The sequence below is a fragment of the Azolla caroliniana genome, unplaced genomic scaffold, assembly GCF_043228905.1.
Source record: "Azolla caroliniana isolate FFs.n. ecotype wild unplaced genomic scaffold, voAzoCaro1.0.p SCAF_13, whole genome shotgun sequence".
Classification (NCBI taxonomy): Eukaryota; Viridiplantae; Streptophyta; class Polypodiopsida; order Salviniales; family Salviniaceae; genus Azolla; species Azolla caroliniana.
In genome coordinates this window covers 16,289,278-16,360,730 of record NW_028230448.1, presented here as the reverse complement: position 1 = coordinate 16,360,730, position 71,453 = coordinate 16,289,278, and the positions used below count along the sequence as shown (strand labels likewise).

The window sequence follows — 71,453 nt, the reverse complement described above, 5'->3', positions numbered from 1 at the left end:
ACGCGGTAGCGGATATGTTATCAAGGGCTCGGTTCGGAGACGACATAACCGAATCGGATAATGAAGAAGTTTCCGAAGACTACTTCGCGTCGGAGCACATATGCCGAGTAAACGTAATCCGAGAATTCCGGGAAGAAGAATACGAGGGAGAAAGCTTGATGATCGGAAAGATGTTACAAGAGGCCGAGGATTCAACAAACGATAAAGGAAGAAGAGCCGAGATCCGAAGGAAGAAGAGGCAAGTCCAAAAGTTCTTCTTGGAAAACGGATTAATATGGAGGGCGCCGAAAAGACCGGATGGTATACCACTTCGAGTAGCCGGGACAAAAGAGCAACAAGACCGGATAATGTCCGAGTTTCACGAATCCGATTGGGCTGGACACCGAGGAACATGGGCAACATTTGTGAAGATCAAGCAAAAATATTGGTGGAAGAAAATGTACAAAGATGTCGCGGAGTTCACGGAAAGCTGCGAGAAATGTCAAGTCTACTCCGGGGTTCGACATCGAGATGAGTTACATCCGACATTCTCACCAACAATCAACTTCAAGTGGATGGTTGACATAGTGGCCATGCCGACCGGGATCGGACAAAAGAAATACTTGGTATTAGCTCGGGAAGATCTCACGAATCAAGTAGAAGGTCGAGCGCTTCAGAGGAAAACGTGTTCCGCGGTATGCCAATTTCTTTTGGAGGAAGTATTTTGTAGGTACGGGTGCGTAAGACAAGTGATTGCGGACCGGGGAGAAGTCGACTCGGACAAAGCTAGGGGATTCTTTGCCAAACACGGAGTTCGGTTATCGCTAACAACGGCATACAATCCGGAGGCCAACGGGAAAATCGAACGAGGACATAGTCCGATCGTGAAAGCACTTGCAAAGGCATGCGATGGAAAGGTGAAGGACTGGCCGCAGATGCTTCCGTATGCACTATGGGCGGATCGGACGACGCATAGCTCCATAACCGGTTACATGCCGGCAGAACTCATGACCGGACAAGCACCGGTAATGCCGACGGAAACCGCAATCGCAACATGGACAGTGCTACCGTGGAAGGAATAGATGAGCCGGGAAGAACTACTAGCGGTCCGGATACGACAACTAGAGGGGAGACCGGCAGACATAGCGGAAGTAATACGCCGACAACAAGAAGCACGTTTAAGGAACAAAAGCCGGTTCGACACAAAGCACCGACTACGACCGAGGAGGATTGAAGAAGGAGACTGGGTGATCGTCTATGACAGTAGTTTGGACCATCAACATACAACGATGCGGAAATTCGCGAAAAGGTGGTTCGGGCCATACGAGGTTCGGAAAGTCTTCGACAACGGAACGTACCGACTGTCCGAGTTGGATGGAACAATACTACGAGTGCCTATAGCCGGGAAGCGGGTGAAGATTTTCAAGAAGCAGACCGACGACAAACCCTATGTGATCCAAGCCAAGGCCGACAACGAGGAGCAATCGGACGAAGACCACGGTGATGCGAGAAGCGAAGAAAGTGAATTACAACTCATAGTCGACATAAGGGGAGAATCGGAGGAAGCTTTGGGTGAAGACGGATATGGGGAATCGAGAACTTTGGCACATACCGGAGGATGTGCGGGTTCGGAGGGGGCGAGTGTCGTAGTGTATTCCACACACTACGTGGAAAACCATAAAATAATATATCCGATTTTAGATACATATAAATAGATAAATAAAATATCAAAAGAATTTATCACGTGCATAGGGCAAGATTTGAACCATGCACCTCCACATAGATAAACCCCAACTTTACCATTGTAATAACTTATCTTTAGTGTTATAAATATAGATTTAATATGTATAAGACCTTTATTTACACATACCTTTATTAAAAGGTAAAAATCATGTATTCTTTAGAGTGTGAATATTTTATTTACACGTGACATTAAAAGTGACTCATGCACATCTAGCGTGCATGAGCCCTATATTTAGGAAATGACAAAGCATCACATGCACATTTAGTGTGCATGGACACTTTAGGTGAAAAAGCATGAAGCCATGCTTAGCCTCTTCCATCTTTATATAAGGAGGAGAGAAATATGTATATGGTTGTTGATTAATATACAAGGATTGATCAATCTAATATATTCGTGGGATTCACGAATTTTGCCATCTAATTGCTCTTATAATCTAAATATGGTTTTAATTACACTAAACTCGTGGGAGTCACGAGATTGCTATCTTACTTCTCTTTCCACTATTCATAACTAGCCTTAAGTTGTATTCCTCTTCCTCCTAGTCAAAAACCTCGGCGGTTCCCACCCGACTCACGCAACGATCTGGAGCCGAAGGGCACGACAGCGCGAAGACATGCGAACAATTGGGAGTTTCAGAATGAGAAGCTTGCCCATTTTGGCTTCGCATGGCGGATACCCGCTCCGTACGGCGTTTAGGCTTAATACGCAAGTTAGGCATTATCGTTGGAGGACATCGCTTCGACGTCTCAGCGGTGGTCCTCGCCCTCGACACCCCAGGAGCGTATCCTATGTTGCTGGGCAGACCGTGGCTTCGTTCAGTGAATATCAAACAGAGCTAGCAACATAAGTGCATCAACTTTCGACGCGAACGCACCAAGGTTCGTGTACCAACAGAGGAAATGGCGGCACAACCCAAGGGCATCACACCGTTATACGCGGAAGATATAAATATGTTGGCTGGGGTGGATGATATGGAATTAGAAGTATACTTAGACGAGCACCCCCGGATCATTCCACTATTCGAAATCGACATCATAGAAGCCGCAACAGAATACGCCACGCCCGCTACGCTCCACAACGAGGCTTACGAACCAGACTCGGAGTCAATATTAGAACTAAGTAGAGCAAGGGCAGCGTTCGAGAGGGAAATGGAAATTTCATGACGAGTCACATCCTCAGCCTAGAAGAAGTAAACGTGGGTACGGCGTCAGAACCCCGATTCCTCTCCATCGCAAAAGAATTACTGCCGGATCAGAGAGACGCGATGATAGCACTACTCAAGAAGTATAAATATGTGTTCGCCTGGTCCCACGAGGACATGAAGGGGTTGGATCCGAAGTTCTATCAACATAAGATCAATTTAGCGACCGATGCAAAACCAATCCAACAGCGTCGATACCGCATGAACCCAAACTACGCGGCTCGCGTAAAAGAAGAAACTGACAAACTGCTTAAGGCCAGATTCATTCGACCAATCAAACAAGGTACATGGTTAAGCCCGATAGTAGTCGTCCCAAAGAAAAATGGAAAAATACGTGAACTACCGGAAATTGAACGTCGTAACCATTACTGACGCATTCCCTTTACCGTTCACTTATAGCGTCTTGGACGCCGTCACAGGGCATGACATGTACAGCTTTTTAGATGGCTTCAGTGGGTACAATCAAGTACGCATGCACCCCGACAACCAAGAGAAGACGGCGTTTGTCACGGACTAGGGCGTCTATGTCGCAATCGTCATGATGTTCGGGCTAAAGACGGCGCCGGCTACATTTCAACAGACAGTCACGGAGATTTTTGGGGAATATATACCAGCCTTCATGCATGTCTTTTTAGATGATTTTGCGGTATATGGGACAACAGCCGACCATTTTTCGCATCTACAGCTTTGCCTGGAGCGTTGTCGAACCGCGTGCTTAAGCCTAAATCCCGCCAAATGCGCGTTCGGCGTTACCAGCAGGGCTCTACTCGGCCACATAGTCAACAAGGAAGGGATAGTGGTCGATCCGAACAAAATCTCCACGATTGCTCACGCGACCACACCGACAAATGTGAAAGCACTCAGCCGGTTTCTGGGACAAATACGATGGCACAGTCGGATGGTACACTATTTAGCGGACTTCGCCACACCATTACATGTCGTCGTTCATCGTACTCCTTTCAAATGGACAGCAACGGAAGAGAAGGCGTATGATGCGCTAAAGATAATGCTAACGCAGGCACCCGTCGTACAGCCACCAGTCTGGGCAAAACCATTCCACGTGTTCATGGATGCCTCGGACATAGATATAGGTAGTGCGCTAATGCAGCTCACAGAGCCGAATTGGTACCGACCAGTGTACTACGCTAGTCGGAAACTATCAACGGTTGAGCGTAACTATTCCACAACTGAACATGAAGCGTTGGGTATGATATACATCATCAATAAGTTTCGGCATTATCTGCAAGGGTGGAAATTCACGTTTCACGTGGATCATTCAACATTGCTATATTTGGTAGAGAAACAAGCGCTAACGAGGAAATTGGCTAGATGGATGTTGTTGCTCCAAGAATTCGACATTGTAATTCAGCACCGACCGGGTACGCAACACGTGGTGGCAGATTTCTTGAGCAGACTAGATAATGGAGAAACGGCGCAAAAGGATGACAACGACTTTCCGAATGCGGACATTCTGCATGTAGAAACTCTAGCAGAACGAATGGAAAAGACCTTTCCGGATCGGTGGCTGATGGAAATGACCTACTTCCTGACCACGGGGTTACCGCCACCCCAATTACGGGTGAACGAGAAAAAACGGTTGGTCGTACGGAGTCGAAATTTCTGCTTAGTAGAAGACATCCTATACCACAAAGGCAGTGACAGCATCTAGAGGCGCGGAATACGGCAAGATGAGAAGGCCACGGTTTTACGGGAAGCCCACTATGGTACGGCGAGAGGACATTACGCGGGCGATGTTACGGCCCAAAAAATCTAGCAAGCGGGATTTTGGTGGCCGACTACGCAAAAGGATGTGTATGAATATTGTAGATAGTGCGATTTATGTCAACGACTGGGCCAACCCACGGAAGTTGCGAGAATGCCACACCAACCAGTGTTGCCACTAGATCCTTTCCAAAAGTGGGGGCTAGATTTTGTGGGACCCTTTACCCCAGCGGCCGCTCGAACAGGCAATAAGTATATCCTGGTGGCCACGGATTACTGTACCAAGTGGGTAGAAGCGAAACCACTACGTAAGAATACCACGGCAATCACGACGAAATTCCTTTACGAACACATCTGGTGTCGCTTCGGTTGCCCTATCGAGCTCAGTAGTGACCAAGGGAGTCACTTTCTGAATATGGTCATCAGTGAACTGACCCAACATTACGCTATGGTTCACAAAAAAAGTATGTCGTATTACCCACAGGCAAATGGCTTGGCAGAATCCACAAACAAAACCCTACAAACTATCCTCAAAAAGATAGTCAATGAGAACAGAACGGATTGGGATACCAAATTGCACAGCGCGTTATGGGCATATCGTACCAGCTATAAGAACAACATACAATCAATGCCTTTCATGCTAGCATTTGGGCTAGAGGTCGTGATGCCAGTCGAATTCCAAGTACCCAGTCTGTGAATTCAAGTACGAGCCCGGCTACCAGAGGGCAAATCTGAGCAAATACGGCTACAACAACTGTTGGAGCTAGGCGAAACACGGTTACGCAGTATGGCCATATTGGAGCAAGAATAGAGGCGGCGTAAAGCATTCGTGGACCGACACCGGCATGCACGGGAAAAAGATTTTACGGTTGGGAAAGCGGTATTAGTTTTCCAAACACGCATGGGGCATATGCCAGGAAAATTAAGATTCCCCTGCAAAGGCCCGTACTAGATAGTGGGAGCGGAACAGGGTACGTTTCAACTTGGCACGTTGGCCGGAGAAGTGTTACAGCAAAAAGTGAATGGGTTTCGCCTTAAACCTTATCTAGGACCTACGCCACCTAACCCGTTCCTCGCCGGACAGGACAAAGCTGGGAAATCCACGGAGTAAGTATGGGGCTCCATTTGTACTATAGTGTAAAAAGAATAGTGTATGTAACTGTTACGAAAAAAAAGAAAAAGAGACGATAGTGACGCTATTAAAAGGACTTAAGGCATGCACAGACTTCTAGACCAAGAACACACGGCACCACGATGGCTCACCGACCAAGGAACCCTGGGTCACAAAAAGAAGGAAATAGAAGGTTTTTTGCACAGTACAGAAACCAACCTTCTAACTCTCATCGCTCTCATGGCTCCCCTCCCTCACCCTCTTCTCCAGCCTATCACAAAGCTCAAGTTCGCCATAGCCAGCCGTCCTCACCCATCAGCCACGAGCCTAACCATCCAACTATGCCAATACCTATTTCTGCCGCCTTGCGTCAATGGCTCATGGAGAAACGCTTTGATGGATACATCAAAGTCGCCGAGGCATCTCCCCACCCTGACACACTGGACATCGCTAGGAAGCTCAATATCGACACGGTCACCAACACATCCATCTGGAAAAAGCTTGACCTGTCATCAATAGGAGAAAGGCATTTCAAAATTCCTCCTGCGGAAACTTTGCAGAGATATTTCGGGCCATACTCGGCGTCCGCCAAGGCATACAGAACGAAGGAAATCCCAACCCCTTTTTTCGCGAAATAGCCAAGTTCTTGTTGGAGATCGGATGCGTACATGTAAATGCATATGGGATGCCCAAGCAGAAGGCAAGTATCATCATTGATACCTTTGAAGTGCGCACGGTCGATTGGGGGGTCATTACGGGACCAGCATTACGGGAAGGCCTGCACGTGTATCAAGGAGGCAAAAAGCTAAGGCCTATCATACAACAGTATCTGATGATACTATTCCCACCCTGAGGATTGTTGGCACCGCAGCCCAGCAGACCCACGCCACCGCCACGATCCGCGAAGCAAAGGTTAGCGGAGTTGGCCACCACAGAGTGGGAAGATGAACCCCAATCAATCCAAACAAACACGCGAACAACACAGAAAGAACGGGCGGAGCGCAGCGAGGAAGCTACGCAGGAGCCAGAAGCCGAGCCAAGTCAAGGAAGCCCGAGGCCGAAACGGTGGAGGCTGGACACGAAAGATGGGCGCAGGTTAGTTAAAGACACACTCGCAGCCACAGAGATGACGACCGTGGTCGACAGCTCCGTAGCTACGGAGCCCAACACCACCTTCGAAATAATCCAGGAACCACGGCTGATCATTATGGCCCAGTCACAGCGAGGGAAAGGCATATTTGCGGCGGAAAGTGAGGTCCTGGTGTATCCGAACATTCCGGACACAGCCCATGAGTCTGATGCACTATTACAGTTCGGAACCACTTTTGAACTCATGGAATTTTTGGCAACACAACAAATAAAAGTCTCACAACGAATGGCTGAGGAGCACGCAGAGCGCCAAATGATTGAGCGTGCGCTAACACAAACGGCGGAAAGCGATGATGAGGAGCAGTTAGCCAGAGTCGGCAGATAGCAGAATGTCGGTATACGCTGAATGGGGATGGAACTACCCCCATTAAATGTGGCCCTTGTTGAAGTTCATAGGGAATTGGTGAAGGTCAGTATGGACGCCAAGGATATGGCAATTAAAAATAAAAATGTCTGGAAGATTGTTAAACTGACCCAAGCCGAGCTACAAAAGGCCAACACATGCACCGCGGAGTTGGAACATAACGCGACTATGGTGCCACAGGCAGCTCAACCAACAGCCAACGCCACCGAGGCCCTGAGAGAAGAAATTGACCCCCAGACCGCCATTGCCTCGAAAGCAAAACGGGCCATGCAACTGGCGGAATCGGAGATTGACCGTCTCCGCTCCGAACTTCGCCAGTCCTCAGCTCACCTACATGTGATCCCCTTTTTTATTTCTTGCCATGCTTTCATAATTCCAGTAGCGGAGGCAGCACATCACACCCGCACGAAAGAAGAAAACGCCAAACTACGGGAGGAAGCGAAAAAATCGGAAGCGGCGATTATGGGACTCCGGGCGTTATTAGACAAGAAGAAAGCATGGTTCGACGAGCAGCTGGTAGGGGAACAAGAGAGGAGGCATCAGTTTGAAATCTTTCTGAACAATGAAATGGGAAAGCTGGAAGAATTACATTTGAAGGAATCTCAACTATGGGCAAGAATGAGGAGCACTTATGAGGAAGCGGCAGCGGTAAGTAAACAAGAAATCGAAAACCTCAAGAAAACCGTAGAAGAAGCATGCAACCGTTGCCAAGCAATAACCGACAACGTGCGCATACTTCTTCAAATAAATCGGGAGAGGTTTACAACGAAATTAAAAGCGGCGCTAGACAAAGGCTGGATGGCATGGGCCGCACAAGCGGCGGAATTGCATACATACCGGACAGACTGGGAGAACCGAAGGAAAGACGGCCGAGGGTTCTACAAACTCAATGAGGAAAGCATTGCGGCAATACGCGAGGACCTAGCGCAAGACTATCGCACACTAGCGGACCAACACTCTAAGTAACTCGCGCAGCTACTAGACGATTTTGGCGAAAGTCAGGAGGACCTGTTTCACCAGATCATGCAAGTCGGCAGCACGCGAACAAACGAGGAATCCATCGCGATACCAATTCCGGATACTGCCGAACAAGAGGAACCTCAGCCCATGTCACCAGAAATAACCGCTACGGTGGACAACACGAAACGGCAAGCGAAGCCCCCTGCGATACTAGAAAGCGAAACCGCCGACCAAGAGGAACCCCAGCCCCATTCACCGGAGCGTACAACTACGGCCGACACCACGGAGGAAGTTACGAACGAGACAGAACCTCGACCTACCATGAGCCCGCTGACGGCTGAACCAACCACAATAGCACAAGATGAGCCAGTAGAGCCCGAACCGCCCACACAAGAAGCCAGCGACACCATGGGAAGCCCTACCGAGCAAGTAGTGGAACCACACAACGACGCGCCTACGAACACTACGTCGTCCCCGGACCCAGACACCGGAGCAGAACCAAACATCAGGGCCATTTTGGAGGAAGATTAAAGGGGTGGGTCCGACGTGCCATGGCATTGTCCCACAGGTGGGCCAGGTGTTGTCCGTCAGAATAGTAACCAACGGACAGGAGCGCGGAAATATAGAATATAGTAAAAACGTAACGCATGTAAACGATTCACGCAGGAAGCATGAACAGCTAAAAGACCTTGTGTATATAAAGGGCAGAAATCCTTTGATAGAGGTAGCGTGTAATTTTGAATGCAGAAAGCGTATCTTAATAGAGTTCTATCTTCTTTGATCCCTGTGTGTATCTGTAGTTAATCTACTGTGTGTCTGTGATTCTTGGTAGCGTAGCGTAATCGTAAGAGCGTAGATGTGAGTGACGGTGCGGTTACTAATGCCCGGTCTAAGGAGTTCGGTTGTAGTCGTCTCCCTTATATGCTTCTAGGATACGGGAGGTATCCCATTAAATATTACGGTACGACGGTACCATTCGTTGCAACGCAGTCACTTTGAGGTCTAGGTCGAAGGTCTGACTGTAGACCGTGTTCCCAATCGGTAACATTAGGGATCAGCCGCACAATGCCATTCTCCCCTCTGTACTTAGTATCGCATGTGCCATCGTATTTCTCCACATCATCCTCAAGACAAATCCAACAAGCATGTCCCCAGTTGAGGGTGAATGAACTAGAGGCATGGCAAAGCAAACGTAGTGCCCTTCCCCATACAGCCACTACCTCACGACATTCCCATAGACAATGGGAAATGCTTTCTATCTGTCCACAAGCAATGCATCTAGGGTCTACATTGGGGCCTTTACCCCACTTCCCTACCGGCAAGGTTCTATGTGCAATAAGCCATAAACACGTCATTATCTTGCGGTCATATCTGTCATGCCATATCATTTTCCAGAATTTATATAGTCTCATTTCACTAATGCCCTCCTGTATCCAAAATTTCCTTGCTGCAATCTTGTCGTGTTCTTGTTCTAGAATAATTTGCCTCCCAATCTTCGTGTTATACCTGAAAAATTGAACCAGCTTTTCCCCATCAGTTCATCCTTGAGTTCTCCAACAATACATCATTGGGTCCCATGATACTAATTCAAATGCCCTTGTATAGGCCAGCACACTGTCGCCGGTGTGATCTCCGTTGGTTTAGGGTCAATAATCATATTCTTGCCATTTTTTGCAATTAGCCTAATCAGCCTTTCTATTTGAAAGGCCGGTTGCTCAACTCTTACCATTTCATGCTCTAGTTTGTAGTAGAATACCTCATTTGATTCTACTTTCATTCCCTTAATGCCAATTAAACAGTTCTCGGCATCTATAAGTTCTGTCCACGCAATTTCAGAGGTTGGTACTTCTTCCTCGTCCACGGTATTCCTGTAGCATGCAATGGCATCTGTAATTCTCTTAAGCATGCCTTTACCCCTGCATATTCTCCATAGTCTAGCCTTTTGAGTGCCCACCTCATTGGACAAAAACCTCTCCCACTCCACTAATGCATTCCCTTGGGCATTGATTAACTCAGCCCATTTGAAACCTGCTTTTTGGCCTATCATCAGCCCATCCATATCTCTAATCAATGGGTTCCATACAATTGGCATGTACATCCACGCATATGCATCATTTCTCCACCTACATGTGATCCCCTTTCTGATTTCTTGCCATGCTTTCATAATTCCAATAGCACAACGACTTTGCATACTTCCCCAATATTTGGGTCTCATTTCTGGCATAAAGCCCCAAAATGGGTTGCTTGCCAGCGTCCACCTAGTCTCGGCAACCACATCTTCCATCTATGTCGCCATAGAACTTTCCAAGGTGCCTCAGGAGGTTGTAGGCTCATGACCACTAGTTTGCTTAGCAAGGCCTTCGTTTGCACCACGAGATCTATCAATCCCACCCACCCTTCACTTTTCCTTTTTATAAGCGTGGTCCAAACAACCTTTGCACATGTCTGTTTTTCCTCCGTGCCCCGCCACCCCCCCCCCCCCCATAAGAAATTTCTGATAATCCTTTTTATCAATTTCATCGACTTGGGCACAATTATCCAGCATGCAGCAGTATGCCAAATAGTGGCCATTAGAATGTTATTTGCAATCACAATCTTGCCTGCAAAGGATAGTTTTCTTGCATTCCACCATATTAATTTCGCTTTTATTTTGTCCACTAGTAGATTGTAATGTTCTGCTCGATCGATGTCCATACCAATTTTGAAGCCCAAGTATCTAGTAGCTTCTCCTTTCCTCAACCATCTAAAATTGGGATCGGGGACCCAATTTAACATGGGCTTATTACTGATCCAAATGCCCACAGATTTATACCAATTTATTTTAGCATCCGATCCCCTACAAAACTCATCAATTGCATTTTGCAATCTGCCCAAGTTGTGTGCATCACCTTTGACATAGGTCATTGTGTCATCAGCATATGTCGTATCAAGCACCATACCTTCATCATTGGGCAAGGTAAGGCCTTGTATTTGCCAAGATCTATCAGCAATTTGATAATACAAAGCTTCTGTTGCAATGATGTATAAGTAAGGGGCCAATGGGCATCCTTGGCATACTGAACATAGCATCTTAAAGCTCTTCCCCATACTTCCAGCCATTAACACCTGGCTGGATGCACCTCTATAAAAGGCACTCATTCCAAGGATCCATTGTTGTTCAAAGCCTAGGGCTGCCATCACTACTTCTAGGAAATCCCATGAAATCCTGTCATAAGCTTTTTCGAAGTCGAGTAGCATTACTGCTAGGTCCACTTCTTGCTCCTCCGCCCATGCTAAGTAAATTTCCCAGAATGTTATCACATTGTCAACAATGCTCCGGTTTTCCAAGAAGCCAGTTTGCGTTGTATGAATAATGTCCCCAAGAACCATTTTCAATCTCTTACTTATGACTTTGGCCATTATCTTATATGCATTGGTGAGAATCGTCAATGGTCACCAATTATCAAGGGTTGTTAGGTCTTTACCAACCTTGGGTATTAAATAAATCATGCCTCTACACACTGTTGTGGGCATTAATCCTTCTACCATAATGTATTGCATCCTTGCCAGCATGTCATCCTTAATTAGATCCCAATATTGGATGTAAAAGTATATAGGAAGTCCATCAATTCCTGCACAACTTTGTTTGTTCATATCCCCAATAACATCCCACAATTCATGCATAGCTATAGGAGTATTTAGTTGGTCCATCATCTGAGTTGTAACTTTCCTTGGTATCCTATTTATTATATTTCTGAAGGCAACCTGATCAATCAGTTCCTCATTGCATACACTTAGTAGTTGAGTATAATAGCTTGTGGCTATTTCAAGCATTTCCTCTTTGCATGTGTGGTCATTGTGCCATCTATCTTTTTCAAGCATGAAGGTTGAATCCCGGATCCTTTGCATTTAACAGCTTCAAAAAATCCTTTAGTAACCCGATCTCCTACCCTCATCCAGCTTGCTGCCTTACTTCAATAGGCATAAGTACTCCTAAGTTTTTGGTACATCTCTAGTTTGCTTTTGGCCTCCTCTAGTCGAGCCTCAATCCATACATTATGTGGGTATAATTCTCTTAGTCGTTACATAGAAGCGAGTGACCATTGCAATCTCTGCATTTTCTCCCTTATCTCTTTTCTAATTTCAATCGCTTTATGTTGAAAATAACCTGCACATGCCTCAAGTTTACCAGCCAGCCTATGAGCAGGGTCAAGGTACCTCCATTTGATATTAGACCATATTTTCCGTATATCATCAGTCCATTTAGTATCCATGGTGCATGTTATGGGTATTTACTATGAAGTTTGTGTTAACAAATTGTACTTGTGTGAAGTTTGAACATAGATGCATTATCTAAAACAAACCAATTTAGACATGAGGACTTGGTGATTGACAAAAGCAAACCCATGTTGCAGCTCCAATTGCCAATTGTCTGTCTCCAAATAAATGAGTAAACATAAAATCAATGCTACTGTAATTTGGAGCCATAAGGTTATTGTGCATGTAAGGAATTACTGAAATATCCAAGACTCAAGTAATTGTTTTTCATCAATAGTGGTGTTGTAAGATATAAGTATTTATATGGTCAAATGATTGTAGAAAAGGTCTCAATCGACCACTAAACCAATGTCAAAAAAGCAAATGCGACATTAATCATGTGATATATGATGAATCGCAAAATTACATTGTCGCCTTCCTTGGTGTGGAAAATATTTGAAAGTTTTCAATGACACAAAATGCCAAAGATTAAGCCCTTTCATCTAGCACTTATTAGTAGTTTTTTTTTTTCAAAACAAAATATCCTTCCATTATTTACAAAAGCATATCAACTAGAACATACAAAATAGATGGAAAGGAAACGACTATCCTTCCCGAGCCCGTCTTGTGTATGACATGGCTAGCCATGGATCCTTCATTTAATTGAGTTGAGGAAACGAACCTATATACATCCAAAGTAGAGGAAAACAACTAACTAAACAGGGAGAAAACTTCCAGATTATCGTGCAATCTGTCAATCGAAAGATAGAAATGTAGCTCCAAAGCTTCCGGAAAGTTTTTTATATTAGCAATCCAAAATCAGTATGTGTACTTTTAGCACTTGTTTGTAGTTGAGGCCCTCTTTGAAAGAATAAGATAAGGTTTCTTGCTTAAGGCAACTTTTGTCGCTTTAGTTTGGTTTTAGAAAGGATGATGCAACCAATGGAATTCATCAAGGTTGCAAAACTTGTGTCAAAGTATTTTAGGAAAACAAATTAAAATATTTGAGATAGTATTGCATGCAAAAAGAAAACATATGACACCTTGTATGAATTTATGAGTAAATGAGAATAGAATCATTTGATTCGTTGAAGTATTTTTCTCATGAGCATAAGAGGATTTATTTTCCGAATAGTACATTCCTCTTTCAATATCTTATGGAGTCTCACAAAAACAACTTGATTATTAGGCTCGAATGTGGTGAATAATGAATAGTGGAATTACAACAATGTAATTCCTTTGTGTATAGAAGAAACTTATATCAAATTTTGTATTTTACATTTTTAATTAGTGGGTATTGGATGACTAGCGGTAATGGGTAAATTCAAAAGTTCTCCTTGTGAAATTCAAAGTGGGTCCCATAGGTGGTAGAATATTTCTCATTGTACTCACGAGCAAGGGATCGTAAGTCATTCGCAAGCATGGGTGCTCCACAGTAGAATACACCTATTAAAAATAACATTGTGAATTAGTCAAGGCCTAAACCCCAAAGACCGGAAAGCTTAAACATTCAACCCCTACATCCCACACATCGGACAACTAGCAAAAACGAGTGATATTGCGCTCCATTAAAACTTTAAACCAAGGGATGCCAATGAAATGCTAGATGTCATTGACATGGATAGTCTTTATGTGTGAAGGGTAGCTCGTGATATGGCGGAAATGATTACTTGGGTTTTCTTCTTTTTTTTCTTTTTGTTCACACTTGTTTTTGTTTTTTTTTACCATAATGATGACAAAGGTGGAAAAGCAGAATGTGCTCAATGAATTCAAGAGTATATATATATATATATATTCATACATACCAATCCGATGTCCTTTATAGTTGGATGCCATCTTTGAAAATACTTTTCTCCAATTTGGTCTCCCCAAGTGGGTTCTCACCTACAACATTATTTTGGTTTTTCATTCCATTATCATAAATTATTCTCGCTTTGTTCTTATAAAAAATGTGTCCACAAAGCTCGATGAGTTTCTTAGTGTGGGTAATCATATCATCACCACATGGTGCTAATACTTATTAGCTTTAAAGTTTTTAGTAAGTCATTTACAAAGTCATGTGGATGTAATAATATTAGCACGTGTTACTTTGCCATCATTGTGATTAGGCATTAACGCACTCACCCTAGTGCCTGATAGAATATCTACTCCATTCTTGGCTTGATTGAGTGTCTGCAACATTGTAATGAGTGCTGATCGAGCATCGCCTTCCTCATACACACTTGTTAGATAATTGTGTAGCTCAATCACACCCTATATTCCATTAGATGACCCATGTGTTTGATCATTATTATTTCATGTTCATTATACCATGTTAATATGAGAGAATATTATAATTAATTCCACAAACCATATTTGTGACTCTAATTTATAGTTTTAATTGTGATTTGAATAACTCTATATATAATATTTGGATTCAATGATCTTATGAGTACCTGTTGATCGCACTCGGCAACCTCATTCATAATGCCTTTGAACCACTCAAATGAACCTTGTTCTCTTGTCACCCAATAAAAGTACGCACGAGGGCCCGCGCTAGCGTCACCACCATTGCACCACGAGTTCGAGTCTTTTTTGTTTGTTGATGATGTTGATCCACTACTCGACTCCTACCGTCCCACAAAAATAGGATGTTATATATTGATCGCATCTCATGTGGAAAACTAGATGTTCCAACAAAAAAAGAAACATAAAGACCCAATTCTTAGGTGGTTTCTTGAGGTGCTCTGAGCGTGATATTAGGATCTTGACGTAAATATCATGTAAACGCTACCAACATTTGAGAAAACCCAACTCCTAAGAATTCCTATTTAAATGGAAAGAAATAGCCATAGACTCCAACTAGGATACTTGCCAATCTAATTGTATAACTACTTTGTGGAATGTTCACATAGAGATAATGATTTGATCATGACAACAATTGAGACTATACTATAGATATGGACCATTGAATTTCTTACTATTGAATTTATTTTTTACTTTCTTCTTACTTGATTACTTGTTATTACCTTCAACATTACTATTGAATCTCACAATGGGGATATTGTGGGTGGTAAGAGTATTTCATGATAAAAAAAACATGAGCATTTTAATACCTTTCATTAAAAGAATGTATACCTCTAAGTATTAACCTATGCAAATATGATATTAGCATCAAGCTTGTGGATGATCATTTATGCATTCCACTTTATTATTGCTCTCAGTGACAATGTGGCTACTAAGATTCATGAATGGTAAAAAGAACATGAGGATGATATAGTGTTAGTTAAAAGAATGCATATCTCTAATAGACCTTGAAGAATATGTAGATATCAACAATCATGATTGCATGATCCCTATTCCTTCAACTTTACTATTCATCACGATGCAAGTGTGGTCACTAAGAGTGACTCTACTTATATAAAGAACATTAGACCGTCAAAAGAATGTATGTGTCAGATTAATCCTACATGATACAATAATAAAACAAAAGGGGTCACATATTTTTGGAAAAAAAGGGGGTCACACAGTCACGAAAGTCTTTTCCCTTCTTTTATATTAGCTTTCGCCATAATATTTTTGCAAACACAAATTATTTCAATGTACTTTAGTCACTGCCCTCGAGTTCATAGTACACTTACTGATTGTTCATGTATCTTGAAGTTATTTAGCATGTCTTTGAGAATGCTAATGAATGGAGTGGCACCTATGCCAAGACCAACCAACAATAAGATATCAAACTTCTTGTAGTCTTGTGCAGGAGCACCATAAGGACCATCGAGTAAGATGCGAGGCATTGAATTTTGTTCCCCAAGGGGTCCATTGAAACAATCCCTCCTTAAGAGACCACTCTTTCCTCCCATTGGTGGTTCACAAACCTGCATATGACACGTCATGTGTATGAGTTTACCACAATGTTTGACATACATTAAAATCACTATCAATGTCTTCTAGAAAATAAATATGACCCATATTAAGTTGACATCATATATTAATATATTCACCTCTGAGAAAATCCTCTTTAGTTCTTGTGTCCAATCTCCCAATGTGCGAATGTGCACACTTACATAGGCATCAACAGGGGCAGATGTAATTGAGAATGGATGCCTACATGAAAGAATTATGGAAATGGAGATACTTATACTAGTCACAACATTGGGCATCTTAAGTAATAGGAACAATGAAGTGTAGTGGCCATACAATATCCAAAGAAACCAAGCCTTACCATTCAAATGGAGAGATGTCTGGACATTTGAGGAAAATGTATTGGCCACTCTTATATTTGAAGCCTTGGGGTTTAGTCATATGTAGAGTCAGGACATTGCCAGGATAGACTGCCACCTACATTAACACATTAATGCAATGTTTGGTAACCATCAGATTGTGACATATCCATGTACCTCATATGCGTAGCATTTGAATTGCCTAAGATTGTAAAACACTTTATGACATGAATATGTCTCATAAATTTATAGTAGGAAATTAGACAACATTTTTACCTTCAATATTTTCACCCCTTGGAAACCGGCCCTAAACAAACGCAATAGTCGTTCCCCAATGTAGACCAATAGAGGAATGCAAAGGTACATCCAAGTCTGAACGTTCAAGAAGTGCAAACATTTATCAGAAAACGTTCCTTGGGAGGTGATTGAGGGTACAACATATTTCCATGCATGAATTTTATTCAGCCATGTCCTCCCTATTAGTAGAGCCCAAAAACGATGTAATAAAATTTCTTAGTGAAAAATAAGAATTTCTAGCTTCCTTTTTGCTAAGGTTTCTTGAAAATCCCTGTACACTAGGGCCCACACTTGAATGTCTAACAACAACACGATGCAATAAATAAGAATTCTAGCTTACATGTACAAAATCTATATGTGTGGTCTAATGGGATATGGTTTTACCGTTTTCTGGTGCCAATCATGTGCGAAGAAGAGGAGACATCCATGTATAATGAGGCAAATGTAGACTATAATGAACAAGTGATGGGAGAACCAAAAGGCATTGAACCCCGAGAGACGTTGGAATGGCTTCGGTAGCTTGACTAAGCTACGTCGGAACCATCGTGTGGCCAATGTGAAAGCGACGCACATCAACACAACCATGATGATCCCCGTGACACCTTCCGCACTACACATGAAGTAGGTATAGGTCGGCCTCCTGTAATGGAAATCATCTTGAATTCTTTGGAACTTCTCGTCGGGGGCGATTAGGATTCTTGGGAAATCGCACCCGAGGTGGACGCCTGCATGCACGAGGACACCGACCGCAATGCCGACCGCGATCGTCTGTATGTGTAAATGTCGAGACATTTCTAGTTCAGTTTACTTTAGTTTCGATTAGACAAGGGGGTTATGGATGATATGTTAAATTGAACATTTTCTAGAGGGCCATTTATGAATCAAGGTATTGGATTTTATTGTCCAAAACTAGAGAGAGAGAGAGAGAGGCTAGATGGATGTAGCTAAGTTGTAAGGTCAAGGTCATAGGATTACCAATAGGGTAAAGCTAATTACCATAAAAAAAGAAAGAGGGAGATTTGTGTCCCCTTTCCCTAACATAATTCATGAGTCTCAATTCAATGTACTGATGTGTCTCAAATTGATGTAGCTTAGTTGGTAAGGTTGCCCAATGGAGATAGGGAGGTCATGGGTTTAACCCCTACATTATATGTCCCCTTTCCCTAACATAATTCATGAGTCTCAATTCAATGTACTAATGTGTCTCAAATTGATGTAGCTTAGTTGGTAAGGTTGCCCAATGGAGATAGGGAGGTCATGGGTTTAACCCCTACATTATCATTAGGGTAAGCTAATTACGATAAAAAGATTAATGGAAAATTGTGTCCCCTCTCCCCAACAAGAATTATGTTCTACATGCTTCATGGAGAGCTTGCTTGCCTTGTGGAAGTTGAGGTTGTCGTCGAACGGTACCACAGTGCCGAGCTTCGTGTTGCGGAGCCACGTGATGGTGTTACGGCACACGGGGAGCAAGATGAGGGCCATGTTGAGCTTCAACGTCTCGGCCGCCCCTTTGGCGGTGCTTACGCAATAGCCCATCACCTCGAAAACCGCTCGCCGCTTGTATTGGACGAACTTCCATGAGAAAAGGGCGGCCATCACGGAAACCCAAAGGGCCAGCACCCACACGCGCTTCCAGTTCTCGAGCATGTACATGCGGGCCCGGCAGCTGTACCGCCTGGCCGTGAATAAGCAGCCGCGTGGCCGTGGGGACACGAGACCCTGGCTCAATGCTTGGCTGTAGTTCAAGTTCTGGCTGTAGTAGTAATGGTTCATGTTGTAGCCAGTTGGGCCTTGTAGGAACAATGACTCTAGTTGCCATAGCTGTAGTGTGTATGTGTATAGAAAGAGATAGAAAGAGATAAGAGCTTATTATCATGAATTGATGATATCCATTAAACTAATCACAAATGGCATCATAATATTTAACTTTGATTAACAATGTGCAATAATATAATTGATGGATTTTGTTTTCTTAAATAAAAAACTTGTGTATAATAATGTCATGATGATTGTCGATTATAACCTCGATATATCCGAGATTGTCGGGATCGAGCTCTTCCATGATTAGTGTTGCATACTCTTCTGCTTGCTCTTTCAGCTTAGACAGCCTATTGGCAGAAGCACTCAACTTGATGAGCTGCAATTAACAAGCAAGCAAACAAAAAACTATACATTAATGAATAGCTGATATATATTGTAATTTGTGACCATAGTATATATGAAAAATCTGTCATTACCTCCACAACTTCGGCCTTGGTGATGCGGCCGTCAGCATTTCGATCCACCCTAAATCGTTATGTAATTCATCCGATGAATTGATCAATATAAATTGTTCAAAATTTCCCGCCCAGATCATGAATCTTATTGTAATTACTTAATTTTGAGATCAATTTCATGATATATAGACATAGACAGATTATTATGTACTATTATTATGTACTCACATTCCGAAGAAGAGCTGGAGCCGATTGTCGAAGCTTTGGTCGGTGAGCTCGATCCAGTAGTCGCGAAGCTCTTGCACCGTAATGCCCAGCACCTTCTCGTGGCGGCCTCTCTTGCGGGCCAGCGCATCAAACAGCTCGCCTGCGAATTCCTTGGACTCCTTCATACCTAAAGAATTTAGCACAGCCTTAAATCATAAACTCATAAAAAACACCATAACTTAATACCACAATGTGAAGTGGCTCATCAAGAGCATAAATCAAGCTTTGGCTTTTGGGTTTGGGTTCGCACTATGCATACATATATATATATATATATAATCCTGGGTACCTATGCAAGCGCCAAAATCCGAGCGCGAAAGGATCTTCACACTATGGCCGCCTGCTTCGACTTCAGGTGACGCGAGCTCTGAGAATCGGGCCTCAACGGTTGCCCACAATGACTCGGAATCGGGGCTCGTGCCCGTTCCGGTGGCTTCGGTTATGAAACGCAAGCGGCGGAGAGCTTGTTGGGCCGCCGATTTCGTCCGGTCGAGCTTGGCCGGCCGCGTGCGCGTGCGCACACGGTCCACATTGCCACCTCCTCCTATTCTCGACTCCGAGTCCTCGTTCTCCTCGTCACGACAACTGGCCTCACCCAAGCGGACGTTATCATCATCGGGCGCAAGGTCATGCGGGTTTCCGCTATGAAGGTGATGATGGCGGGAAGTTATGCTAGAATTGCTGAAGGTGGAGCTCAGCCTTCTTAGCTCATTCCTGAGATCCTGGGAGTAGGCCTTGATGCGAGCGGACGCGTTACGCCGCAACGAAGCCGAGCCCTGGCCGGGCGACACCAATTTTCCGCCACGGCACGACACGGGTGTCGCGGACGATTTCTCCGAGTCGATGGCCAAGAGCGTGGATTCGGGGCGCTCGTCCACCACCACGAGGGGCGGTGGCCGGCGGTGTCCGGCCGTATTGCCACCACCACTCGCGTAAAGGTTAAAGGGATCCGAAACGCCTCGCACGCGGATTGAGTCATCGTGCACGTCCAATGTCACCTCCACATACTGCTCTAATTCCTCCTCCTCCTCTTGATTCTCATCTCTACCTCGAATTAAGCCGACCGAGGAAGAGGAGGAGGATTGCGGGGCACCACCTCCATCTCCTTCATTGACTCGCCGAAACCGACCCTTCGGGTGGCCATCAATGCCGACAGTTTGGTCGAAATGAACGCGCGCGCCCACATTATGGCCGGCCGGCCGTGTGCCGTAATCGAATCGTCCGCTCGCGCTCAGCGGCGAAATCGCGTAGCTATGGTTGAGGCAATGGTTCGGGTGGATGGAGTCCTGCTCCGAGAAGCAGCTCCGCCACGAGTCGGCGGTGGCCGACAAGTCATGGGGGCCGGCTCCGAATCTAGCGGAGCTACTACTAAGTCCGGCGGAGGCAGGAGGTGGAGGTGGAGGTGGAGGTGGATTTGGTGGAGGCATGGGATGGGTAAACAAAAACAAGGATCAAATGGTGTGTAAAAAAAAACAAAGGATCAAAATGATGGTATTAAATTGATTAGATTGCTACTAGGTTTGGGTATAACTAATTATTGGTATGTGTAGGGGTAATCTATGGCTTGTCTCTTCAATATATGTGTGTGTGTGTGTATAGATATATCATATATATATATGTGTGTGTGCATGTGTATGTATCTATACCTCTCTCCTTCTCTAGCTGTCTCTCTCTATATACACACACAATATATTATGTATCAAGGAGGAGGAGAGATTGATAGGTATATATAATGTTTATAGAGAACCTCTCTTCTATGAATAGCTAGAAGCCTAGATCCTTTTGTATGCCTCGCTTTGTTTTTGTATGTAAAAATGTCTCAAAACCTTTTGCTTGCTCCAATGTTGGGGATTGAGGGGGGGGTGGTATATGCACATGCCTATGGTAGTTTTGTTAGTTGGTTAGTTGACCCAATATAACACATTCACACACACTTCTTGTCACACACACATGTGTGTATTATATGTATATGTATATTGAATGTGACCCTTCATACTTTGCTATTACTTTGCGCCACCCACCTCCTATCATGCACCATGCCATTATTTTGTGTTGCCTCCGTCGTCAATGTCTATGTGTGTACATTTGACCTTTCCACTCCCCCAACCTTTTTTACTACCTTTCATAATGCCGCTTTTCTTGCTTCGCGATGCACTAGACCCCATCGATCGCGTGTTTCGGGGACCTGAGCTTCTTTGGTCTCTTGTATAGTCTACTCTTGAAATGTGCCCCTGTTTAATCATGTTCAACGAGCCTCTTTTTAGATGGAACGTTTCAGTCACGCTGTAGAGCTTTAGGTATTGTTACATGGTTCCAACATTACTTGTTTCAATGACATTTTGGATTACAAGGTTTTGCATGGGTTGGGTAAATTCTACTATAGCATCACATGTTCAAGTGCACATATACTACTTGCAATGTAAATGTGCTAAGCATTTGTTTGTGTATAAGTTATTCTGTCTCATATTTCCATATTGTGGATGAACAAAGCATAATTTTACACATAAAAGCATCCTTATATTATTGATATCCAAATAGGCATAGCTATATGTCTACATTTTAGCTACAATAGTCTTTCTATGTGATAATGCCATATTGTAGAATCACAACCTATCATTTTCACATAAAGTATAATTATAATGATATCCAAATATGGCAAATTATTATATGTCAATGCTTTCGTTATTATACAGTCAATACATTTATAACCACATGGTCAATGCGTTTATAGCCACGATACGTTAGGACGTTCAGACTTAATGTTGTTTGAATGCGGCTTAGTGTAAGTTTACTCATCTCATTTCTTGCACTCATAAAAAATCAAACATCAAAGAAAGTTCAACTCAAAACTATTTGTATAGTGGAGGAAACAAAGTCGTTGTTGCATGTGCCAACGACCAATGGTACTTCTCGTAATATTAACAAGAAGGCAACCATTGTTACTAAATCAATTATTTACACCTTAACTACCTATGTCGTTGGCACATGCAACAAGGACTTTGTTTTAGCCTTTTCTCTCAAATAACAATAATCATATGAAGAAACACAATACGATGTAAAATTAATATCCTCATACCTCTACTCTCAAAATTTCTTAACCTTTTCCTCAAATACGGTTAACAAGTTACAACGGATCAATCCTATGCAACATTTAATGCACCTAAGCTGTTCTTTTGCGCATATAATAAGATTTATGTGTGTTTGACACTAGCAAACAGGCATTCAATGCAATTTAGTTCTATCATTTCTTCCAATTTTACACCTTTATTACTCTCACTAATTGTCAATGTGTCGTCACCTCGATTAGATATGACACAAGGCTTGCAAAAAACTTTGGGGAAAAACTTGAATCGGGATGTCACAAGGCTATACTTCTTCTACGAAAGTTCTAATTGTAACCCTTAAAGAAATCTTTAAAATATCTTCAAAGAAGTCTCAAGGCTCGAATTCCACCAAATTCTAACACAATATGATCTAGAGGATGAGCTCACATCAAGTTACTACGAGTTTCAATTTGTTTGTGTCCTCATGGACAAGGTCACACTAGTACTTGGCCGCCACGCTTTATAGTACTATCATTCATATATGATTTCTTTTCAAGTTTGTACTCGCATTGCCTATCTTGGCATGTTTCCTTACACACCGACCAATTCAATTTTAGGTGTACATTATGGTACTACCATTCGTATATAATTTCTTCTAAAGTCAATATTCTCCATGCTTGCCATGGTACCACCTTTCTTTGATGTCACGGATGCTTTGAGTGAAGGAAAGAAACCAAAGAATCCATGAGAGGTCACTAGAGAGAAAAAAGCCGTGGTCAACTAACGGGCACAAGTGCAATATTTTCATTTTGGTGTGACTCTTGGTTGGAGAAGATTGTTGATGTTGGCCAATCTCCTTACCCTTGGGCGGCATCAATTTCCCTTAGAAAAAGGTCTTTTAGATATATTTCTTGTGAGTATGTTGAATTTTTAGAATAATCTCGATTTATGTGTAAATGCTGAGAATCCTAAAGGTTTGAAATTTTATCTTTCGTGTGAATCATGACATTCAAACAATGGATTGGTCATCGATCCATAAGTATGCACAACCATATGGTATACAACAATCATTAGTTGAAGAAAACCACTTTCGTATAAATTAAAGACAATTTTACGAATCGTCAACATTGCATCAATAATGAAAAGTCATAGCTAGTTTGCTACCAATTAGCCATCAACGAAGTGCAACCAATATCAAATGTAGTAGTACAAATGTAGTACAATTGGGGTACAAATATCATAATTATGATGAACTAACAAATATGGATCGCTTGAAAGTACATACATGGCAACCCAATGAGTTCTATGTACGAATTGAAGTGTTTTCTACATCTGAATTTTCTATGGGTTGGTCGTTCAAGGGATGAATATAAACTCTTCTTATTTTAGGATTTAACATGAATAAGATAGATCCTTTTCCAATCTTATTTATGTTAACGTTTCCTTCAATGAACCTTCCTATATTTGAATACGAGCTTACAAAACCCCATATTTAAGTCGGGGTTGTCCTTAATAATTTGTTCTCTTAAAACGTTGAGCGAAGCTTCTTATTTTTCCTCCTCCCCCCATTATTTTGTTGACATTTTTATGTATGAACCTATTTTGTATAAACAAATTAGGAATAATATGTCTTAATGGGTAAATGAGTGATTGTGTCATTACCAAAGGGCAAGAGTTGCCCTAATTTAGGGCTTGTCCAATTGATTTGACTAAATTCAAGATGCTTCTTGCTTGGGCCAATCCAACAGCAACATGAATCCCTAATTTTCATGTTTATATTTTGAAATGAACCAAAATGCCTATGTTAAAGTGCTTATCTAAATTCATCTTACAGGCTTGATGCTTGCCATTGTTAACAAGATTCAATATAACAAATAACATCCAAACATCAAATTGTACACAATAACAAAAAGAAAGGATACATGTAATATTGTTGCTTAGTGAGGTCCGAAAGGAAGACATTTTTATCCTCCAATTAATGGGCTTATCCCCATTGATATTGTCGAATGCAAGACACAAGTCCATATTGGCAAATGTTGACGTCGAATCCGAACATCACAAATACTTTCCAAACATTGACATGTTTGTAAATAAAGCATGTGAGGATACATCCTTCCTCGAGTGCAACCTCGTAGGGTAGACATGTGATAAATAAGAATAAATAAGTATTCCCCAACGATTGACTAATTTATAATTCAAAAGAGGAATGCATGCAAATTTAGATACTTGAGGGCAATAATACAGGGCTATAGTCACGTATAACGATTAGTTTTGCAAAATGTAGATTCGTTTCACATCGAGATGAAGGTAGAATGTGCACATCGTTCAACATATTTAGGGTGTTATCCGATACATGAGCAACCTTGGGATCTTCAAGGGTTTGTTTAATGACGATAGGAATGTGGACAACGCAGTGTATATGGGGGGTGGAAGTATGGCGGTGCGAAGACATGCAAATTGGGACATGATACGGTACAATATGATACGATACGATACGACACAACACATTGTCGTGATGTGGCGTGGCCAAAGGTAGGAAGCAGAAAAGAGAGGGTCCATTCACATCCATTGAAATATATGTAAATATGAAAATTTTATGTGGGTGAAAGTATGGTGATGCAAAGATATACAAGTTGGGACACGATACGATACGACATGACACATTGTTGTGATGTGGATGGCCAAAGATAGAAGTGGAAAAAGGGAGAGCCATAGATTTTGTACTATGGGTATAGATTTTGATTCTATATTAGCACAATTCTGATTAAGGACTATTTATTCCTTTTTCTTTTCCGAACAAAGATAGGGAATAAGCACATTTAATGTTGAAATTAAGCGCCTCTTTTTCTCTATAAAAAGAGGACAACATGGCTTACTTCGGGTTGCTCATTTTGGTTCAGGAGTGTACCATTAGGAGCTCGCTCATTTTGTCTTTAGAGAGTACACCGTTAGGGGGCCGCCTATTTTGTGTCTTGGCACGTACCATTAGGGGTTTTTTTCTCTTCTTCTTAGAACTTTAGGTCTTATGAGTTTTTTCTTTTAATCTTCTTCTTCTTCAAACTTTAGGATTTCATTTGAGAGGTCAAGGTTTTCTTCTTTGCGAGCTTTTAGGATTATTGTTCGTCTTTTTCTCAAGCGTACATTGAGACCAATTCTCAACACCCTTACACATCGGTGGATTGAACGGGGGGGTTGGGCGAACTCACTCGTCGGTCGTTCGATCCACTGATGTGTAAGGGCGCTGAGAATCAAGTGTACATTGAGACCAATTCTCAGCGCCGTTACACATCGGTGGATTGAACGGTGGGGTTGGGCAAACTTACTCGTCGGTCGTTCGTAGGGATCGGCAACGGCTCGGCTCAAGCCTAAACCGTTTGGCTTAGCCGGCTCGAAAACAGCTTGGCGGCTCGGCTCGGCTCGGTTTAGGCTTGAACTTGCCTTAACGGTTTGAGCTCGGCTCGGCTCGGCTTGAGCCTCGCCAAACCGGCTCAAGCCGGCTAAACTGTTTAAGCCATTTATAAACTTTAGAGAGAGGGGAAGAGACAACAGACAAGGGGAAAGAGAGAGAGAGAGAGAGAGAGTGAGGGAGACTAAACAGACGATGGGAGGGAGAGAGGGAGGGAGGGAGAACTACACAGACATGGAGAGAGAGGGAGAGGGAGGGAGACAACATATAAGGAGAGAGAGAGAGAAAGAAAGAAAGAAAGAAAGATATATTAACGTCTTCTAAGGCCAAATTTGGCCCATGAGACGATTGGGTTACAACAAAAATGAGTGTTTATCCAATCATCAAAACTAAAATAAAAGAAAATAGCTTAAGCTAAGAAAGTTCTAGTATTGTACAAAACTTTGCACTAAGCCTAATCTCATTTCCACCCAAGTCTCTCAAAAAGAAGTGGGAGGTCAAAAGTTTTTGGTGTGGGTGTGACCCATGGTCCTGATGCATAGAGTGCCCTAGCCATGGCTTCTAGGCGGTGTAGTTCACGTTCCCTTATTTTCTTTATTGCTTCTACATCTTGTCAAGTTGCTTTGAAACCCGACATCCGAGGGCGTTTGGTTCTTCTTTGATTTTCTGCTTCATCAAGGAAAAGTCCGAGTGGTGCAGGTGTGTCAACATTCATTGTCTCCCCCTGTTCCTGAAAAACTTCATTTATTATATGTTGGTAAACATTAGCAACATTATTATCCACGTTTTGTAATTTATTCTCTCTGTGTTGTTTCAATTCTAAGATGTATCTACCTAATTTCTTTATATCTAGTGTATCTAATAGTTTAGGGAGGGTGGGAGAGGAACCAAGTATGTCTTGGTATTTTGCCCTTATCTCGGCATAGGTGGGGCATTTGCATGTAAAATGGTACTCATCCTCTATCTCTATGTGGCATAACCTACATATCCTTTCCTCCCTAGGGACTCCATTAGTATGTCCATTCTCAATCTCAAGTTGGTGAGATGATATTCTAAGTTGACCAATGGCAACCCTTAGTGCATGTGGTAAGAATACATCTAGATATTTTGGGCGCGTGATAAAACCTAACTCAGAGAAGTGCATAAAGTGTTCCTTATTGTACGCCATTTTAGATGGGAGTGGCTCTAGTGGGGTGATCCATTTATACCGAGTATAAATTTGCCATATTTCTTGGCGTATTACTTTATTACGGTCCTCATGAGAGATTAAAGTGTTATCAGTCGTGTGGTCGTACTTAAGGGGGGGGAGGTTATTAATGTCTCTCGAGGAGTGAGAGGGATGCATGTCCTCTTGTAAGTCTATCCTTCGCTGCTTGTGTCATCGAAAATTTACCTGAGCGGGCATTGAAAGTGACTCCGAGATAGACATATGATCTAGCCACCTCAACTGGGCTATGGGAGATAGTTAGGTGACACTTAGCTCTAACTTGGGCCAACGTGTGGAAGATAAGGACTTTAGTTTTCCCTAGATTCACTACCAATCCTCGTTGTGTGCAAAAGTCATCTAAGGCATTAAGGTGCCTTTGTAGGTCGTGTTCGGATTCAGAGAGCAAAACTTTGTCATCTGCATAGAGCAAGATACGCACCTGCGTATCCCCAAGGACTACTCCATTGCCTCCCTTACGAGCAATAAAATCTGTGATCTCATCAATGTAGATCCCAAAAAGAGTCGGAGATAAGGGGCAACCTTGTTTTACACCAATAGTGCTAGTGAAACTATCGAATATGCCGCCTGGGCATCGAACACACCCGGACACTTGTTCATATAGTGCGTAGATGGCCCAAACCATGTCATCTGGTATCCTCAAGCTCTTAAGCCTATCCAACAACCACTCTCTAGGGACCGTGTCAAAGGCTTTGCAGAAGTCCACAAAACAACAATATAGTTTCTTCTTGCGAGCCTTAGTCTGGTCAATTAAGCATCTAAGTGTGAAGATATGGTCAATAGTGGAAAAGGCTCGTCTAAAGCCAGCCTGTTCAGGTGCACGAAGATTTAAGGTCTCCATATACTCGCTAAGCTCTGCCTCCATTACTGCGAGAGAGAGAGAGACTACAGAGATGAGGAGAGAGAGAGAGAGAGAGAGAGAGAGACTACACAGAGGGGAGAGAGAGAGAGAGGAACTACATAGAGGGGAGAGAGGGAGAGAGTCGAGACCACAGACGTGAGAGAGAGTGGGAGGGAGAGCTTGTACAATGTATAGTATATAGTATATAGTGGATCATTTGAGAGAGAGAGGGAGGGAGGTTTCTAAACCAGTTTCCAAGCCGGTTTGGAAACCGGTTTACAAGCCGTTTACCAAACCGGTTCAGGCTAAACCGGTTTGTGAACCGGCTCGGCTCGGTTCGGCTCAAGTTTGAGATCCCGTAAACGGTTTAGGCTTAGCTGGTTTGGCTTGGATCAGGCCAAACCGGCTAAGCCTAAACCGAACCGTTGCCGATCCCTAGTCGTTCAATCCACCGAGGTGTAAGGGCGCTGAGAATTGGTTGTTCGAAGGGACTCAGACGAAGTGGCACGAGAACACTACTCGGATTTGAGGCATCGTAGGCGTCGGAGGTAGTTGCGGTCTCGTCGGCCCACTCGTCTTGCAGCTTCACTGGAAAACTCAATCGACTCCCCAACTTTTGCGCCATTTGAAGCTCAATGGTTATCTTCTTATCATTCAATGTATCACTACTACATACGTTACCGTTACTGTATGTGTAATTGCTATGTACATTTGTAACCCTATTTTATAAAGGGGTTCTTTTTCTTAAAGCTAGCATTTCATGCAATGGCAATGGCACATTCATGGTTTCATATGGCCAAGAAGCCCAAAGGACTGAAAGCCCAATGGACAACTCCATGAGACCCACCCATACCCATTACACAGAGAGAGAGAAGAGAGAGAAGAGAGAGAGACCCCTGTCCTGTTGTAGTGAAATCTGGACCTCTCTCTGTGTCTGTCTCTGTCTCACGTCCGACTTCTCTGTGACATTAGGGTTCGCAGATCGCCCTTCGATTCTCTGCATCGCCAATCGCGCTCTCCCTCCCTCTGCGCCCCTCTTTTTCCTCTCAGGATTGGATCCTCCCAAAACCATGTCTGCCCCCAAATTCAACCTCAACAACCCTGCTGTCAAGAGGATCCTGCAGGAAGTGAAAGAGATGCAGAGCAACCCTAGCGATGACTACATGAGCCTCCCTCTGGAGGTACTTAACTTATTTCATTCGTCCCTGTGATTTTTCTCTGTACTGTTCTTTTTGGCTCTAGATTCGGTTTAGGGTTATAGATTTTGGCTAGTCTGGTTGGGTTTTTTATGACGTCGATTAGGCTTTGCTTTTGGCTAAGACTTGCATACATTTTATGCTTGTATTATAAATTGTTGCGTTGTTACAAATGTAATTCTGATGTGACGCGATTCGATTATTCCCGTTTTCTTTGGAAAGTGACATGATTTTGATGATACGTATGGATATTAATTGATTGGCTGTCTCATGCTGAGATGAGTCAGAGAAAGATCTCCAAATCGTGCTTGCCATTGATTGTTAGATTTCCAATACTGAACGTTTCAGTGTGAAGCGTAGTATCACAGTGAGATGGGTTGGAAGAAGGAAATGTAAATTCGCATTCCACTGGCTTTTGGACTTCAAAGATAAAACCTTTTGGGGGTGAAACACAGTTTCCTAATGAGATTATTTAAGGAAGGAAATCTATATTTCACATTCCACTGGTTTTTGGGCTTCAAAGATCAAGCTTTTTGCAAGTGATACATAGTCTCGTAGTGAGATGAGTTGAAGTAAACTGCAATCTGACATTATATGGATTTTTGGATTTCATAGATCAAATGTGTTGCAGGTGAAACATAATTCTGTAGTGAGATGAGTTCAAGGAAATCTCAATTCTACGTCCCTGTTAATGGGATTTATGTGAACACCGCTATATGCAACTTATATGATTTCTCAGTGTAAGCATAAACTGATACATGATGTGGAACCTGAATGCAGGACAATATTTTTGAATGGCAGTTTGCCATTCGAGGACCTCGAGATTCGGAGTTTGAAGGAGGAATCTATCATGGCCGCATTCAACTTCCACCTGAATACCCTTTCAAACCTCCGGCATTCATGCTTTTAACTGTAAAAAAAACGAATCGACCTCAGTCTTCGTATAATCATATATACTGATTTGTCCATTGCTAGCCTAGGGCCTATATTATTGTTTATGTTGGTTCCATTGCTTTAACAGCCAAATGGGAGGTTTGAGACACAAACGAAGATATGCTTAAGCATTTCTCAATACCATCCAGAGCACTGGCAACCATCATGGAGTGGTATGTTCTTGAAATTTTTTTTAATATATTGTTGTAATGTGCTTATGAAGTCAAAAGCCATTTACTATTTTGTTTCAAAGACAGTGAGGACTGCATTGGTGGCTTTGATTGCCTTCATGCCCACTAAGGGCAATGGCGCTATTGGTTCCTTGGAGTTCACGAAGGAAGAGAGGAAGGCCCTGGCTTTAAAGTCAGTTGAAGCGGCCCCGAAATATGGGAATGCAGAACGGCAGAAAGTGATTGATGAGGTTTTGACAGATTCTCTTCTGTAGAAGCTACATTAGAATATGATTATCCTTCTCTAACAACATACTTTTTTTATCCTCTCTGATTATACTAGATACACTTAGAGATGATAAAACGGATTCAGGCTGTGCAAGAACCTGTTGAATCTGTTAAGGATGCTGGCCCCAAAACAAATGAGGGAGAATTGAGGAAGATTGCAGATTCTGTGGATATAGGAAAACCTATTCCAACACATAGTGGAAATACAAGTGAACCAATTGTGCCTGTAGAGACAGCTAATGATGATGAAAATGCACCGGTTGCCCAAGCTGGGGGATCAATTGTTTCTTCTTCTATAGAACCAAGGCCTGTGGTAGTCCCTGCTCAAGTGAGATCTAGTACGAGGCCACAAGCATCGGATGATCATTTTCTAACGTTGCTAGCCATTGGCTTGGTTGTAGCATTAGCAGCACTTGTGATACGGAAGTTTTATCATTCTTTCTCTTGGATAAGCTTCAAATGATTGATGGAAGTGTACGATGCAAAGATGGAGATATAGAAAATCAAATATTGTATATCCACCAAGCAGTATTTGTGGCAGTCTGGTTATTTCATAAAGATTTGTATAGATATGTTAGCTAGATCTTTTTATATTTTGGCTTGTCATAGCTCCATATAGAGCCCAAACTGTATGTGTCATCCAACACATTTTATTATATAGAATTTGCTTGTGTCAAGAGAAATGTTGAAAATAATGTCAGTGGTAATGCTTCTCTGAAGTTAAACCATGTCCAACATTATTCTAAAGAGTCCCCAAAACCCTGAGCCTCCATACATGGGCGTACAACTTTGCAGAGGCCTTTGGTATTGGTAAACGCTCGCCTGGGCCTGGCCACTGTGAGAAGGCATCCCTTCTCCCAAAGTTACGGGCCATTTTGCCGAGTTCTTTGAAGATTCAATTCCAATTCCTATTTTATCAATTCTGGAAAGTATTAACTTAACTAACTCAGTGATACCTAACCCTAAAATTAATGTGCAAGATGTGCATCTAATATGATATTTAGGAGTAGTTTCATGCTATAATAGACCACAAATTCTTGTAATAGCATAACATCACAGTTTTATGCTTCATCATGCATAAACAGAAGTGCTGATAAAAAGGCCCAGTTTGCCCCCTTACATGACCAGATTTACACTTGCAGACTGATTATAACTGCAATTTCAAGCATACAAGTAAATGGCTGGAGATTTTCATGGGAAAACAATGAGACATTAGAGAAATTAAATGGGCTTGCATCATTACGTTCGTAATGGAGCTCGTACATAACTACATGTTTAAATGAGGGAATTACAATCATGAACATTGCCTAGCGAGTACTTTTAACATCCAACTCACTTGGCCTCTTGGAAATATAGATACATTAATTCTCATTTACAATCAACATAGAGCACTAGAACAATCAAATAGCCATGGTGCTTGGGGGTGGTCGGGTGGAACAGGTTCTTCTATCCAATCTATTTACCTTGTTTTTACTTTATATACTCTTAACAATTTTGCTACCGACATGTGTTGTTTAAATGTACTGGCATTAGAACACAAACATTCTAACCACATGTGCTAAAAAAGTGATATAATTTCCTCTTCTTATGGTTTGCTACTTCGGAGTTGGGTATTAAATGATAGAGATACGAGATGATTTTCTAGTCATGAAGTGCTCAAAATGTGATGCAATTTTCTCCAATGTAGTGTGAAAGGATTCTACATATGCAGGGGTTGCCTCAATAACTCCATGCAGTGTTTACTCAATACTATCAGCTTTTGCCTTAACTTCTGATGTAAATTCAAAAGAAGAATATCTTAACCTGTAAAGTATGAATAAGGTAAATTTAAATTCTCTATATTTAGGTAGACAAGGAAATCAATCTGTAGAGACGCTTGGATTTGAAAATGGATAATTGAATTTGAAATATATAATTCTCATAATAATCCAAGATATATATCAGCTATATTGCCCATGATAAGAAACCATAAGAATGGAATTATAATTGTCGCACGAAAAGAGCCTTTAAAAATACGAAGACTGATAATTATGTTAGATACACACGAGAAGATAGAAAGCCATGGTAAACTTGGTTGAGCCTATCGAGAAATGTACCCAAAAAAGATAACAATTAAGTTAGATACAGAATAAAGCTCAGTTGTGCCAATCCCGAAATGTGTCATCATTCTATTTGGGAATAAAATTACATCATTAGATCCCAATACATGGTTATGGCATCATCAACTTAGAAAACATCATAGGATATCTCCTTAGTTAGCTCTTTATAAAGTTAAAAGCATATGGGCTATAGTTATTTATATGTAAAATGTACTCCACAGATTTCTCCTTTGTATTCTAACTATCCATTCCTCTATTCTGAACCGACCTGTTTAGAAATAGGGATTATCATAAATGACAAATCAATGTCATCTACTTTAATTCAGTCAGCTGTGTTTCAAAATAACAAACTTTTAAGATGATCATATAGGTAAGAATGCATGAAAAACCATCCCAAATTCTGATACATGTAAAACTCAAAGCTAGAATTCAATCATGCACGTTGCCAAAAAAATATTTACTTTCTGGGGCTCAATGATTAACAGCAACCACCTTAATTAGAGAACAGAATAGTTGATTGTAACAAACAAAAATAACAGACTAGTCGTGAAATGGGAATCACACAATGTTATCAGGCCATCAATCAATGCTGCCAAGTTAAAAGAGGATTTAGTCAAATGTTGAGGGTACGTAGGGGGTTCAAATCTTGTAGAATCTTTTGTCTCAAGTGGAGTTGAAAGCAAGTTTAAGAAACATCAAGTGTAAAGAAAATTCACAATTTAATAGGTTGATGAATAATGAAGTGTTTAGTTGATTTGGTTAATCATCTCAACTCCTCATTCCTTGTTCTTGATCATATCATTCTCACATGGAACCCCATGTTCATGTTCTCATCCACAGATGCATCTTGGCAACATAGCCCATGATATATATCTTGTCAATCAATCATGTGCAATATTCCTAGTAATCAATCGTAAACAATATACTCTCATCACTCGCACATAATGTCAGTGCTACAAGTAAGAACGTTTCATTGGTAACCATGCATATGATGGATGTATGGCTAATGTAACCTGAAGTCGAATCAAAATTTTTATCATGGAAAATGTTAGTTTAAAGAGAATGGTAAAGAACATCTTGGTCACTGTTATGAAACGAAATTACTCCTCGAGGAATGTGGGAAATTTTGAATTCTCTGCAACGCAAAAATAATTATCAATGCGCACATTTAGAATTTTATGAATGTATGCATTTAGAACCACATAGATGTAGACATCAAATCTTTTCTTCTGAAGAAGTGAACAAATTTGCTATTTTCAATGAATTGTTATGGAAACCACTTTGATGGGAAAATGCTCACCAATCTTCATAAACAAATCTCTTGTGATACCACCATAAGGGCATTCATAATATCATTAACCATACATTCAAATTCGTATGGATGATCATACAAGTCATGCATTAATGATATGACTGTAAAAATACCTGATTACAAAATCTTCCAACCATACATAAATATCTAGAACCCAAATATAGATAAATTGGCAAGTAGGCAAGGGCTGGAGATGCTTATTACAAAGCCAGGGATTGGATGCATTGTAAACAACGATTTTTGGATAATTTCATCCATTCATAAAATGAAAATAAGGCTTTTGAAAACCAGGCCTCCTGTGTTGTCCATAAATATGGATTATGGATACAACTAGCAAGTGCCCTTAGCTGTCGTCTAACACCACTTTGAATGTCTCACTAATACCCAAATGTTGGATGTCTATTAGCAAAATTTATGCGGTGTATGAAACTCTCTTCACTATACACAACGAAGTCCCTCCTCAAGAATCCGATTTCAACGCATAAAGGGCACAGCAAGTTTATGTAGAAGAAACATTGCTTTACATTTTTATTTTTTCAGGCATATTACCGCAGCAAAAATAATTTATTCAAGCCTTTTGCTTAACTTGCCTATAAATCTGGACCATCCACTCAGCATATCCAATGGATCCAGCAATGCGGTCTTCGACGAGGTTGAAGAGCACCAAAAACCCTTCCCTTGGTTGATCACCTTGTCTGACCAAAATACATTGTTGATAAGCAGCAGGATCACTGATCCTAAGAGATTTTAATAAGTTCATAAATGTTTTTGATAAACCATTATGCTGATCCACAACCACCACCTGCAACAATATATCTTGCTCAGAAATTTGCAGAAATACTTTATCATAGATTCATATAAATACATCATATAGAAACAGTGAGAAAATGTAGTAGCCCTGCACTTAGTTTTTTCACAGCTTTCATGAAATATCTATCTAAATGATTTTGACTTTCCTTTTCTTAATGACAATAGGAGAGTGGACGAATAAACAGTGGGATGTAAGATGAACTGTCATGCAGCTTTTCACTTCTTATTTTTTTGCGTTCAGCCTTCTCTATATACGTAATATAATTAATAATTATACACATCCCAGAGACAGAGAGATAGCCACATTTGTAACTACCTACATGGAACCAAAAGTAGAACAACACAATATACTTGAGGGAGGTTCACACATACTTTGGAAGATACTATGACTCTGTATTGGTTATAGAGGGGAGAAGGAAACCACACACTAATGTTCAGCTAATCAATTGAAACTAACCCAAGGGTATTGAGTACATGAATGACTGATCAGTAAGTGACAAAGATGCCCCATTCGGCAGGATTAAATGGATCCCTGACTGCAAACGTATCTTCGAGACAGGGCACATGATGCACAAGTATTAGTCTCTGGGGGAGTGATGTCATGCCTGATCCAGCAAGTGAAGTTATATATCTCCAATCTCCACATGACAGAGCTCAAATCTGGTGTGCTCTTTACCAATGTGAAGGTGGTATTCCACATTGATTGCTCTTATGTCACATGGAAATTTTAAGGAACCATCTATATATATTATTAAACAAAAGAACTGGGCTGTGACCACATATGGAACACATCAAATAAACAACAGGGCCGGTTACATCGAGCTTAGAGCCAAATAACCCGTTACATTAGGTTTATTAAGAGCATGAAATTTGAACATATTCAACGTATATATGTGGTAATATAAGTCTGGATAGAGATCATTTCTATATTTCTTGCCATCACAAACTATGTATGATGTTTAATAGCAACAGCCTCTGAATTTACAGCATAGACATTTTTTAAATACATATTTGGCACAAGTTTCTTATAGAAACAGAACAAATGCAAGGAAATTATCTACTTCACTAAAGTTTCTCTTTGATTGTAGTGTGGACTTCCCTTTGGTGAGCTATCCAGATTTTCTAAATTCCAAAGTTTTCCGGTGCTTGAAATTTGGGTATCCAATGATGGAAAAGATGACAAATGTATAAATATAATATGACAATAAAGTTGTCTAAGGCAGGAATCAGGCCCAAAGAAACGTTGCTCTGCTCACCACCTATGTTGGTGTGTCAGGGCCATCCCAAAGAAGCTCCTGATCCCCCCCTTCCTGAGAAGCTTTGACCTAGCGACAGAACCCACTACCAACCAAATGACCTCCAGAAATTTGTAAGTAGACAATGTTTAGAATATGGTACCCTAACGTTTCTTTGAGAGTCATGTGTTTTTCCTGAAAACTTCAACACACTACCAACTCTCACTGATGTATCTCAGCTTTACATAGTTGTTCAATTCTCATCTTAGAATCCCACAGATTGTGAATGATTCTGAGACCAAATCAATGGCAGCAAAGTTTATGCATTTAAAGTTTATGCCAATCATCATGTGTACTAATATCATCATGAAATGTGGGACTGAAACATGATATTCCATTATAATCAAATCAATGCATATTGTGGGGCTTTATTGTAATATTTCTATTTAAAAAACCAAAAGGGGATAGAATTGTACAATTTCGCAAAACTGGTAGGAAGTATATATCGTACTAAGATGTGTTGTTCTTACAGACACCAATTTCAGGAAGTATATTTCAGACAACTGGTAGCAAGTATATATCATACTAAGATGTATTGTTCTTACTGAAGCCAATTTCAGGAAGTAAAGCAGGGAATAGAAATATTTGTAGTATAGAAACAGTCAACAATATGTGTATACCTTGCTTAGATCTGTTGTCTTTACAGCCTCCATGCCCAATAACTGCACTAAAAATTCTGTCGGCAGAACACTCCCAAACCACACAATAAATTTTACCCCATCATTCACGATAAAAGCACCCTGAGAATCCAACCTTTCAACTGTGAGAGGCAGAGGTTCTATGGACTTGATATCACCACCACCCTGCAAGAACAGCGTTAAAATACATAAATATCTAGGTATTAGTCTACTCTGAGTCAGATTTGAGAGAAATAGATGTAGTGGACTCATGTACCTTAATAAGCCATTCATCAAGTCGAAACATGGTTGGATAAAGAAAATTTAGAAGACGTGGCACAGACATAACCATCATCTCCAAACTGGCATAGAGTCGTTCATCTAATGTGGCACCAGTATTGCCTCCACGCAATGCAAGGCATTTTGATAGTGATAAGCAATATAAGGGCAAAAGCTTAAGAGATTCTGGATAAATAAGCCTCCCAGTCAATGCATGCTGCACTCCAAAGATATTTTGATACTCCCGTAGAGCTAGGACAAGCTTTGACTGCACAAATTGCTGCCGAACATCATCTAGCTTCATGGTTAATGATTTTTCCAATGCTGCAATGAAGCAATTTGAATTAGAGAGACTTTCACCAGAAACTGTTGTCGTTCACAGTGCACACTGTGACTCAGAGAGAGAGAGAGAACATAAAGATGTACCCTTGTCATTAGTAAAGGGTTGCTCCTAATTACAGATGGATAGAAAGTGAGTAACGAGAGACTCCATACATACAACATGTAGAACACAGTAAAGAATCGAATGGTTTGTAATCGATTAGGTGGAGTTGGGTTGGGGGGAACGACAGGAATTGACCCAAGACAATAAAAAGATGCAAAATGTGTAATCACGACAACAGAAGAATAAGGTATGTGTCTGTTAATAAGATCTTTTAAATTCATGCTTACCTATCCTGCTCAATAGCATCATGATAGCTCCAGTATCTGCACTGCGGTACATTTCATTAAGATCTGAAGTAAGTGGGGCAGCTAATGTATGTATACGTATACGTCTTTCTCCATTTGACGATGTATATCTATGAAGAGGTTAAATACATACAAAAGTACAAGATCTTTTATGTTTCCAGTCTTAACAACTATGATTCTATATACTGAAAAGTATTAATCCTGCAGCAGAAGGATACAGTAAAGCAGCTTGCAAATAAGCAGTTTGAGAGGTCAAAAGTGATTCTTCGAGTATCATTTGCATTGCGAAAGCTTTATCACAATCAACAGCAGGAAGTGCCATCAAATCTGAACTACGGAGTAGGAAATGTCCATGATAAGTGTTGAAACGCATACCTGTACAAACAGGAATTGCAATCTTACTATGAGACTCCCTACTGATAGTGAATGAACACAGAAAACTTGAATTTCCAGTCCATGATTTCAACCTTTCCCACAACGAATCCTCAAGACAGCTTCCCATGCTGTCTCTCTTGTAAGATCCCTTGCAAGCTCATAGCTAAATTTTTCGCCAATTAGATGTGACTGAAATAAGGGATAATAATAGACCTGTCCTGCAGTATATTTTGCTAATGTACCTGATAGAAAAAACTATGCATTAGTCAAAATCATAAATCTACATTGTGTAAAGATATTTATTTTTTTAATGACCAACATTGGGATCAACCTAATGATGCCAAATCGATGTAACTATTCGCAAATGCATACAGGCTGACACTGATCTGGAACTTGGAAAAATCAGCTGCCATTTGCTTGTAAAATGGGTTCTCAGAATTGCGTACAGAAGCTTCTTTGTCAGAACCATATATTCTTGGATCATCACCCCTGATTTTTAGACGGCCAATACCAAGGGAAGGCAAAGTACTTTGAAAGAGGAACAATTTGCCTCCTAGTTGACTCTGCATATTACCCAAAAATAGAATTTAGCAGAGATATCATTGCAGCTTGTAATTAGAAAAAAATTAAACCACATACCATTATCATAAACACTGCTCGAAGAGCTGGACCAGTTGCTGATTCTACATTTGCATTCTCCGCAAACATGGATGGAAGACTGGTTAGCAACGATTCAACTACTGCACGAGATTCCGAAAGGTTAACGAGTAGATCATCAGGCATGGGTAAAAAGGGATCTTCCAAATCCGCAACAACCATCATTTGAGGTTGTGTCAATGAAGACTGCCACATAATCACAAAACATTGATCAAGGTCCATGTTATCCTACTTGAGGTCACAGCTGAAACTTTAAAATAAGCTTAGAATTCATGTAGAAATTTTGAGCTTTGTATTAAGAGTACCTTCAGGCTGTAGAAATGTAAGGCACTATCAAATGTTAAAAAGCCGATTTGAGTTCTCGGGTACCCAGGAAGCTTATCTAAACAAGACTTTATTGTATCCACTGCAACCTACACCGTTTTCATTGTACCAAATTATTTTCAGAGCATTGCATCCATCAAACAAACATCATGCAAGCACAAACCTCGTCATACCTGAAGCATCCCAGTTTTGATTGCCAATTCAGATACATCAATAAGAAAGAAGTAGACAGGTGGCATTGGTGGCCGAACCATGTATTCCGCAGGGGCAATCAATTCAACACTTCCTTGACACAGCTCTGGTCGCTCATCTGCATCTGTTCTCCTTCCTTTTTGATCAAGTGGGCAGTAGTACTCAGATGGAACTGCTTATACATAGCACAAACAAGATCAAAATCCAGAATTCTGTACAAAAGAAGCATATATGTAAGTTAAGAATGCTTGCCTTCATTATTCATACTACATATATTGCATCTCCATCTTCTTCCGTTATCCGTGAAAGTAACATAGGGATTGATGTATGTTCTGCAACGGCGGCACCGTACAATGCCTGAAGTACCAAAGTCTACAACAGGCACTTCCTCCTGTAAATAAAGAAACCTCTGAGTAAACAAAGATATGAAGGTTTCTGAACATCATAAAGTCAAGAAAACAACTACTTACATTCAAAGGAGCCTCAGCTAGTGGATGTACAACTACTCCAAGAGGTAGATGCCATCTGGCAGATACAGATTGAGAATTTGGCAATGAACCACTTGTTAACCGAAAGTACCTACTATGGCAATTTGTTGTCAATGAGGCAGGGGGATGCTCTGCTCTACCAGATGGCCGTGGCAAGGTGTTCAGATCAAAAGTGGATTCCATTGAACCGGGAGCAGTCATGGTCATAGACAGAGACTGAAATTCCTCGGCTAGGTTTTGTGCACCTTGATAGGGGCTCTGAAAAGGAGGGCCCTGGCTAGGTTGTCCATCTATTGGCATAGATGGCTGCCCTCCATATGGTGGAAATTGAGATGCTTGTAATCCAAATGAGGGGGCCGGGGTCATTGTAGGCATGTAAGATGTCACTGCCTGAGGTACAGGTTGGGCACTAGCTAGACCCGAGCTGAAGCTAGGTGGTCCCCTTGGTGGAGCAGTTGGTGGTACAATATAATTTGTATTCGCTATTGGTGTCGGCAATGGCATCTGATTCGTTGCTGCTTGCACCTGTCCAGACACAATTTGACCTTTAACCGCTGCATTGCTAGGTGGCCCTCTTGGAGGAGCAATTGGTGGGGGTGCCGATGCAAAGTTTGGATTTACTGTTTGAGCTTGGAACAATGTCTGATTGGTGGGTGCAGCCACCACCTGCCCAGCCATAATTGGCCCTGAAATGAGTGCATTGTTTGGTCGTGGTTCATTTAGCTGAATTGATCCAGGTATAGGTGTTGAGAAACCTGGACTAGGTATTGGCATCTTGGAGAATGGTCCTGGAATACTAACTGGACGATTCGACGGAGGTGGTGGGAAAGATCCGTATGTAGAAGAAGGTTGGCTCAATTGTCCAGTCATAGTTGTGGTGGATGAAAAAGGCGGCCTAGACAGTGCAGGGGGCATGGTTGTGAGTGAACCCACAAAAGCAGAAGAAGAATCTGAAGGTGGCCTGACCATAGTGTTAGGTTGATGTGTATGGGGGGGTCTGTAACCCTGGTTCGTATAATATGGGTTTTGATCTGTTTTTGAAGATACCGTGGGGGCTCCGATCTGAGGCGGCCGAGCATTTGGGGGAACTGACAATCTTGGAGATGGATGATATTGGGGTTTTATGCTTGGATTGGGCGGTTCCGATCCCTTCCGCGATGCAGAAGACATCTCTGCTGCAGATTTTATACAGAGTCTTAGGGAAAAGGGCAAGATCTAGTAGAGACCCAAAAACTAGTATCTTTCCTCCACAAGCAAAAAGAAGGTTTATTCTTTCTTCTTCTTTGAGCAAGATTTATACTGCAGAAAGATGGAGATCAAGCAAAGATCGAATCCACGGTGGGAGACACGCACCTGAAAACAGAGGATCCCTGATATGCCCTACCTCTCGGGGGAGGGGAGGTTCAGATGCAGATCCGGAAAGCAGAACCAAGGCTCAACGAAAGCAAAATAGAGATTGGCGAAGCAGAATAAGCCTCAGAGAAGTGGGGGAGGGGGGGGTTGCTCTGTTCCTTCCTTGGCCAGATGTGGGTTTGTTTTTTGCATACATATGTACATGATACATCTATGTATTCTATTGTTTTCCTTGATGAAGGGCTTGGGGGTGTTTTGGTGCTTCTTCTTCTTCTTCTTTCTTTATGTGTGTGTACATACATACATACCATACCATACATACATACATACATATGTACATATGTCTCTCTCTTCATCACTCAACAACTCTTAAAATGTTTCCCGTGACCACATTGTGCCCGGTGACCAACTCTCGCCACTAGATTCACCCACCCCTACGTGCAATGAGCTAACTGACTCTCGCCTGACTACATTCGCCAACCCCTATTTGCAATGACAGAGAAGAAGAAGAAGAAGAAGAAACATTGAGGGACTTTTCTCGCATCCAAGACTGAGATCCGGTCATGACGATTCGCACCCCCCCCCCCCCCCCCTAAAAGTTTCCTGTTGATCCTGCGATATAATGTTTGGTAGTTTTCTATGCCCACGATTGTGGCTAGGGCAAAGATGAATGACCGACGATCATCCCCATGGTAGAGACAACTTTTGACTTGTTTGATTGCTCAAATTTCCCATCGATGTCTCCTCATCCTTCCCCCAAGTTTCAATTGTTTGATTGCTCAAACTTCTTGGTTTCGATACTATATGATTTCAACTCCAATGTGGAGAAAGATTGCTTGTCAAGAGTAAAATTTGTGCATACGATTGTCATTTCACATGCCTTGAAGGAGTGCCTAGAGAGAGATGTAGGAGATGCACAATGATGGCTAAATAGAATGGCATGAAACAAAGAGGTTTTAGTAGACAAATATATTCCATTTTTTCTTGAGAACGTATTTAATGTTTTGAAAGTGTTTGATACTATTCTAGTTAGTCATCACTAAGGTAAGTAGTCTATACACAATATGGAACCTTTAAAGCCACATAAAAGAAGTCCACAATACTTGCACATTTCCTATAAAATGCAACATGTTGTCTAGTTGTGATATATTGGAAATGAGAAAACATATTATTAAATAGAAAAGTAGTTGATGCTCATCAACTACCCATGCAAACACTTGAACAAATGTTTTTTTGAATTATATACTTTTTAGTCTACCTACTCCATACCATATGAGACCAATACAATCGACTTAGATGTAGAAAATTGAAATGTGTGTTTGAGTTGGTGTCAACCTAAGAGATACACAAAATAGTTCTCTATTTCATGATTCATCATTTCTCATTAATCTCTTATTTTGAATGTTCACCTTGAGCAATGATTTATGGAATACAATCTGCTAATGTGGTACTTAATGATGACGTGTTGCGCACATTTTCTATGTTGCAACTATAAAGGAACTTTATTAAAACATTACATGGCTCATTTAGCACATCATTGTTAACCCTAAAATAAACCTCTAAAACTAATATATTTGGAAAGGAAAGGAAGTCTTTAGAGTCTTAAAAAAATAAAAGGTAAAGATAAGAAAAGAGAATACTAGCTTTTGTTACATATATACAATACAAATTATATGGTTTTGGCATGTTCTTCATTGACAAATGCATTTTTGCAAGTTTGCGGATTTATGCTACAAACGGCAACATCCATGCAATTTTGCAATTGGCTAAGTATAACAGAATTGATGTTCCTTCTAAGGAACCTTGATCACTTTGGATTATTGTTGTTCAATATTGCCTTCTCAAAGGAAAATACCACCACTTTCTCTCAAATATCCATTTATATATCATAGAGCCATTATTTAGAACCTCGCTATTATACATTGCAAAGAGTTCTTATTAAATGGTAAACTATTATTGTAATTGTGAAGAGTTCTTATAAAGCAAACTATTATTGTAAAATTGTAATTATAAAGAGGTCTTACAATAACAAGCAACGACAAACCCAAACCTACAACCTTAATGGCAGAATGCATAGGTTTTATAGCTATACCATCATATTTATATTTACACTTGGCACTCCATACATCAATTCTCTCATTTTATAACCTCTCTATTGACCTTCCGTCTTAAGACAAGGCACACATTGAAATTTCTACCAGAAACATACATGTTCTCCTTGTAGATATGAAGGAAATGTGATATATTTACTAAAGCTTTCATTACAATGATCTAGACCATTAATTGGATATCACATATTAAAGTTATGTTATCCATGGGAAACATAAATAGTGAGGAGTCTTATTTTTCACAAAGTTAATAAGCAACCCTTTCTGCAAGGGTCTCTTCATTTTTTTTACAAATTAAGTCATACCTATCCATTGATAAATCAAGGATCCAATAACTATCAATCAAGAAAACCTCATTTAAACTTCATTCCTAGCCAACCTTTCTTTGTCTATGATACCTAACCATTAACATCATCCACATCCAACGCCAACATGTTCCAAAACTTTATCTGGGCAATGCAATATTTATTATAGACTTCACATTGTTTTGTATTTGTAGTGTGCAAGATGTTGCTTCTTTGCATGCATCCACTATTACAGAGATAATATGTTAAACTCTTCCACATATATAAATATTTGCATATGTTTGCCTTTTTTGTATTAACAATAAAACTGGGAATTTATGTCAACAATGTAAGTGCATCCAAGAGAGTACTCTACAAAACAAAGCATTTTATTCAACCACCTAGGAAGTGGCCTATATATAAAATAATATTCCATCACCTGTTAATGCTGGCGAACATGCTTGAAAACATCAATCCTAAGGTCCTAAAGTCTAAATATCACATCCAGCACCCATTGGCCTGGACCTGTACGCTGTGACATTGCCATCAATGAATTAGAGCTGTGAAAACCTGGTGTCAGATGTTTTACAATGTATACAAGAATAATGGCGATAACTTCTTTTCTTAGGTGGGTATTGATCATTGAAATTTGCTTTCTTCTTCTTTATGAATAAGCTAAACATTGACTTGCTCTTTGAGACATACAAAAAATAGTAGCTCAGTGGCCATTATCAGTTTGAAAAACTCGAATCCTTCCTCTGTTCTATACTTTGTACTGTTCCCTTTCATCTCTTCAAATCCACGAAATGCATGTTTTAAGTCATCTTGCTTGCTTCTGGAACCTCAAGATCGAAGTTGTATCCACAAAATTCCTTTCATCACATGAAATTCCCTATATATCTAAGAAGTCTTCCTTTCAACACTATCTCCATCAAAAGAAAAAGAATCTTGTAACAGCTTCTCATCAGTTTTAGTGTAATCTACTGAAAGATCACTTGTAGAAAATCCAAAATCCTCTTGGATTGTGTCAGGAGCAGCATCAGTAAGAATGTAGGAACCTGATGGACTGTTTGCTTGTTGCTCGAAGTCAAATTCTATTTCTTCAGATTTCTGGAAATGTTCTCCATTTTCCTCATTATTACGCACTTCATCCGCAAATCTGGTTTTGCTCATCTTCAGATTATCAGTAGGGATGATATACTCATCATCTGCATCACTCACTGTTTCAGCATCAACTTCTGAAGCACGCGCAGTTTCAGTCAGATTTTCTGCTTTAACTGATTCAGTTTGATCTGCTGCAGGATGTTCGAGTTCACGACTTATTTTTACATGTTCAACATCTGAAGCATCTCCACTCTCGATTAATTTCTCAGCTTCGGCTGATTCAATTTTATCTGATGCTGCATGCACAAACTCGCTGGTTTTTTCTGTCAAAACTGGTTGCATGTCCTCTGACAAAGCATTGTCTCTCTCAATTGGATTTCTTTCTCTAAAATGTGTCTCATTTTCAAAATGTGTTGGTTCATCAATGATATCAGACTGCATTTGAGAGTCATCTGGCATTGTTTCGTTATCATCCTCTACAGGGTATGACTGAAAATCATCCCAATCATCGTCATCATTGCTTGACTCAATCTTTTCTGGAGATTTTGGAAACTCCTTATGAGTTAATTGGGGTGATCCTGTGCTTATCATCACTGCTGGTGGGATGATAATGGGAATAACCAACTTTTGAGCGGTGGTTGGGAACACAGGAGGTATTATAATGGTAGATGTTGTCTTTTGAGTTGAAGATGCTCGCAGGATATCCTATTTCAAATGTAAACATCCCTCTCTTGTCAAAATAAAGCAACACTCAAAGACAATGAGCATAGAAAAGTAATTACTTGAAGTTTCTGGCGTAACTCAGTTGGCATTTCTAACAGCACAGATTTTAATTGTACTGCGCAATCTGCTTGTGAAGCCAGGTGTGTCACCAGCTTTATTGCTACTGTTCTCAGTCCCTCTGTTATCTAATGCAAAAACGTAATAGAAAAGTACTTTTAGTCCATGTTCATTCATTATTTCTACATTGAAATATGATGTTTCCACTTCCATTACTCAATTAAAGTTGAATAGTGAAGTACTCGAAAATATGGCATTTATAGGAAGAAATAAAAGACATAGAGGTTTCAAATACCTGAGTCTCTTCAACCATATTTGCTGAAGCTGCAGCAATGACTGCTGGTAACAGTACATGTAAAACCTCTATTTGCGCTTCATTGCCTCCAACTAAAGAATGCAGAAGTACAAGTAGTTTTAATCTCTCACCAATTGATGCTGCTACTTTAGTAGACAAAGGAATCTGGAATACATTCATAATGTTAGACTCTGCACCCTCAAAGAACTGAACAGGAGGAGATCTACAATGTACCTTCAATTGAGTGTAGACACCACCAATTATTGGATTGCCAAGATCTTTCATCATCAAAAGAGAGAGTTCATAACTGGACTCATGTTTCTCTTCTGTAATAGCGGACTGTACAACATTCCGCAAAGTCTGAAGAGCAGCTAGTTGTATCTGCAATATCATTCTTTGATACAGATATAGATGTGCTGGTATAAGAAAATATGCAAACTACTCATATTGATGATCAAACCTCAATTTGGGAAGCTATCAATGCAGAGCGAAAACATCGTACACAATGGTCCAAAATCAAGTGTCTTGTTGAACTTTCAGAAGATACTATATCTGATGTGGTTCTTGCTGCATTCATTATGACTTGAGTGATAGAAAGCAGAAGTTCCAAAAATACAACTACTTTTGATACAGTTCCTTCGAAATTTTCTCTATCTCCATTTTCTTCTGCATTGCAGGACTTCATCAGAAAATCAAAAGATTCTGAAATATTCTGGATGATGGTATACAAAATTGAAGCTTTTTGATCCACTGCAAAATTTAGTAAATATAGCTGCATTAATATAAAATCCCACAAATAGAACGTGCAGTTAGATAGCACACTGAATCCTATAAATCATCAATTCCACATTCCTGGAAATTTACATTATATGCAATGTTACATAGAGTAACCCGAAATCACAACACAAAAAACCTGCTCAAGTCAGTCACAACATTAAACACTTATCAAAAGCATATGTTGATCTCAAGCGATCTCAAACTTTTTTTTAAGCTTCCATTACACATGACCACATAAGACTAAAACTTTCTAAGCCAAGAACGCACTCTAAACCACATGATTATTTGAAAATCATGAAACCATCCAGCACGATACCTGTGGATGTAATAACCAAAGTAGTTAGTTTTGATACAAACTTCACAGCAGAAGATGAGAATCTAGAAGAAGATTTGATAAACTCGAGTCCCATGAAAAGCATGATAGGTACAAGTTGGATTTTCCTCTGTAATATAAAACTAGAGATGAGAATAAGAATTTTTGTTTCTGCAAGAGAAACTTTGTGAATACACTGATTCATAACATCATAAATATTGGCTTGGGAATGATTCTAGCAAGAAACACAAGATGTACCTCATCAGGTGACCTTTGTGCAAGTATCTCCAAGATTTCGAAACAGATGAAAATGATAGAATCATCTTTCAGCCCACTCACAATAGCCCCAGAAGCAACACTGTTTGAGTATGATGATCCAATATCATCACATATGATTTTAAAAAAATCTAAGTTTAAGCAATTCCTTTATTAATTCATAAAGGTAAAATTGAATAGGATGCACTCCTCAAATGGAAGTTAGTGTTTTTATAATATATACTATGTACACTTATGGAGTGAGTCATAATTTTAAATTTATTAGCTTCTTCTGATAGGTTCTAACGGCCTTCTGCATTCAACTTGTAGATTAGAAATTTAAACAAGTGGCAATATTCACTCAGATAATGACTATTTTGGCGTGTCAATCATTCCCGGTTCGGAAGCCAGCTGATATAGATTCCTAATATCACCTATTTTATTCAACACACGGGCTAATAACTCCTGGTCACACCTCTACGCAATCTGCGTCGTTTGGTGAGCAAGGATAGTACCATTATCCTGGAAATCCTAGTGTTACTAGCAATGTCGATTTTTATGCATTGCCTGAATAAGGGAAGTTCGATTGGAGAAGGTTCAGTATTAGCAAAAACAATGAATAGAAGTGTGGAACTAAGAAAAGAACAAGTGGAAATTTCCAATGACTTCCCTTCTCAAATAAACAGGAGGACTAAGAAACAGCATAACTTATCAGCATATTATATCCAAGCAGGTGGCATCTGTTTTAAGAATGGATATGTGAAATAAAAAGTCCATCTTGAAATCTAACCTGCTTAAAACTTGTTGAGTATGATACAAGCATGATTCAGTTGCAACGACTAACCAACCTTCAGTTGCAAAGAATTCATCTGGAGACCTCATCAGTATCTGCAATTATGGTTCTGTAAGCTACAATATGCGACTTATTTAATAACAAACACCACGCCTTTCTAAATTGTGAACAACTTGCATTCAACCTGCTTTAAAATGGACAAGATAATCTGCCATGCTGATGAAGGTGATTTGAATTTGAGTTGCATCACTGTCTGGGCAACATTCAAGAGCTTTATATTACTAAGCATGCAGTACAAAAGTCTAGCATTTAATACCCTGTTGCAACATTACCTGCAATAGCTCTTCAATCAATTGAGCAGACAGCAACTTAGGATGCTGTAAACCTTGCTCAAAAAGATACTTGATTCCGTGAAGTGCTACCAGTCTAAAATCATCTTTCAACGTGATTGAATGATTCTTTGTTTTCAAAGAAATGGAATGGAAACTATTGGAATTCAAGGATTTACTATTTTCTGAATTCCCTTGGCATAGTATAGAAAAGCAGAGGGCCCAGAGGTGATGAAAATCATCCATTGATAAAGATACTGTTACGTTCAATTTTGCTATGCTATTCGGTTCTGCCAGATCTCTGATATCTCCTTCTTGAATGTTTAATGTTACAGCCTCAAGAATGACGGGCCACACATCCAGAAGGTAAGGTTGAACAATCACAACCGCAGCAGGTAACAAAAGCCCACTTAGAAATGGCTTGTATTGGGTCTGTAACCACCAAAAAATCCATAATTGAGTAAACTCTTATCGTTATTGAGGAGAGAATTTGAGAGAATGGACACTCACCTGTAGCTGAGATGCCCTGAATGTTTTAAGGACAACAAAATCCCTTAATAAGCCAATCCATAGTTCTCTTAATCTGGCGCAGCCATCAACCAACAGCATCCATAAGGATATACCTTCTTTGAATTTGTTGGAACCTTCTGTTATGCAGGTATAAGAATAGCTTTTCACAGAAGCATATGCTCTCAATAAGCTGATTTGAACCTATTAAATGGAAACCAACATCACAGGTGTCTCAACTTTGTCATTATGGCCATCCTAATCATTGTCAAATTTTTCTAGGAGTTCTTACCTTGCAACCTACCCACTCCGCATACGAAGGGAATTGCAAATCATCCAAGTTCATGAGTAAATGTGACATAAGTGTCAGCACACGTTTAAACACTCCAAGATCAGCATTTGATATGCCACTTGTGATAATCTGCAAATATGGTTGAGTTTTAGCTTTCATTGTCATTTTCTTTGCCATACATATTAAGAGTCAAAGTAATGATGTCACAGCAGAATATCAAACTTATACTCGTGAAGAAAGCTGCAACCCAGCATCCAGTAAAGAAGGTCCAGCATTAATATCCAAAGCAGTGCGCACTGCAGAAATGAACTGTGCCTGAAAGATGATAAAATTTACACAAGTCAATGCCCATAAAAAAAAGATCATTATTTCACACATTTAAAAAGCCTCTAACATTGTACCTGGTATTGCTCTAAAATCAGGTGTCCACTAAAATCAGGGTCTCCCGTTTCACCAAACTGCAAGTCATACAGGCGAATATACTTGCATAAGTAATGTTTTATGAAACCTAAACATATAGGTTAACCTCACAGGGCCTACATATGAGAAACTAAGATTTATGCTTAACAAAACGATGAACAGGTGTATGCAAAAAGGAAGAATGTCACATTATAGAAAAATTGTTCTCGTTTTTTACCTATTCATATGATGATGGATTATTTCATACATTAGCGAAAACATAGTACAAGATATCCTCATCATGTGTAATGTGTTCTGCAGATATTGTCAACAATTTCTAGGATTTCCCAATTCATGCATTAACCAAAATGTAGTACACAATATCCTCATCATGTCGTGTGTCGTGTTATGTGTGATTTGTATTATTGCTAGAGATCAGAATAATATAATACCTTATAGGTACTGCATTTGAATCAGATAATTTAACATTCTGATTTGTTAGGTAGCGGATTTTGATTATATGTGTATTTATTTGGACTGAGATTATTGCCCTATCTTGAGATGAGATACATGTGGTCCTGTGGACCTCCGGATACTAGATAATTGTCAGACTGGAGACAATTTCATTATTTTGGGACAAAGATGATTAACCTTGGAGGCAAATATGACTGATTACAGAAAGACTGACAGATCAGATCAGCAGGAAAAGAGATTTTCTTTCTTGAGCAAATGTGGCTGTTTGAATTTCTAACATGCAGTCGCCATATGACCACCAGAGTGGCTTTATGCCGATCTGTAGAGGATTGTACCTACTCGAAGACCAAACTCCTTCGGATGATTTTATTCTTATCTGATAGCATAAAGAGGCCTGACTGGGACTGCTGTTAAATTAATAGGTAGCCTCAATGTCGTTTTGTACAAATTAATCGACTCGTTGGAAAAGTTATTTTGATACTGTGATAGAAAAGTTAGTGAGAAGTCAAACACCAAGACATGAAGAGAACAAATAAAATGTAAATCAACAATCAATCAAGCATGGTTTATATGCTGTTTTTTCAACTACTTCTACTTAATGCAGTTCTGCATTACCTTCTTAAGAATTAACACAAGTAGTGATACACCTTTTTCCCGCAAGCTTTCAAACACACCTGTTGAGACCTGTTTGATCATTGACAGTAAACAATAGTAACGATTGCTGTCAGTATTTTGAGACCTTTTGACAACCTACTGCCACATGGCTACATAATTTACTGGACAATGATTCTCTAAATCGAGTGTGTGCATGTATGAAAGTATATATCTTTTTGGGTTGTAAAAATCCAAGTCCATAGATACATGTAAGAAATCTGTAAAGTTCAAAAGTGTGGATTAAAAATATGCAGTCAAGAATTGATGAGAGATGCTATATGGACATCACCTGGTATGCCAGAGCAACAAGCTGACCTAGCTGAATTACAAGCCAATCTGCTCCAGAGTTAGAAGCAGATCTAGAAAAAAGATCATCCTTGGCAAGTACCAGGTTGAAATGTCGTGGATCCTCGCCAACAGCTGTTGGCAGACGAACTAAGCACCTGTACATAGGTTATTATTCTTTCAACATGAGTAATCTAAGTATCTTCCACAGGTTATTGGTTAAATATTGAAGTACAATTTAGAAAAATGACTGACATGAGGATAGAAAGTCATGACAGCAAGATATTTTGGTACCTTTTTCGGTCATTTCCAGATGATTTTATTTTTAAATAAGGACATAGGATTTAGATAAAAAAATAGTGCGATATGATTTACGATCAAGTCATTATGTGATTTACAACAGACATTAAAAAACATATGGCCAAATTTATGTGATTCAGGAACCCTGCATTTTCAGCCTAGGTTTCTATAACCTAGAATAATAATCAGAGGCATTTACTCTGCGGCAAATAAACGAGTACTGTAACGAGGTAGCTGATCTCCTTCCCTGAACTGCATCTTAACACTACTGGAGGAAGTAAATGAAGAATTTTGTTGATCAGATTTCTCGATCATTCCCTCTTCATCATCACCAAATGATCGATCTTTGTTGGAAGAAAGTACAGATTGAGAACTGGCATCTATGTTCCTTGCTGTGCTACCAGCAGCGATTGTCGAAGAGGTTGCTAAAACCTACAAGAAAAGAGAAGAAATAATGAGAAATGCCATGAGATGGATATTTAACATTAATGTTTCAAACATAATATGAAACTCACGACATTTCGGCAAAGATGAAGCCAGCGGAAGACATACAATGGGCATGCTGCCTCTAATAAGCAAACTAGAGTCATGCGTACAAGCTGAATTATACTAAATACATAAATCAAAGTTAGTTCAGCAAATTCATAATACGATACATAAATCCAATATAATGCATCAAAGCATAAAAAACCTCTCTTATTAAGCTTGAATGCATAGATAAATGTGGTAAACCTTGGATCTGTCTCAGTATCGAGCATGGCAAAAAGTTTCTCTTCAATCCGTTCATCAATCATTGCAACCTGCATTTTGTTTTAAAGGTGATTATGCAGGAGCTAAGAAGCATGAAAGTCAAGACATGACACCATAAGATAATAATGTCTTACAGGATCACGTTCAGCAAGATGCCGCAATGTACAAACAGCAGCTTGCCTTAAGGAAGGCTGTACAAGAAACAATAAGCCATGTGACAAATGAAATCCAAACTTGGAATATATACAAAGAAATCATGCTGCTTCAGCTTACAAACACCTGTTTGGACCAAAGTGTTGGAGTCAGTCGCTGCACATGTATGTGAAAGGAGACTGCTTGAGGTGCAAACAAGACCAATTGCTGGCTGAATAATACCGACCTAAACATCACACAGAAAAAGTATTGATTAGACCTCCTAAAAATACTGCAGGAATATACCCATGTTTTTAGAGCATACTCTAGTAATGACGCAGGCTCCTCCACAAAGCTGATCTCAGCAATCACTGACTGATAAGAAACATAAATATGAGCAAATTAAATGCTTTACTAAGGATAACATATTCAACTATTGAAAGTGTTTCACTTCAATCATTATGGCACCAGTTCAGGAAGAGTCAATGAAGACAATTCCATCTGACTCTTTATGAGCTTATGCAGGCGCTGGATATTTGCTGATTCAAGATAGAAAAGCAAACCTTGCAACGAGAGAAAAATGAGCTCCCTGGAGAAAGCTCAGGGCCTATGACTGCAATAATTGCATTTATCAAACGCCCAAGACATTGACGTACTTCAGGACCAGCATGCTCCTCAGAGAGTAAAATTTCCATTACTAAAGACATTGTCGCCTGCATATGGCACACCGCAATCATGTGAGCTCTCAAATATGGCATCCATATCTTAGAAACTACACTGATCAGGATAAATAGATATACTACCTTCACTTGAAAAATAAAAAATAAAACTCTCCCTATCATTTCAGACTAATAACGTAAGAGATTACATACTGCCCAAAATCTTATGTATGCTTTACCTTCCCTGTTAAGGTGATTTCAAATTTATATTCCTTTTTGTAGCAGCCCACATTTTGTGAAACTTTAAACTGCATCACCTATAGGTTTTTTGTTAACCACATTACTCATGGGTAAGAAGAATACTCACGTCCATATTCCACTCATATGGCTGGTTTTTTCCTGTTTTTACAAGAAGTGCATGAATTCTATATGCAGTCAACTCTTACTGCAAAATTCCTCTTCGCAGCATTCTTCCACACATTGTAATATGACTAGTAAAATGATACAATAATGAAACTGAAACTACAAACTAAATACACAAAAGCTTTGCCTGAATCTTTGTATTTCTCAATAATATAGAACAGAAATCTCAGGCAGCAAGAAGCTCACTGCTCACTGACAGCTCATGATACAATCTGCAAATGGTTTGTCTTCCAAAAAATGCATTGTCCGAAGGTATTACAGCATTGGTGGCCTATCAATCTAAGGTACTTTATTAATAGGTGTCTTATCTCCATATTAACAAACAAACGATCTTTGACCCACATTAATAAACAAGTATCACTCTTGTCATAGCATTGATTAATCTTCAAGACTTAGTATCTGAATTTTAGAGACTATATGATGTTGACAACATACACCTAGCAGCAGTTTTAAAACTTTATTTCAAATATCTAGGTTGATCCTCTACAAATTTCGATCCATTTTTCCCATAGTTTTGACCAATTTCATATAAAAGACACCTGGATTAAATACCTGGACATGGGGAACATATGTGAGACCAGCTGCCTCCACTGTCAGCCAAAGACTATGCAATGACCATATATGAACCAAAGGTTTAGGATCCCTGGACATTAGGCACAGAATTTGCACAGTGGCAGGAACTAATGCAGATAATGTCATTCCTCCTTTGCTGAAAAAAACAGATTTTGCTGCGTAAGTACATAATTAGAGTACATCACAATGTCAAAGTTCTTTCATAATTTCTATCAGTCTATGACAGTAAATAAACTCAGGAACTTATTTCTACCTCCTATGTATACATCCTAATGCAAAAGCCACAGATCCCCTCATGCCAATGTCTGACACCCCAGTTGCATCTGCAAGAAGTGATTTCATCTGCACCACAAGTTTAAAAGAATATTATAGAAATATCAAACAGCATAGAAATATATGTGTTGGTTTTAAGTTATACCAAACGGGCTGCAAAAACATCATTGCCTAGACGAGCAAGGATGCCCAGTCCTTCAGCAGCAGCACGACGCTGGGCCGTTGTTGAAGTTTCTTCAGCCATAATCCCCTGCCCAAATCTCATTTCAAAGAAATATTCTTCCAGAACAGATAAAAACTTTCAAATATATATATATATATATATATATATATATATATATATATATTCCTTTAATCAACAAAAGAAAGCACTACACCAACAGACAAAAAACTTGTCATGATTCATTGCAAATAGCTGGACTTACAAATCCTACTCTAAAAAGCCAAACATTACAACTTATAAGAATGCAGTTTCACAACACGTTGCAGTGTTTTGAATAGATACACAGGATGATTTTATTTCAAATTTCTGACTTCTCAAAGGGCACATGTATGAGTAGGACTGATTTTGAAGACTTGGAAATTTGTGCTTTAATTTTCACCTGGTAAATATGAGTTGGATCTCAAAAAATACTCAGACTAATTGTCAGAGAGACGTTTTTTATCTAGCTGAAACAAAGGTATTATTACATTTCCAAAACGTTGAATTTAGCACATTAATCTCTTTTAAGTCTTTTTTTGTTTGGGAAGAATTTTAAAAATGAATATATCACATAAATGAGGCACATTATCAATCTTTGCAAGCAATTCCTTAAACCAGCATATCACCTGATCAAATCCCACATTTCTTGTTATCTGAACAGACCTCTCAACTGTCCTAATCATTAGTTCTAGTTTATTGTGTCTGTTTCTTTATATCTTGCTGGCTCCTGAGCACTGCCCGAGTAAAATGATTTCAACTTTGTTTTCTTTTCTTAAAGAGAATGGAACTTATATTGGGACATCCAAATTGTAACAAATAGAAGTATGGTGACAGAATATTTTGATGTAGAAGCCTGTATAGATATGCTTCAAAATGAGCACAGGCCATTCAAAGCACAAATCAATTAGTAGAAATAATCTCTCAGACTTCAAATAATTGTTTCAGGTATTTTCTATCCTCACCAAGATCTACTTGAAGGTACAAAACCAAAAGCAGTTTATATGGTTCACAAAATTAAGTATGAGGAAGGGAAAACACAAAGTTGAAACAAAACCTGGAAAAGAAACTGTAGCCTGCGATTTAACTCAGGTTCATATTCCGAGCTACGCAGTCGTAGAGTTTCCTGGAGATGGGATGGAAACGGCACAATTACTAGTGATTTTAAGCATAACGTTCTGCAAACCTTACATCAAATCATTCTAACACAATTTACCTTGACAGATGCAAGAAGAGCCACACATATATTAGTGACATTGGCTTCCTGGTAGCTTTGTTTCTTACACAGTTTTACAGATGCTTCCAGAATATCAACGAGCTGGAGCTTCATGGATTCTTTCTGAATTGAATAACAATTGTCATCATAAATGAAAGATTGATCTGTAAGCCATGTAAATAATTTATTGGAGTTCCGTGAAACATACTTGGGCAGCAAAAATTGATCCAAAGCATAAAAGTAACTCATTGAGAAGTAGTGTGGATACGGAAAAAGGCTGCAACACATCACAGGAAGACACATACCCAATCTGTCAAAAGCCCAACAGAAACATTTGCCAAACGGTTAATCAATTAAGCACGCACTTGCGGGAACATGGAGATATTATGAGTGTCCCATACACAGGGAAGGGGTCCATCAGATCCTCCATCAAATGCACGTAAATCATCTTCAAATGAGTCCCTAGTACCAAAAACAAAAATAAATATCTAGCCTGCATTTACATTAGATGGGCATAGACATAGACATAGAGAACGTATTCAACCTTCCCGGCACCCAAGGACCAAGTGAAGAGTCTCGATAGTCTAGCAATTGTCTCAAACATGAACTTTGGCCCCAAACTGCTGGATATCTGACACAAGATGTCAAGTTATTTTAGGACTTACCATATTTGTAAAGTTCATCCACTAAAATTGTTAACTCACTTAAATGGGCTTGTGCACATGCCCAATAGAATGTTATGGTCATTTCTGTAGCAAAATGAGCTAGGAAGTGATCGATATGCCATGAGAGTTCTCATTAAGAAGGTGTCGACAGCTTGTTTGAGTTCTCCTGACACTTGTTGTAATTTAGTAGAGGAAAGGTAAGCTAGAGCCCTAAGAAAGAAAAATAACAGATCAAATCAGAGTTTTATATCAAGGATTGTTTATGATAAACTCCAACAAAATTGGCACATTCCAAGTTACAAGTACAAAGAAAGCTCAAAGGTCCAGAATCATTTATCACAGTCAACGCATGTTTAAGCTGTACGGAACCTCCTATAAGAAACATCAAACACATACACATTAAGATATCCAAGAACTGGTTGCAGAATAACTCCCTCCTCCTTAGATGAAAAATTGGGAACCACATAACTCTTCACAAACGCAGTTAATGCCTCAACGGCTGCTGACCAGCCACTGCAAAATCCCAGTGTATATAGACAAAGATAGATGTTGATAAGCTTGCAAAAAAACAGGCAAGTATTCAACAAAGCAGGTGACTTACCAGACCTCTGCTATAAGATTAGACTCAGCCTGCCTTAATCGTACTTCAGAGTTTCCTCCAAATGGTACTGTCCATAATGCAAGAATATCGAACTCTTGTTCTTTCATCTCCTAATCTCCAATAGAAGAGAAACCATTCGCAAATAGTATAAGATCTTTAAAAGATGTCTACAATTCTCTGGATTTATGAAGACAACAAAAAATAAAGATTCTAGCTCGAAATTTTATCCCACAGACTTGAGTCATCCACTTCTTGGGACATATGGTTGTGACATATTTAGATTTCAGCTTAATGTGTTTATGTTTGAAACATTGCAGCTGTTGTGCAAAATACTTAAACAAATGGGTGATGCCTAAAAACAAAATGATGTGAAAGGTAACCATAAAAATGTAAACCGTTAGTATGATTATTAGACACAAACATCCCAAAACCATACTGTACCTAAATTATATAAGCTGTTAATAAGAGATTACCCCCACTTCTTCTATGTTGTACTTATTAGATTCAATTTGCAATTTGAAGCCTCACCTCTTTCCTCATTGACGTGATAACAGAAGCAATGAGAAGCCATCCAGCTTCCTTCTCTAAACCTGCAGAGGCAGGATTCCGCCTATCATCTAGGATTAATCTCTTCGCAACACCAAGGATTGCAGCAGGTAGCCTGACAAAGCAGAGGTGCATAATTGAATCAGTAAAATTCTTAAAATGTATGTATATTCCCAATCTGTAACATCAACTGATAATAAGGCACGTTGATTACAATAGTTCTACGTACCATGATGGCAACCCTAAAGAGAACCTAGGCGATGCAGCTAAAATTGCACCCAGCATTAATGTTTGTCCATGCAACGCATCTAGCTCCTGTTTCAACCTGTCACCCTGCCATGAAACAAAGCCTCAAGAAATGGTCAGAAGGACATGATCAATCCACAGTTGCAAATGGTTTAATACCAATACCTTCTCTATTGCAAGAATCTCTCTTATCGCACGAATTGTGGTGATTCCAAATGACATGAGACTATTTGCACAAAATGGATCCACCTCAGTTAGTACTTGTATGGTCAACGCTGTTTCTACCCGTACCTGTGAAAAAACTCAAATGGTCACAGAAATGTGGAGATGTAAAGAGATAATGTATAGAGACTAGTAACTTACAGCCATTGTAGAGTTTGACAAAGCCATGACTAAGGAATTTTCAAGTGGCTCACGTGCAGAAGAAGGAACCTGGGTAGAAAGGCAGATTACAAACCTATTCTTCATTGGGGAACTGCCAATACAAAGCTTATGAAAATAACCTCTCCAAGAACAGATAGAAGATGTGATATTGTCCTCAAAATAACCACCAGCATGGAAGCACTCGTATCTGATAATGAAAGCTGTTAACATATGGCAAAATCAATTAAATCGGGATATATATCAAGTTGAAACAAAAAACTCTATTGACCTGCTGTAGTTGTGAGTAACTCAGCAAAACATTTCAAAGCAATAAATCCATATTTCTATTAAACTGTTCAAAATAAACAGAATCATAATCCTGTCACTGATGGTGCTCTTACCATTTCATGACCCTACTGGTTGTCTTATGCCCTATGTTCAATAGGTAACTCTTAAATCAATTTTTTAATTCCAACAGAATATTTGACCTCATATCTTGGAGCTTTTATTTTAGGCTCCCAATGCTAATCATACTCTTCTTTCTTTTTGGGTTTTGAAAACAGGGCAGCAGTAACGTTTAATGCGCGTAAAAAATCACCATAATTTCCCTGGATACTTTTAACACTAGAAGCTAGAATTTTATATCTCCTCTCTCTCATGTCCAGTAAACATTGTTTCCCCATCAATCATTAACACATTTAGATATATATGATTTAAAAGTGTTCATATCACAATGACTTGCCTGCTTAGTCATAAGGGTCAAAAACTCCTTTTGAGCTGGCTCACTCATCTGCTCTACAATACCTACACGAAGGATATATAGCACACATGCCTATTCACAAAAAACTGAAGTATCAGCGAAACATGGTTTCCAGACTAAGGTTATAAAATATACATGGCTGGCAACAGAGTCACTAAATTTGCAGTTCTTCAGAATGAAAGAGCATAGTGGACAGATGATTCTTCCTTAGAACCTGACAATGTGCATCGATTTGTGATTTCACATTAAAACTCAGCATGCCCATTGCTTGTATCGCAAAGTTTTGTAGCTCAAAATCACTATGTCCGTATGTAAAATGCATTCCCTGGGAGATCAAAATGTTCCTGTGAGATCCTTGAAATTCTAAAAAATAAAAAGTTAGAACCCAGATAATATAAGTTATAAATACCAATTTTTACTTCCTATGACCAAATCGGCAGGCAAGAGCTACATCATCAGAAAGTTCGTCTCTATGACTTCACCTCATGTTCAATGGGAATGACTAGAAATGAAGCTTATCTAACATGCAAGGATGCTCCTGTATCTTCTTGACTGATATACTCAGAACTTTCCTTAATAGCTTTATAAGACTTACATATAGGATTAGTAAGAGCCACGGGTAGAGTGGATTTGCTACGTAGATACTGTAGGAGTGTGAAACTATTATCGAGAGGACATCCACTATCAGAACATCATGGTTGCATGTAGGATATAAACGGTGTGGGAGTCAGGATTGGATCCAAAGGGACGTGTGTCTCGTAATCTCAACTTTTGTAAGCATGAGTAGTACATGCTAATTGTTGTCTGGAAATAATTATAATATAAACAAAGATTTATATTTTATGTTGCATACCTGTGTATCCAAGTCACTGTTAATTAACATTCTGGACTAACTCTAACCTTGTAAGAAACTTTTAGATAACATTTGCCGATCTTACATTTTATTGAAAGCTTGTACCAACTAGCCTTGCACAATTCTAGCCATGAATGGAATTTTGTACTAAATAGCCATACAGGATTCAAGGCATATCTTCTAATCGTTGGCTGGGTGACATATTGAAATAATATCCTCGCTAGTGTACAAAACAAGATCTAAACTTCTCGAACACAATCATGAGGATTGACTTTCCTAAAATGAAGACAATAGCATGGTCCAGAGAAGATACAGGTTAAACAGCTTAAATATGCTTACATGCAATGAAAAAAAGTAAAAGATTTAGCTGATATAAGTGAAGGATATTAACCTGCAAGAAAGAAACCCACGCCATGGTTAACCCTACACGTACTTCACGATAAAGAGGCCCTGTTGCTGAAAGCATAAAATAATGAATGATATAAACTGTAAATGGTGACCAGTAGAATGCAATGTAAAGAATCTTGTTTGATTTTCGTATTGATCAAGGAAATTCAGTTCGGAAATATAACAAAGGAGGCAAAATAAATCAACATGAGTACCAAATGAATGATACCTCGAATAAATGGTCCAATGAGATGCTTTTGGATACCACCCTCAACTGTCCTAAATACGGCTGATTGTGGTTTTCCCCGCGGTTGTATCTTCAGCAATATAAGGCAAAGTTGTCAAATAAACACATAAAAAACCACCATTTCAAATTAATAACTTTAACTTTGTACACAAGTATTTTGAAAGAGAGCTACAACGTTATTAAAAACTCAGTTGCAGCCTGTTGAAACACCTAATAATAGCACTTTCTTCCATTCTACTGAGGACCTTAATACAATCTTTCTTCCATTCTTTTTTCTTTCTTCTTATGTATTTCTGCCGTTGGTTGCTGTACTAGAACCACTTATTTTAATTCTTTTGTTTAATAAGTAAAAAAGATTGACATGACAAAAATAAACTGTCATCACATCATTTTTTTATGATGAAGATACATAGATGAACTCTTGAAGAAACACATTTCTCTGATATACCCACAATCCATTATGGAGGAATCATGCACATAAATGTGATTGCATTGTATGGTCTTAAGTAGAAGAAAAAGTTTCAAAAATACAGAAGTATTGTAGATTTGGAACAACGTCTCAATTGCTTTCCAACAGAGAGTAGAATCATGAAAGAGGAAGCGAGTTACAGCTGTATCGACAAAGTTCTTGATCAACAAGAATACATGGGCCAGCCTCTCACAATTCTCATTTGATCATTTATATTCTCATAATTCAAAATGTTGTACCAGTGGAATTTGCATATGCACATAAACCGTTTCAGTTAAACTTAGTAGAGCATGAGCATCTATCATTTTACAACACAGCTGCTAATGCTGACTACTTGAAAGTAGCTGCTTGATAGGGTTTATAAACATTTTTATTACTATAGATAATCATAATTCAAGCTATCATACATGGGGCACAAACATAAAAAAAAAGATGCATTATCAATATAAGTTGTAACTGGGCATCTAGATGAAATTTAAGGATATCAATCTCAAAAATATCTTATCGTTTGACTATTTATAATCTCATTATTTGAAATATTGTCACAGTTTAATTGCCTTAGGGAATAACTGTTTAACTCAGACTTAGTCCAAATTGTCCTAATATTTTACTGACTATTTCCAATTACCAGCTTCATAAAATTAATACAGATGAATCAAGGTACCAAATTTCTCATCAATATAACTTCTCATTTGACTGTTTATAATTTCATAATTTGAAATATTGACAACAGTTTAATTGTCTTATGGAAATAAACTGTCGCTCAAACTTAGAAGAGCATAAGCACATTACAGGTAACCAAATGGTCCTAATATTGACTATTTTCCAATTATTTGCTTCATAAAGTTTTTTTTTTAATAAATATGTTTATCATTATAGAAAATCATAATTTGAACTGTCATACATGAGTGCTACAAACATAAAAAAAAAGTGACGTTATCAATATAAGTAACACCTGAGCATCTGGATGAAGTCCAAGGGCAAGTAAGGCTCCTAATGTTGACGCAAAGGCATATCTCACAGGCTGTGAAGGGTCTTCCAAAGCCTATGTTGACACAAATAAATGTTTGATAAGCCTTATCATTCACTGACAAGGTCATGTGATAATACCATTTGAAAGAGGACTTATGAAGCACTACCTTCACACAAAGAGCAGAACATCCTTCAAGCCCACCAGATCCTATCCCTGGCCCACCAGCCAAAGCAAAAGCATGTAAACAATTAGCTGCTGCTGACCTTACAATTGAAGACTTGTCTGCTGAACCCAGTCTCAGAACAACACGCAGAGCTTCTGAATAAGCTGATGTAGGTCCACCTCCTCCTGAGCCTTCCAATGCATCCTGAAGCAATTGAAGTGCTGCTTGCCTTACTGATACCTGTATGTAAAAGTTGTTATCACTGGTATAAGACCAATTTATAAGATCTGAGATCATATAAGCTATAGAATACAATTCAAGGACCATTCTTAGATATGAGACACGCACATGGAGACTTATATTCCGCATAATTTGAGTTTTACTTCAAATTTATGATACTTTGCTTCAAATGAGAGGAAATGCCTACATTAATTATACTTTCTGATATAAGATTAGAGGTATTCAAATAGATAAGTCATAGATAAAGAGGTAGAAAACTTTCTAGTCGTGATATTGTACATTAGAAATTTAATTTAGCATCTGTAAAATATGAAGAAATGTCATCCCTAAAAGAGCATGAAATCTAAAAAAGTAGAATGGAAGAAAAAAAATGCATAATGACCTATGAAACCCAAAAGAGTCTAACATGTTATCTTTATCTCATAGGGCACGTTTCCCTATGTGATCAACCACCCTCCAAGAAATGATCACGCAGTCATCCCTATATGCTGCATTATTTTCTCAGGCACATGTCTACCTTAGGTTGGCATATGTTATTTTCCCTGATCCACTTATGTTATGTGAGATCTTCATCCAAAACTATTGGATGCTTGACAATCCTCTTAATATGATTCAGTTTTTTGAATAATGTGGCCACAAAGGCTCGAGAATGTGTAGTTTCTGTTCATACTATCCATGCTTTGGTGAATATACTAAAACGTCCTCTTTGTATCCTCTGCATAAAAGAGAACATATGGTGTTCATAGGCAGCCATTCCTGTTCTGGAATGTGTGATCTTTACGAAGATGGTGTCCATAAACTCTGAAGTATAGTGCCTCGTCCATAATTCACAATTCTGTTTGAAAGCTGTTCTGAAATCGTTATGCAATTTACAGTGTCATACACATAATGCAGAGTGACATTCATATCGATAAACACTACACAGAGAAAAGAGAGGTAGTACTACGTAAATAAGAAATAGGCCCTGAAATAAAAACGGAATACGAGCTTGAGGGTGAGTTTGTTAATAGAAGTAACTTCCTCATTAGATAAGAAAATTTGTAAGCTTTATCCATACATGAGATTCATTAAAGGGAGAAAATTGATTTATATTACATATGATGAACTCCTGAATGTAATATTGAACCTTATTACCTCTGAAAACTTGATCAACTTCGCCACAATATTGCTGGTTTCAGAAAGCCCAGAAGTAAGTTTCTGGCCAAATGACCGATACAATGCACCGAGGCAATTGGCCAAACCTATAAAGCTCAAATATATGGTACATGGTTGGTTAATATTACACATTATTAATTGTCAACAAAAGCAAAAGTCTTCATGATGTACCAATGTAGCCTGCTGTGTCTATCCTTTTGCTTTCTAAAAGCCAACCCTGTAAACTACTGGCTCTTGAATAAATAGAAATACTATCCCCTTTCGAGATTATCTGTATCAATGCCTTCGCACATAGACGACGTACAGGTGGTCGAGCTCCAATCACCAGTAAGGCTTGCAATGCATCTTCACATTTTCTTTGACAACTAAGAATAGTCGCCTGTTAAACCAACACAATTGATAATTAAGATAGTACAAACCAAACACTCCAATCACTTACATTCATTCATCATCAAATCCTTATACATTCATAATACCAGCGCTGGCAAAAAATGCCCAATTTAGTTACAGTAGGAAAATTCTCAGCTTGCCATTCAAGCTTAAGAACAATATGTAATCACCAAATAATCATCATATATTCTTAAAAATTATACATAATTGGCAAGTACCATAAGAAAATACATTTCTTTTTAGTTAGCTACGAAATTTCGAAGGTTTAATAACAAATTTATGTTGCTCTGCAAAGTCAAAAGAATATCTGAAAGGTTTTGTTGCGTTGACATCCAAACAAAGACGGGTGGCCAAATTTTTTACATTTATAACAGCCATACTAAAATCGTGTATACTAACACTTCTAACAATGTCCAAAGGAAAACCAACAAATTTTACAATCATCAAAGCTCTGTATGGTGAAATTCTCAGCTTGCCATTCAAGCTTAAGAACAATATGTAATCACCAAATAATCATCATATATTCTTAAAAATTATACATAATTGGCAAGTACCATAAGAAAATACATTTCTTTTTAGTTAGCTACGAAATTTCGAAGGTTTAATAACAAATTTATGTTGCTCTGCAAAGTCAAAAGAATATCTGAAAGGTTTTGTTGCGTTGACATCCAAACAAAGACGGGTGGCCAAATTTTTTACATTTATAACAGCCATACTAAAATCGTGTATACTAACACTTCTAACAATGTCCAAAGGAAAACCAACAAATTTTACAATCATCAAAGCTCTGTATGGTGAAATTCTCAGCTTGCCATTCAAGCTTAAGAACAATATGTAATCACCAAATAATCATCATATATTCTTAAAAATTATACATAATTGGCAAGTACCATAAGAAAATACATTTCTTTTTAGTTAGCTACGAAATTTCGAAGGTTTAATAACAAATTTATGTTGCTCTGCAAAGTCAAAAGAATATCTGAAAGGTTTTGTTGCGTTGACATCCAAACAAAGACGGGTGGCCAAATTTTTTACATTTATAACAGCCATACTAAAATCGTGTATACTAACACTTCTAACAATGTCCAAAGGAAAACCAACAAATTTTACAATCATCAAAGCTCTGTATGGTGAAATATAAACTACAAAGTAGTTAGTAAGTGAATCAAAAACCTACAGTGGTATTGAACAAGACTATCAAAGAGTTGTCATTCAGCATAATCCATACAACTACGGAGTGTTTTGATAGTGATAGAGAGCAACATCTAAGTAGAAAGGTTTAGCTGATTCGTATTGTTTAGCTTCTTCTCATAGAAAAGACAACCTGCTTCATTGTTCCCAAATAGATAAATCTAAGTTGATATGTTAAGAAGCATACTGAGGCAGGTTCATGTCATTTCTTTAATCATGTCTTATGGAAGAGACAATCATTTCTTCATTGCTTTCATAGATACTCATAATTGTTCCCATGGAAAAGATAATACTTTCAGTAGTAATAACTTGTTGAGTCAAATATGTCATTTCGGACCTTTGGTCAGTTGTTCTCAAAGATGTGACAAAATTTTACGATGCGATCTCTCATTTGTTCATTCCAATTCTCATTCTTAAAATACAAAGAGATTTCTTTCTTTTACACACGCATATACATATGTGTTTTTTGATATACATAAAATATGTACATACATACATACATACATATATATATATATGCAGATGTGAATTGCAATTCAAATCCAAAATGCAGTTGAAAAAAAAAAAACTGTGTTGGCCAGTTTTACCTTGGGGTGATCATCGAGAGAAGAGAGGAGATCCGAGAGCAGATCGAAGCAGATAAGGGGATCAGGGGACTGTGAGGAGGCGGAGGCAGCGATGGACTCGAGCTGCGCGATCAGAATGTCGAGCTTCGACAGAGACGCTGCCTCGGCCATCTCAGGAATTCCACACGGACAGGCCAGAAAGCACGCGAAGCAGAGGAGCTCGATCCGGGCAGCACACTTACTTCTGGTCGTGAGCTTCCTTTTCTTTTCTTTTTTTTTTGCCTTTTGCAGGGGGGGGGGGGGGGTGTTCAAAAGCCCCTGCAGAGGAAGAAGGCGATGGCCCATGGGGAGCTCTGCATAGAGTAGAGCAGGCCGGCCATTGGGACCTTCCTATGGTGTGAATCCTCTCTCGAGTCTTCTCGAGACCTCTCGTGTTTGCCATACCAAGTCGCTCGTCTGTCTGTCTGTCTATCTTCGAGATTCTTTGGGATTCTCTCCCAACGCCTCTGCACGCAACAAATGTCCACCATACCGGTAACAATCGGCAACAGTTCGGTTTAAACCGAACCACGAAACCGCGGCTTAACAGTTTCAAAGGTTCGGTTCAGGTTTAGGTTTTTATTAACGGTTCGGTTTCAATAGTCAAAATCCGCGGTTTAAACGGTTTAACGGGTTTCTTTTTTTCTTCTTTTTTTAAATTTAAAAAATTCTAAAAATTGTTTTTAAACAATTTTTTCATTTTTAGAACTTATTCTCGCATTTTGGGAACATCTTTAAAATTGTAAAAAAAAATTAAAATGAAATACTATAAAGTTTAAACAATTAAAAATTTGACCTATGTTGAAAACTAAAACCGAACCACGAAACTGTGGTTTTTACGGTTTAACGGTTTCGTGGTTCGGTTCGGTTTGGTTCAGGTTTCAAAACATTTTAACAGTTCGGTTTGGACCCTCTCGAACCGAACCGTTGCCGATTGTTACATACCAGCTCACTCGGTGGCCTTCGAGATTCACTTTGTGGCCTTCGAGATTCACTCTGATTGCCTCCCCCCCGCAACAAATGTCCACCACTCCTCTCCTTTACGTGTCCATCGTAGCTTCCCGTGACGTGCCACGAGAGCTCCCGATGTGTCACATTCTCTCTATTCGATCTCATCGCCTGTGTTTTCCATGCCATTCTTGTGTGTCACGCCTTGTCTATAGCCCTTTTTTATTTCACTGTGTGAAGGAATGAGAATACGTTTTTGTGAAACTGAAATGGAAGACATGTGATCTTTATATATGTATATGTATGTATGTATGTATGTATGTATGTATGTATATGTATATGGAAGAGGGAGTGGATAGTTTTGATTGGTAGTTGCCCAAGTGGCAAATATGAGAAAGAGAAGAGTATAAGGGAAGTTCATGGAGTCTTGTGACATCCTTCACGAGGGTCGTATGTACATGCATGGCACAAAAAAACATATTGTATTAGATAGAAACAAAGTGAATAAAGGATGCTTTGTGCCATTAGACAATGTTGTTGGCCACATTATTATCGAATATAAAAACCTTGGGTTATTAAACCAATCCATAAATTTCACAACCAACCATAACTATGGAAAAACCTAGCCAATATATTCTCATTGTCAACCATAGTCGTGTTCATTGTGTTGTTTTCCACGCCTTTCCAAAGTGTTTACAAAACAAGAAAATGTAGATATGAAAACCCATATATTGTCGTTAGAAGATGACTTCGCAATATCTATTTACTATCAATAATTTTATCTGTTGTTTCATGGCTTTCCAAAATGACTGAATGAGAAAATGTAGAGATAAAAAAATATGCATGTTAAATCACCACATTGTTTCCATAAAATGCGGCTTTACAAAGTCAATATACTGTCAAATGATTCACTACTCTTGTAGAATAAGCAATAGTAAAAATAATGATAATTTGTATATTTTACGGTTGTTGTAATATATCAATTGTATACTTTCAAATGGTTCACTATTGTTGTAGAATAAGCAAATGTAAAAATAACGATTGCATATAATAATTGTTGCAAGATATCAAGTGATGCACGCGTAGACATTTGAGAGAAGGGATTGGGAACTATGAGGTGTCTGAACTTGACATTTTCTTAGGGCTAGCATCAAACACATTCTAAGATGAGTTGTCAGAATATTTTGGTTGACAAACCATGCCACATAGAAATAACCATAGCCTTATGTGCCGAAAACCCCCCTAATTCTCCCCCAACTCTAGTCATGCAAGCAAAACACCCATGTCCGGGTGCTGGTACAAGAAGCTTTGCTTCAATCATCCACCTTTACGCTAACAAGAAAATATAAGCTCTACACACAAATACTTGAGAGTTTGGAATCTTTTGCAAGTACACACTTTATATAGTTAAGACATGGGCTCCCCACATTTATGGTTGTTACTTAAAGAGTAGATGGTCGAGAGTTTGCAATCATTTTTAACCTATTCTGTCGAGAGGTTTCAACCTTTTACTTATCTATTTTGTACCTTAAACGCGACAATATTTTATGTTTAGTGACATAGGGAATAGATGTCTTAATCGGTATTACATAAAACCCAGACAGATAAGTTTACAATTTAACAAATTCATCCACACTCCTCTCTGCACACATGATCAATAGTAAATACTCTGCCTTTATTTCAAATTTAAATCCAATCAGCAAAAGGTATCCCATGTGCCCTCCTAGATAGGGACATCACAATTCTTGGCTCTCACTGAATAAACATAGATGCTTCAAAGCTTATATAAAGGCTCTTTGTCATTTGCATCATGAAGGCCAATAATGTAGTGAACAAGTGGTCTCCTTCATCCATGTCTCTTCTCCTCCAACAAGGACGTGAAGGAACCCATGTTTTTTTCTTAACAAATTCAATCCCCCACATGGCTCTTGTGTTAATGACAGAGAGACTGTTACTTAAGTTCAAATGTAACTCTAGATGCGAAAACTCCTAGTGATAGAACAAATACAAAGACAATCTCCATTTGTTTTACACGCATACAGCTTTTATTTACTGTGACAAAAATATATACATGCTCAATCTAAAAAGAATGTCATAGTCATGAAACAAACATCTCCTATTGCTGACAATAATACAACAATAGATTCTCTTCAAGGATCTTCAACACCATAATCAACAGATCCATCAGAACCAAACTATGCTTTGTATTTGTACTTGCACAAGCTCCTACTCCAGCCTTTCCCATGTTTATGCCACATAGAATAGCAAATCGCTATTATCATACACAATAGATATGGCCGGGCACATTGAAACATTCACATTTGAGCCTATAATATTATACCCTTGCAAAGGGTAACACCAAGCTTAGTCCGCATTTGGTGCGATGAATGTATGTATATGAATGGAGTCCAAAAAGAATGTAAGTCTGCACACAAAAAGAATATGCCCGAGTGGTAAATGATTGTGTAAATCATGTTGCAATCACCATGCCTTGCAAACAAGAATCCACTGTGATATCGAGAACTTTATTATTTAAACTACCGAGACTGCAGCATTGCCGTCGAGGTACCTGAAAACATGGTTAAGGAATGCATTACAACCACAATCTGCAATTTCTCAATCAGTTATTCTTCTTGAAAGCAAACGAATTTCTAGAGCTTTTTACCAGATACCAATGCCAATCCAATGGCTTATTTGACACTCGGATTTTGTGCACCTCATCAGGGGGGAAAATCTGAGACCAGCAAAATTCTTGTTTCTTTACATCATCAATAGCATAGTGCCGGTTATATGTACTAACTGTCAAACCACTTCTTTCATCAACATGAATGTCCTCCAAGAAGAAAAGGAATGGTTGGTCGCAAACGGAAGGTGAGGGCCTTGTATTGATGTCAAATTCAGCTTCCAAATCTAGCTCATTCCAAGCTCGAAAGGTTCGTTCAGCTCTTTGCAATTCCCGGGGTGAAATGATCCTCGGGTAGACTTGCACACTATAACCCAACGAAATGGAGAAGGAAAGCTTATGGTTGGGCTGATAACATATCGACTGTTGCAAGAAGCTGCTGGGTTCTGTTTGCATCGCCTTGACAAGGAGCCTCAAGCTATCAAGGGTTCCAAGGAAAGGGAAAATAGGCTCATAAACTTCAACATGATGAATTGAGACAAAGGGTGCAACTGGATGAGCCACTAGTAGCCCAAGAGGGTTTCCTCGGATATCAAACTATGTACAAAACCCAGGAAAAGAAACTACTTCAAACTACATATCGAACCCGAAAGAAAATACATTAAGAAAACGCCTAAAGGTTGTGTTATGTAGAGAGACAAGGTAAAGAGAACATACCTGGTGGAATCCAGGTTCTTTTGTGATGGGCACGCCAAGCTCAGTGATACAAGCATGAAGCCTATCATCACTCCCAAAGAGGTAGGAATACCTTTGTATGCAATCATCATACATACCCACAAGGACCTCGGCTAATGGGTAGCTAATGGCAATGCCAGCCCCTCCATAGGCCATGTTGTAGCTGAAGATGAAATTCTCAAAGTGGCTTTCTGAGTAGCCTCCGATGTAATACATCTCATTGGCATCATATTTACTCAACACCCGGAGTAAATTCTCCGTAGAGAAGATGGTATCATCATCAGCGAGCACAAACCAATGCACATCGGGAAGGCCAAGGCGGAATGTCTCAACGAGGATCCTTGCGATTCTAATACCTGAAGGGCTACCCACAGGGTGGGTATACTTGAAAGATGACGAATCTTCCGATACCATTAATACAGGTAGCTGTTCAGGGGGATCTACTGAAATAATGGGTTCGTCTAGCCATACAAAACCCCGCATTCGGCGAGGTTTCCACCATAGTTTGACAAACTCCTTGCGCTGTTGCCAGAGGGATGCATGTCCACCGCCGATGCAGAAAACTATGTTGTGGAGACTGAGATCTGATGTGTTACGGTTTGGTTTCACCCGCCTGGCATGCCGAAAGAAAAATCCTGGGAATGAATCAGAATCAGAATCAGAATCTAGTGATTCAGAATCTCGGGAGAAATCTGAAGATCGCCATGGGAACGAAGATGTGAGCACATCTGCGATGGCTCTATCTTCACCATTGATTCCTTCTTTGCAAGAGCTATGGTGTGAAGATAGAATGAAATGGAAATATGCAAAGACAGAGGTGAGAAGTAATGCTGCAAGGAGCAGAGATGTGGCCAGGGATGGCCTTGAGTGGTGTGTTGTTACTGGAAGCGGTGATCCTACCCCTCTCATCATCACATCTGAGGGTATGCTTAATCCACCTTGGACGAGGACGGTCCAACAGTTTGTGTTCCCACGCTAGTCTGTATGTAGCTTCCACCAGGAAGGTGTGGATATGGTGGAATCTGCACCCAGAAAGGTCGATCTGTGCACAATATATTACAGCCGCCGAACAGAAGACCTTCGATTTCTTATTCAACTTGTTGAAGAGGGGCAGGGAGAAAGAGAACAGAGACAGCAGGAGAAGAAGAAAGATGGGAGTTTTTCCATGACTTCTAGATCTAATGTGTGAAGAAGACAGGGACAGCTGGATGGAGTTAATTTCTCTGCCTAGAGATCGATCGATGCCTTCAAATAAGCTCTGAGATCTGTTTGAGTCATGAGTAATACAATCACACACAAGGAAGAAGAAGAAGAAGAAGAAGAAGAAGAAGAAGAAGACAGGGAGGGAGGTGAGATGAGGCTATGGCGAATAAGCTTCTGCTTCTTTCACCTTCCTTCGTCTTTCCCAAAATCAAAAAGCCATGAGAGAGAGAGAGAGAGAGAGAGAAAATCAATGGAAATAGTAGATATGCATACATAAATATATATGTATATGTAATTCATCCATACATATAAATATATGTATATGTATATATATATATATGTATGTGTGTATGTAAGCCTAAAAAACAGGGGTTTGGGAATCTTTCATAACAGACAGAGAGACAGAGGTCTTCTCTCTCCTCTTGCTTTCTGCTTTTCTGCTGATTTCTTGCTTTCCAAGGAAGAAAGGAAGGAAGGCAATCATAAGCCAATCAAGCAGACAGTGAGTCAATGATCATCTTCTTCCCTCCCCTGCACTACTCACTCATCTATATATATGTATGTGTATGTATGTATGTATAATGTATGTAATGTATGTATGTATGTATGTATGTATGGATGGATGTAATGTATGTAATGTATGTATGTATGGATGGATGTATGTATGTATGTAATGTATGTAATGTATGCCAAAAATTACACCAACACTTCCCCTAGGTGTACCTTGTCATCAAGGTTTCTCTTGAGATTTCTTGTTCTCGGAATGTGTCGGGTTTTCACTAAACCGAGCGCATCAATGTAGCTTCTATTTTGTGTGGATATGATGGATTTAATAGATGCCCGTCTTGGATTCTCGGGGTTGAATGTACCT

The 71,453-nt window shown here is 39.6% G+C and overlaps 5 protein-coding genes across 5 annotated transcripts; 1 reads left to right on the top strand and 4 right to left on the bottom strand.

Moving 5' to 3' along the window:
- Window positions 1-13,664: 13,664 nt before the first annotated feature.
- LOC147856368 (respiratory burst oxidase homolog protein B-like) lies at window positions 13,665-20,903 on the bottom strand. The gene is made up of 14 exons (XM_087329156.1): window positions 19,741-20,903; window positions 19,413-19,578; window positions 19,206-19,254; window positions 18,992-19,105; window positions 18,346-18,789; window positions 17,350-17,733; window positions 16,945-17,040; window positions 16,671-16,786; window positions 16,450-16,552; window positions 16,087-16,323; window positions 14,902-15,075; window positions 14,591-14,719; window positions 14,272-14,350; window positions 13,665-13,912 (listed from the first exon to the last, which is right to left on the bottom strand). Exons 1-14 carry the CDS (start codon window positions 20,876-20,878, stop codon window positions 13,791-13,793), a joined length of 3,351 nt encoding a protein of 1,116 aa, XP_087185282.1. The 5' UTR covers window positions 20,879-20,903; the 3' UTR covers window positions 13,665-13,790.
- Window positions 20,904-28,884: 7,981 nt separating this feature from the next.
- Window positions 28,885-31,237, top strand: UBC32 (ubiquitin-conjugating enzyme 32). Its single transcript, XM_087329561.1, has 5 exons — window positions 28,885-29,148; window positions 29,944-30,075; window positions 30,185-30,269; window positions 30,354-30,517; window positions 30,610-31,237. Exons 1-5 carry the CDS (start codon window positions 29,038-29,040, stop codon window positions 31,015-31,017), a joined length of 900 nt encoding a protein of 299 aa, XP_087185687.1. The 5' UTR covers window positions 28,885-29,037; the 3' UTR covers window positions 31,018-31,237.
- A 2,826-nt stretch (window positions 31,238-34,063) lies between these two features.
- Window positions 34,064-41,115, bottom strand: ERMO2 (Sec23/Sec24 protein transport family protein). Its single transcript, XM_087329560.1, has 13 exons — window positions 41,046-41,115; window positions 39,675-40,864; window positions 39,457-39,595; window positions 39,186-39,376; window positions 38,994-39,101; window positions 38,671-38,874; window positions 38,363-38,594; window positions 38,124-38,273; window positions 37,875-38,031; window positions 37,639-37,766; window positions 36,965-37,290; window positions 36,691-36,873; window positions 34,064-34,767 (listed from the first exon to the last, which is right to left on the bottom strand). Exons 2-13 carry the CDS (start codon window positions 40,860-40,862, stop codon window positions 34,534-34,536), a joined length of 3,240 nt encoding a protein of 1,079 aa, XP_087185686.1. The 5' UTR covers window positions 40,863-40,864; window positions 41,046-41,115; the 3' UTR covers window positions 34,064-34,533.
- Window positions 41,116-43,805: 2,690 nt separating this feature from the next.
- SWEETIE (HEAT repeat-containing protein) lies at window positions 43,806-65,263 on the bottom strand. Its single transcript, XM_087329778.1, has 48 exons — window positions 65,056-65,263; window positions 63,059-63,266; window positions 62,867-62,973; window positions 61,496-61,732; window positions 61,312-61,401; window positions 59,870-59,957; window positions 59,645-59,709; window positions 58,615-58,725; window positions 58,383-58,472; window positions 57,781-57,861; window positions 57,641-57,709; window positions 57,443-57,568; window positions 57,261-57,364; window positions 57,014-57,146; window positions 56,486-56,595; window positions 56,281-56,397; window positions 55,924-56,094; window positions 55,764-55,850; window positions 55,585-55,681; window positions 55,428-55,496; window positions 55,220-55,342; window positions 55,061-55,129; window positions 53,950-54,054; window positions 53,785-53,873; window positions 53,511-53,667; window positions 52,440-52,589; window positions 52,202-52,251; window positions 52,024-52,123; window positions 51,879-51,935; window positions 51,727-51,794; window positions 51,510-51,603; window positions 51,194-51,426; window positions 50,699-50,852; window positions 50,371-50,439; window positions 49,284-49,340; window positions 49,111-49,197; window positions 48,883-49,011; window positions 48,594-48,794; window positions 48,087-48,515; window positions 47,939-48,007; window positions 47,752-47,849; window positions 46,965-47,064; window positions 46,710-46,836; window positions 46,077-46,366; window positions 45,851-45,997; window positions 45,617-45,781; window positions 45,324-45,449; window positions 43,806-45,246 (listed from the first exon to the last, which is right to left on the bottom strand). Exons 1-48 carry the CDS (start codon window positions 65,203-65,205, stop codon window positions 44,338-44,340), a joined length of 6,762 nt encoding a protein of 2,253 aa, XP_087185904.1. The 5' UTR covers window positions 65,206-65,263; the 3' UTR covers window positions 43,806-44,337.
- A 2,855-nt stretch (window positions 65,264-68,118) lies between these two features.
- On the bottom strand, window positions 68,119-70,445 carry LOC147856364 (uncharacterized). The gene is made up of 3 exons (XM_087329513.1): window positions 69,362-70,445; window positions 68,687-69,241; window positions 68,119-68,590 (listed from the first exon to the last, which is right to left on the bottom strand). The coding sequence occupies exons 1-3, from the start codon at window positions 70,289-70,291 to the stop codon at window positions 68,492-68,494; spliced, it is 1,584 nt and encodes a 527-aa protein (XP_087185639.1). The 5' UTR covers window positions 70,292-70,445; the 3' UTR covers window positions 68,119-68,491.
- Window positions 70,446-71,453: the final 1,008 nt, after the last annotated feature.

What these genes read in the sequence shown, in the direction of transcription:
- LOC147856368 (XM_087329156.1), bottom strand. Translation starts at nt 20,878, where the DNA reads ATGCCTCCACCAAATCCACCTCCACCTCCACCTCCACCTCCTGCCTCC. An exon ending in ATGATTGGCACCAGAAAACG is followed by an intron (nt 17,041 to 17,349) that starts GTAAAACCATAT and finishes TTGAACGTTCAG; the next exon opens with ACTTGGATGTACCTTTGCAT. An exon ending in TCAAGATACATGAACAATCA is followed by an intron (nt 15,076 to 16,086) that starts GTAAGTGTACTA and finishes GTGGGACGGTAG; the next exon opens with GAGTCGAGTAGTGGATCAAC.
- UBC32 (XM_087329561.1), top strand. Translation starts at nt 29,038, where the DNA reads ATGTCTGCCCCCAAATTCAACCTCAACAACCCTGCTGTCAAGAGGATC. An exon ending in CGGCATTCATGCTTTTAACT is followed by an intron (nt 30,076 to 30,184) that starts GTAAAAAAAACG and finishes TTGCTTTAACAG; the next exon opens with CCAAATGGGAGGTTTGAGAC. An exon ending in CTGGCAACCATCATGGAGTG is followed by an intron (nt 30,270 to 30,353) that starts GTATGTTCTTGA and finishes TTTCAAAGACAG; the next exon opens with TGAGGACTGCATTGGTGGCT.
- ERMO2 (XM_087329560.1), bottom strand. Translation starts at nt 40,862, where the DNA reads ATGTCTTCTGCATCGCGGAAGGGATCGGAACCGCCCAATCCAAGCATA. An exon ending in GAGGATTCGTTGTGGGAAAG is followed by an intron (nt 38,032 to 38,123) that starts GTTGAAATCATG and finishes CTGTTTGTACAG; the next exon opens with GTATGCGTTTCAACACTTAT. An exon ending in TTGATGAATGGCTTATTAAG is followed by an intron (nt 36,874 to 36,964) that starts GTACATGAGTCC and finishes CTGTTCTTGCAG; the next exon opens with GGTGGTGGTGATATCAAGTC.
- SWEETIE (XM_087329778.1), bottom strand. Translation starts at nt 65,205, where the DNA reads ATGGCCGAGGCAGCGTCTCTGTCGAAGCTCGACATTCTGATCGCGCAG. An exon ending in GTTCTGCTCTTTGTGTGAAG is followed by an intron (nt 61,402 to 61,495) that starts GTAGTGCTTCAT and finishes GTGTCAACATAG; the next exon opens with GCTTTGGAAGACCCTTCACA. An exon ending in CATTGGACCATTTATTCGAG is followed by an intron (nt 59,710 to 59,869) that starts GTATCATTCATT and finishes TTATGCTTTCAG; the next exon opens with CAACAGGGCCTCTTTATCGT.
- LOC147856364 (XM_087329513.1), bottom strand. Translation starts at nt 70,291, where the DNA reads ATGATGAGAGGGGTAGGATCACCGCTTCCAGTAACAACACACCACTCA. An exon ending in AAGAACCTGGATTCCACCAG is followed by an intron (nt 69,242 to 69,361) that starts GTATGTTCTCTT and finishes TTTTGTACATAG; the next exon opens with TTTGATATCCGAGGAAACCC. An exon ending in TGGATTGGCATTGGTATCTG is followed by an intron (nt 68,591 to 68,686) that starts GTAAAAAGCTCT and finishes CCATGTTTTCAG; the next exon opens with GTACCTCGACGGCAATGCTG.